This window comes from Oncorhynchus mykiss, chromosome 19 (genome assembly GCF_057628025.1).
Source record: "Oncorhynchus mykiss isolate SJ-2025 chromosome 19, ASM5762802v1, whole genome shotgun sequence".
Taxonomy (NCBI): domain Eukaryota; kingdom Metazoa; phylum Chordata; class Actinopteri; order Salmoniformes; family Salmonidae; genus Oncorhynchus; species Oncorhynchus mykiss.
Genome location: NC_143040.1, coordinates 24328242 through 24400053, shown reverse-complemented (window position 1 = coordinate 24400053; position 71812 = coordinate 24328242). Strand labels below are relative to the sequence as shown.

The 71812-nt window shown below is 42.0% G+C and overlaps 5 protein-coding genes across 10 annotated transcripts in view; 2 read left to right on the top strand and 3 right to left on the bottom strand.

Moving 5' to 3' along the window:
• The window catches only part of LOC110498483 (uncharacterized), an 8897-nt gene extending 2814 nt beyond the window's left edge, over positions 1–6083 (top strand). The window contains exon 3 of one of the 2 annotated variants that reach the window (XM_021575120.3): positions 2753–6083. In XM_021575120.3, the coding sequence (XP_021430795.3) occupies positions 2753–4048 (1296 nt within the window). In that variant the 3' untranslated portion in view covers positions 4049–6083. The remainder of the gene's footprint in view (positions 1–2752) is intronic. The other variant, XM_090210559.1, reaches the window with a different exon arrangement.
• A 2685-nt stretch (positions 6084–8768) lies between these two features.
• Positions 8769–25498, top strand: LOC118941338 (uncharacterized). The gene is made up of 7 exons (XM_090210493.1): positions 8769–9561; positions 12076–12206; positions 14197–14388; positions 20445–20597; positions 20984–21095; positions 21323–21450; positions 23242–25498. The coding sequence occupies exons 1-7, from the start codon at positions 9279–9281 to the stop codon at positions 24178–24180; spliced, it is 1938 nt and encodes a 645-aa protein (XP_090066619.1). The 5' UTR covers positions 8769–9278; the 3' UTR covers positions 24181–25498.
• Positions 25499–36154: 10656 nt separating this feature from the next.
• Positions 36155–44561, bottom strand: LOC149975132 (uncharacterized). Of its 3 annotated transcripts, none has more exons than XM_090210569.1 (6): positions 43829–44561; positions 43321–43451; positions 43052–43144; positions 39222–39333; positions 38890–39017; positions 36155–37229 (listed from the first exon to the last, which is right to left on the bottom strand). In XM_090210569.1, the coding sequence occupies exons 1-6, from the start codon at positions 44103–44105 to the stop codon at positions 37218–37220; spliced, it is 753 nt and encodes a 250-aa protein (XP_090066695.1). In that variant the 5' UTR covers positions 44106–44561; the 3' UTR covers positions 36155–37217. The 3 variants fall into 3 exon arrangements, with proteins under 3 accessions (XP_090066695.1, XP_090066694.1, XP_021430816.3); XM_090210568.1 differs by lacking the exon at positions 36155–37229 and adding an exon at positions 37819–38343; XM_021575141.3 differs by lacking the exon at positions 36155–37229 and having other exon boundaries at positions 37819–39017.
• Positions 44562–50246: 5685 nt separating this feature from the next.
• On the bottom strand, positions 50247–66713 carry LOC110498508 (uncharacterized). 2 transcript variants are annotated; one of them, XM_090210554.1, is made up of 6 exons: positions 66044–66713; positions 59530–59660; positions 58592–59329; positions 52519–52674; positions 52212–52323; positions 50247–51901 (listed from the first exon to the last, which is right to left on the bottom strand). In XM_090210554.1, the coding sequence occupies exons 1-6, from the start codon at positions 66324–66326 to the stop codon at positions 51030–51032; spliced, it is 2292 nt and encodes a 763-aa protein (XP_090066680.1). In that variant the 5' UTR covers positions 66327–66713; the 3' UTR covers positions 50247–51029. The 2 variants fall into 2 exon arrangements, with proteins under 2 accessions (XP_090066680.1, XP_021430841.3); XM_021575166.3 differs by having other exon boundaries at positions 59162–59329.
• Positions 66714–70134: 3421 nt separating this feature from the next.
• Positions 70135–71812, bottom strand: part of LOC110498473 (uncharacterized) — a 24781-nt gene continuing 23103 nt past the window's right edge. For both annotated transcript variants that reach the window (XM_021575103.3, XM_090210537.1), the window contains exon 6: positions 70135–71812. This exon is cut by the window's right edge and continues 1210 nt beyond it. The gene's annotated coding sequence lies outside the window, so the exon portion shown is untranslated.

The window sequence follows — 71812 nt, the reverse complement described above, 5'->3', positions numbered from 1 at the left end:
ACCGCATCTAGCGGCTACCGGAGGTTACTGACGTAACCCGGGTTCTATGAACCAAGCATATTTTATTTCATAGTTTATCTCGCGACCCCATTTTCAATTCATGACTCCTAGTTTGGGAAATGGTGGCCTAGTCAGTGCAATATAGGGATAGTGCAGATAATTTGGGTAACCAATGAATTAACTATTTAGCAGTGGCTATTTTAATTTCTCCAGTTTCTCTGGACTAAAACCCAACTATGTTACGGATTGAGTCTCTAAAAGATACAAACATTAAATTGCCATGTGGTCTCCTAATTAGATGGCCGAATGGTGAAGTCGATGTGCTTGGTGTACATGTCCCAGAAAAGTTGAGCTATCTTGCAACTATTAACTTTGATCGAAAACTTAGCAAAATAGATTGAATCTTGAAACCGTTTTACAGGAAGATTACCCTGATTAATTCTCTAGTGATATCGTAGTTTACATATTTATTTATTCATGGCTTTACCGTCTCCAGGAGAATCCTTTTTCAAATAATGCGAGGAAAAAAACATTGAACTTTATTTGGAATGGCAAACCAGATTAACAAGTATATTTATATAACGAACATGATTTCGGAGGGTTAAAACTATTAAATATGAAGGCACTAATCCTCTCTTAAAGCCTCCATTGTACCAACATTTTATCTAAATCCAAACTGGTTTTCTAGCAAGGTACTAAGAGAGGCCCAACATATGTTTAAGAGTGGGCTCTTTGCCTTTTTGTAGATTAAAACCATACATTTTCGATGAATTAACAATAGATCCCTGTTTAAAGTATCCTCCTTTTTAAATGAGTTGGCTACAATTAAAATGGTATCCTCCAGAAAAGGCAGATCTAATATTGCAGCAAATAATATAGCTAAACTCCAATGGATTGATAGAGATAATAAACTATTTTCTTGGTTAAAAGTTTACAAAGGGTATAATATTTATGAAGTACATTGTAAACGAGAACGGTAAAATTGTCACTCAAGCAATTAACGGTGTATGGAGGTGTATGCTCAATACAAAATTAAAACCAACTCATCGCTCTGCCACAAATTTGAAGATGCCGTTACTTAAAGAGTGAGTCTGTCTGACACCTATTAAAAATCATAAATTACTTCAAATGATTAGTGTAAATCGAAAAATGTTTGTTTCACTTAAAGTCAAAAGGTTTGTATCAAATTCAGGTCAGTTGCGAACAGGTTTTTGATGTCCCAACACCTTGGCATCGGGTCTATGAAGTGACATGTAATACAACAATTGACACGTCAATTTAAGCTATTATATAAAATACCTGCTACAAAAATAATGTTAAATATGGGGCATTGAACAGTCAGCCTTGTGCAGACTCTGCCACGAGGGAACGGAACCAATACTACAACATTTTATGGTACTGTTCATCAGTGATTCGCTTTTGGAGTCAGGTCCAGGAATGGTCGTTGTGTCATAATATCAGGGTTCAGCTGAACCTGCAGAATGTTGTTGCGGCATCTGGAAAAAACACAATCAGTCAATGGGGAAATATCATTATACTGTTGGGTAAGGTATTTATTTTTCGGGAATTATCAGTAGAAATGTTAGAAATAGTTCAGGTTCAGGACCCTCGTAAGACATCATAGTAAAATGGAGGGATGTATTGCAAAAGGAAATAGAAATGCATGATGCTGGGAAAGATGTGTTCATCTGTGGATAGCGGAGGGTTCGGTTTAAGATCAGAATGAATGGTGGATTGGCTGCTGTGGGTGAAAATGTAGCACTTGAAGAAAGGGGAAATTAGGAATATATATGTATAATTATTTAACTACAGGTAACTTAGATGTGAGCGAAATAGCTGTAAGTAGAAGTATTGTTGTCCATTAGTTTACTCTAATTATGGTATGGATGGTAAGGTAGGGTGGGGAAAAAACAATAAAAAATAAATAAAAAAAACACCTGATTTCTATGTATTTGATGCCATTCCATTCACTCCATTCCAGCCATTATGAGCCGTCCTCCCCTCAGCCACATCCTGTGACAGAAACAAAACTATTTATGGCTTTATCAAATTAGGATCTTACCAGGAAGCCAATAAATAAAGGGAGCATGAGTTGAAGTTTGGGGAGGCCAACATCCATGTAGTACAAAGGCACAGCCAACAGCACCTGGAATAGACCCAGGAGTATCAACATCACCTGGAATAGACCAAATTACTGTTGTCCGTTAGAACGGCTACATTTTCTGGCGCCTCATGTCGGCATCGGTTTGGACATGAGGCTGTAGCCAGCATTCATGTCACCCACACTTTTGAAATGTAGGCTTTTTCAGTATGTACATGGAAAATATTAATATTATTCTGATGTTGGCCTCTGATCCAATTCTGATCGGAGTAATTGTTTGATATTGTGATTTTTTTTGTGTGATTTATTTTTACTTGTCGATCATGACAACTCCTCTATATTTTTCTTGTCCGCCGACTTATTTTTTTACTTGTCCCGGACAACAAGTGTTAATGTCGAGGCTTGCAGATTCATGACTGTCATGCTTGCGCCATTACTACGAAGAAAACTGCTTGTTACCGCAAATATTTTTCATTGTGCTCCTACATTTTTTAATCTTAGGCTCACACGTGCTCCTTGTAAAAAAGGTCAGTGTAGAGCCCTGCTGATGGGCCCCGGTTTTGAGAGTCAGCGTGGCGGAGCAGTTGTTGCCTACCCTCACCACTTGGGGCTGGCCCTTTTACCGATAATCAACTCCTCTCTTCTTGTCAGTCTGCAGATGCAGAGGCTGCAGGTCCTGGAGGATCGTCTCTGGTCAAGCAGGAGAGGACTGAAGGAGAGGACCCAACACACAGCAGAGACATCCAGACTGAAGCAGTGGCTGGAGTGGTGCCCCCTGTGGCCGTGGAGGACCTCACCACCACGCCCCAGCACAGGACCCGACCCAGCATCACGGAGGTCAGTGGAACGCTGAACGCCGTCCTCAAGTCAGAGACAGACGCCGAGACACACATGCTCTTACACACAGGATCTGACCACGGATCAGACCCAGAGAGACTGTTGTTGGGGAGACCTGGCTGTTCTCCTGCTCCTGACTCAAAGTATTTACTTTATGGAAGCCCAAGCCCAAGGTCGGTTCATTCCCATGAGGACTCGGGTGATGCGTTAGAGACTGGCAATGATCTGTCTCGTTCTTATACTACAGCGATGGACCCTGGCATCATGCCCTTGGTATTAGAGACACAGACTGATCTGTCTAGAGGGGACTGGAACCAGTACAGTAGTAGTGTATACTCTGAAGGGTGCATAGATAAGAAAAGGGAGGTTATAGCGATAGATGAGGTGACTGTGAAAATGGAAGGTGACGCTCCTCTGACATGTAATGCAGACCAGACTAATTTATGGGAAAGATACTCGCAGAGCAACACCAGTGACTTAGACTGCAGGGATAGGTTAGAGACAAATCTAAATGTTGCGACCCACTCCCCTTTACACGCGGTCAGAGATCGCGACCCAGTATCCCCGTTGATGGCACCTTATGATTCACATGGCAGCATCTTTTTCGATCAGGTATTTAACTCTGACGACAGGGCTAGAGACGAGTGTCGGGGAGGGGGAGCAATGTCAAGCAATAGTAAAGAGAAACGGTTCCTTTGCATGTTCTGTAACAAAGGCTTTAGCTGCCTCCAGAAGATGGAGATCCACCAGAGGGTCCACACAGGGGAGAATCCCTTCAGCTGTACCCAGTGTGAGAAGAGATTCTCCCGCCAGGACCACTTGAAGAGGCACCAGAGGGTCCACACAGGGGAGAAACCATTTAGCTGCCCCCAGTGTGAGAAGAGGTTCTCCCAGGCTGGTGACCTGAAGAGGCACCAGAGGGTCCACACTGGGGAGAAACCCTTTAGCTGTACCCAGTGTCACATGCGCTTTGCCCTGGCTGGCAACCTGAAGATGCACCTGAAGGTCCACAAGGGAGAGAGGCCGTTCACTAGTATGCTTTGCGGGAAGACGTTCTCAGAGAGGAGCTACCTCAGGACACACCAGCAGAAAACACATCCCGCTGTATAATATAGAAAAGTAACCATTTTGCTCGATTGCTTCTGACGTTTAGATCAAACCCTGCATTAAAGTCAAAGATACATTTTTATTGTTGTCAGCTGAAAAGATCCACAGATGCATTTGGAATAACGAGAGTAACAGATTTCAGTGTTGGATATTCCTGGGTAGAATTTTGCATCCAGACATTGTGTGATATACAGTGCCTTCAGAAAGTATTTACATCCCTCGACTTTCTCTACATTTCATTCTTACAGCCTCAATTTCAAATTGATGAAATTGAGATTGCCTTTTTACAAATTAATAAAAAATGATAAGCTGGAATGTCTGAAGTATTCAACCCCTTTGTTATGGCAAGCCAAAATAATGTGTTTAACAAGTCAGTCACAAGTTGCATAGACTCACTCTGTGCAATAATAGTGTTTAACATGATTTTTGAATGACTGCTCATCTCTGTTCCCCACACATACAATTATCTATCTGTAAAGTTCCTCAGTCAAGCAGTGAATTTCAAACACGAAGGAGGTTTTCCAATGGTAGATCGGTAAACATAAAAAAACAGACATGGAATATCCCTTTGAGCATGGTGAAGTTCATACACTTTGGATGGTGTATGAATACACCCAGTCACTACAAAGATACCGATGTCCTTCCTAACTCTGTTGCCGGAGAGGAAGGAAACCGTTCAGTGATTTCACCATGAGGCCAGTGGTGTCGTTAAAACAGAGTTCAATGGCTGTGCTGGAAGAACTAAGGATGGATCAACCTTGTAGTTACTCCACAATACTAACCTGATTGACTGAGTGATGGAGAAAGAAGCCTGTACAGAATACAAATATTCCGAAACATGCATCCTGTTTGCAATAAGGCACTAAAGTAAAACAGAAAAACATGTGGCCAAGAAATTAACTTTGTCTTGATTACAAAGTGTTATGTTTGTGGCAAACACATTACTGATTACAACTTTTTATATTTTCAAACATGGTGGTGGCTGCATCATGTTAGGTGTAAGCTTGTCATCTGCAAATAGTTTTTTAGGATAAAAAGAAACAGAATAGAGCTAACTACAGGCAAAATCCTAGAGGAAGAACCCGGTTCAGTCTGCTTTCTAACAGACACAAATTCACCTTTCAGCAGGACAATAACTAATATACTGGAGATGCTTACCAAAATGACATTGAATGTTCCTGAGTGGCCGAGTTACAGTTTTGACTTAAATCTACTTAAATGGTTGTCCTGCAATGATCAACAACCAATTTGACAGAGCTTGAAGAATCGTTTTAAAGAATAATGGGCAAATGTTGCACAATCCAGGTGTGGAAAGCTCTTTGGGAGTCACAGCAGTAATCGCTGCCAAAGGTGCTTCTACAAAGTATTGACTCAGGAGTGTGTGGTGGTTAATTTCTTTGTCTCTCCTCATTTGATAGTAAACTTATCACACAAGTCAGAGTTATACTTAAACTAAATCTTTATTCACATAAGGGAGCAGGTCAATACAACACACACATACAAAGTTAATTGATTGAGTGCTCTACGATAATGATGGCTGGTCGACGAATCACCCTCAGATGATTCGTTGAGAGCCCAGAGACAAAGAATACAACACCTTTTTTTTTATAGCAAAGTACATCCTTCTGAATGTTCATGACAAACATAGAATGGGTCACAATGTTTAAGATTTGTATGAAAGACACTAATAATTCACATCAGACAGTATCTGCTGTAAAGACTTCTCATTGTGTAGAAACCAAGGTCTGGCCCTGAGCCATCTCTCCCTGGTTGCTCCGGTTTGACTGGAAGACATCTCCCTCACATGAATGGAATGTGGCCCAAGGCATCGTAAATCTGTCAACATTAAGCCTCCAGAGGCCCATTCTCAGTGGAACACACACAGATGAGTGTTGCAACAATATTCTGTTGCATGAAACAACCATTTGATGCAATAACAGCATTTATAACAATTGTAATTTCTCTCACAGGTGTGAATGCTTATGTAAATTAGATATTTATGTATGTCACTTTCAATAAATTTGCTAAAATGTCTAAACATGTTTTCACTTTGGTTATTATGAGGTATTGTGTGTAGATGGGTGAGGGGAATTATTTTTAAATCCATTTTGAACTCTGGCTGTTAGAAAATGTGGAATAAGTCAAGGGCCATGAATACTTTCTGAAGGCACTGTATAACGCATATATAAGCCTAAAGTCTGTTACATATTGTGTTTGTACTGTATAGGCTACATATTCACAAATGCCGGTTTCATTACTTCCATTCAACTATTGACATTTTTTCCCCAAGACACTTTTATTGAGAGAATGAATGCAGTTTATGAAGTTCATGCAGATTTTTTGTTGAGACATTTTAGTTACTTAGCAGAAGCTCCAATCCAGAGCAACTTACATCCTAAGATGACTGAGTTAGAACCACATATCACAGTCGTGACAAGTACAGTTTCCCTCAAAGTAGTTTGTACTTTTCTGGTGCTAGTAGCCAAAGTAAAAAAAATATTGTGTGGATATTTAAGATATTCTTTGAAGAGGCACGGTTGCAGATGTTTTTGGAAGTTGAACAGGGACACTGCTGTCCTAGCTTCAGGGGTACCAGGACAGAATAGCTTTGATTGGGCTAAACGGGAGCTGAATGGGCTAAAAAAAACTACATAAAAAAAACATTAGCTGACATGGGCTAGTTGATCTGGACATTTCTGACAAATTATAAATAGCTCTAAGGTATGCAATGACTAACATGACAAGAGGAACTGATGAGGCACTACCCAATCTCGAAATTGCACCTTCGTGAGATCAACCATTGCAACTTTCAAGAGTAAGTTCCTTAAAAAAAAATATATATATAATATAAATAACTAGACAAGTCAGTTCAGAACAAATTCATATATATATATATATATATATATATATATATATATATATATATATATACACACATACACACACACACAACTGTGAATACAGAGATGCATCTGTTTGTCGCAAATACCTATAGAAAATAATAATTAAAGTAGGGGAATGGATGAGAACCAGTCAGTATTTGGTGTGACCACCATTTACCTCATGCAGTGAGTCACATCTCCTTCACATAGAGTTGATCAGGCTGTGAATTGTGGCCTGTGGAATGATTAAACACAGATGGGCTATGATGGGCTATGTACAGGTGCAATTAACTGTAAGCTGCTCTGACAGCTGATGCTTAAAGTTAGTGAGGGAGATAAGAGTCTCCAGCTTCAGTGATTTTTGCAATTCGTTCTAGTCATTGGCAGCAGAGAACTGTAAGGAAAGGCGGCCAAAAGAGGAATTGGCTTTGGGGGTGAAATATACCTGCTGGAGTGCGTGCTACGGGTGGGTGTTGCTATGGTGACCAGTGAGCTGAGATAAGGCAGGGCTTTACCTAGCAAAGACTTATAGATGACCTGGAGTCAGTGGGTTTGGCAACGAATAGGAAGCGAGGGCCAGCCAAGGATAGCATACAGGTCGCAGTGGTGGGTAGTATATGGGGCTTTGGTGACAAAACGGACGGCACTGTGATAGACTGCATTCAATTTGCTGAGTAGAGTGTTGGAGGCTTTTTGTAAATGACATCGCCGAAGTCAAGGATCGGTAGTATAGTCAGTTTTACGAGGGTATGTTTGGCAACATGAGTGAAGGATGCTTTGTTGTGAACCTTTGTACCTTGTCAGCTTCGGTTACTAGTCCAATGCTCTAACCACTAGGCTACCCTGCCGCCCAGTTACTTAAATGATATAGTAGATATAATGGCAAAAAAAAAGCAACATATTGTGGATATACAGGTGCAGTTAATTAGAGGATACATTTAAATATTGCTGGCAGAGGCAAGGGGATGAAAAGTCTTAAGGAGAGACATTTATACAAAGAAAGCTGTACGGAGACAGTGTTGTAATGGGAACAGAAGGGAGGAAGTTATGTTGTATAGGATGAGATTGGGGCATACAGGACATACATCTTTGAAATTGATAGGGTAAGATGGTACTGGAATGTGTGTATGGTAGACGAAACGGTTTAACATGTATTAATATTTTGTGGAATGTATGATGTAGAAAGGGAGAGTTTATTTGATTAGGGTGGGATTGGGTGGGGGGTTTGGGAGCAGTGAGGTTTGTAGGGATTTATTTGATTAGAAATCCAGATATGTTTTCGAATACCCATACTAAAATGCTGTATACTAAACTAGTTGAACGTACTAGAGCTTCACCTGTCCACCGGAATGTGGGGGGGGGGGGGGGGCTAGCTAGAGAACACCTCACTCTGACCATTTTACTCGCCCTAGTAGAGCTGGTTAGGCCATTTTCATTTTATATCGAGCGTTGGTGACACCGACCATATTCATCCAGTGTTTAGCATTCGTAAATTCATCAGTTATTCTGCGCGAGAATGCTCTGAAATCGGAGTAGTAGTTAATTATACTGTCTGGCAAGTTCGATGTATTAGTAGCCAACTAAAGTTGGGTAGATAGCTAACATATCAGTACCTACTGCTCTAATGCTATGCGGTTTGTAAGGATGTAGCTAATAAATTGTCAGCCAACATAGCGTGTAACGTAAGTTATTTTAAAAGTGATTACAGTGCTCAACATTTTTTACAATTTGTCATAATTAGTTAAAACAATTCATTTGTTTTCGCCTTCGTTAGACTTCGGCTGCAAAGTTTCCGCCATTCCCTTCAAATCTGAAAAGGTGAAGCCACGCCCATTTTCGGAAGAACTGCATTATGGGTCCTAAAAGCACGGAAAGAGTCCACTGCATGTGTACTTCGTATTTTGGCGAATTTAGCACGAGTTTCGGGAACTTTTGACATACTAACTATATCCATACTATGACCAGTATACTATATACTCAAATCCCGTCACAAATAGTGCGGTTAGTAGCAGAGTATTCAGCTAAGGTTAAGTGAAGATAATAATTGGAGGGTGGTCTCACACTCCAGTACAGTAGGTGGCGGTGTATGCACCTTTCAGTTGGTTGCGATCCGAAAATACAAATGTAAATAAGTAGTAAACGGAAGTGAATAGTGATCAAGAACAATTTTCACGTTAGCGTTTTTGTTTTGTTATTTAGACAATAATTAACACTCTGGAACTCAATGCGATTCATTTTAACTGCAAACATAATATATTTAACTCGGGTAGTCTTTAATTCGCGTTGAAGACAGGACTTGTTTGATAGATGTTATCTAGGTAACGCTAGCTAGCTGCTAACGTTAGTTAACAATGGCTAACGGTATGGTTTTTCACACTCAAATAGCCTCGATTATGGAGGTGCTAGCGAATGCAGCCGTGGCAGAGATCTGTAAACTCGTAGACGACGACTATGCAGTGTTTCGTTTGGAAATAACTCAAAGCCAGAAAGAAAACAGGGGATTGCGGAGGAAACTACAGCTACTGGAACTGAAGGTGTCACGGGAGCGCGCAGAGAGGACAATACGAGATCGCGTCCTCGCCAGTCGTCCCAGTAGTGTCAAGATCCTCGACCGATACAGAGGAATGGCAAGAGGTACATTTTCTGGACATGTGTTCTGATGTGTTACGCAGAATTGGGTCTTGGTCAGTTTTTGGATAATATACAATACTTACCCTGATTATTAAGCTATCTTGCAATATTTTATTTATGTTTACCTTCATTTGACCAAGTAGGTCAATAAAGAAAAATATACTTTTGCACAGAGACACGCTGGCCATTTTTCCTGAATACCCATACTTGTAAATAGTAGGGTGTTAAGGGTCAAAATTAAACAGTTTCTGGTGTTATACTTTCTATTACATGTTATAGAGAAGCTAATCAAATGTTATTTGTCACATAGTTAGCAGATGTTAATGCGAGTGTAGCGAAATGCTTCTCAGGAACACAACACTTTATTTCATGAGGATAGGACTTATTATTGCTAAAATATCTCATTTTCCAAGTGATTTTCCAAGGTCAAAGGTTGCGGACTGGTCAAGGTTAATCCCTAGTCCAGGGGTTTCAATTAAGACCAAAACAACCAGGTGTGGGGAATTCCATACTAATTAGTGAAATTAATTAATCAATTATTTACAAGGGAGTAGCGAAAATACCGCAGACACTCTGCACTCCATGGAATGAGTTTGACACCTGTGCCCTAGTCAATACTGACACCAAATCACTTGTCTGGGTTCTTAATTTCAACACATTTAGTCTATTATCTCAAGATCGGGGGTGTGCAACTCAATATTATGAAGGTGTTCTTAATGTTTTGTAAACACGGTGTATATTATATATTTTTTAAGGGATGGATCAGCCTTAATATTGAGGATAGATTGTTGCTTCCATCAATGTAATTGTCTGCATAATTTCCAATCCCCCATATATGTTTTGGGTAAATATATGTATGTACATACATACACATTCATATGCACACTTTTTTTTAGGATATACCTTTATTAGTTCCTGCAAACCCTACCACCTTTCCCCCAATTGGAGTAAACTAATAAACAATAGCACTTAGGCTTCTACCGTCAGTTTATACATATTATACACATCTCGCTCTCTCATCAAATATCAGTATATAGGTGCATTAATATGGTACATAGTGCAGCAAGGGTGACTTATATGGTCATAAGTGTACAGTAACAGTGCAAACATGATGAGCAGTAGCAGCATTGGTAACAGGTTATATACATAGAATATGTACAGTGCTGTATGCATTAGTATTTAAGAATGTTTACACTACGGAGTAAGATGCCACGCACACCAGGGGTAATAAGAGTACATATAATTGGGATTACATAATCCTGAACAAAAATCAGTTTAACTATTTACCAATTAGTAAGAGTTAGTCTATATAGAACAGTTATGTTCTATTCAGTAGCCTAACTGATTAGGTCTAACTGATTAGGCCTAGAGTGTCAAATAATATGCCCAAACCTGTGCCGTGCCACCTACACACACACACACAGCCCACACAGACACAAACTTCCCCACCAACACAGACACACATTTCTCACTAAGTCTGAATTGTAACGCAGAAGGTTGCCCTACAAGTCTACACAGCTTACTTCTAAGGTAGGGCTACACCTGAGTTGGGTTACATTGTAATGTTATGTTTGGTCTTGATGAGTTACTCTAGTGATGGGAGGTTAAACTGCACCGTTTCCAGCAAATAATTAGCCTAGGCTGAGACAGTGAGCTTCCTGCTAGCCACCTGCCTAGCAAGATGGATGGGACACATTTTACATTCACAGGTATTTAGCTTTTATCGATTGTATGCCTGTAGCCACTGAATTCTGGTAGTTTACACTTAAAAAAAAATATTTAAAAAATAAACATCAATCACAAAATTCCCGGCTTGCACAAAACAGACTCGGCAGAGCAGAGACCAACAGATGCATATCTGTATTCACGGTCATGTGAAATCCATAGATTAGAGCCTAATGAATTCATTTCAATTTACTGCTTTCCTTATATGAACTGTAATTCAGTAAAATCTTTGAAATTGTTGCATTTTGCGTTTTTATATTTCTGTTCAGTATAGACCTTTCACATAGCGTCCATTGTTTGTCTCGTCACATAACATCCTATAAATAGTAGGCATTTTTTGCAGGCAAAAATAGCTGATAATCACATATGGGATGTACTACCAAAATGAATGAATGGCGGAGAACAGTGCATTAGATGAAGCATTGATAGAATGGATGAACCTAGTAAATTGGTATTTGTTGTTTAGGGCATTTATTTTGACTAAACAGTACATTTTTCTAAATAGTATGCTTTAGTATACAGTATGCAGTTTAAGTAAGAAGTAGGGAAGCCAGATTTGGGGATGGCCAGTATCCAATTCTAACCAGATTCTTGATTTACAGATTTTCCTATTGTCATACTAAATAAAAAGAATGTGATGCATGGAATATAATCAATAAATAGTATATCAAGAAGTTATGAAAAGTGTTATCTTGCATCCTTGCCAATTGAAAGACAGTGTCAATAGACTACAATATAGTGTTGAACATTGACAGTACCTAATCACCTCTTTTCCCCCAATAACTCTTTCAGGTGAAGGACATCTCACCGGAGGCCACAGGAGCTTTGTAAAGCCGGCGGGACACAATACATGGAGAGATGACCAACCCATAGCTGTAGATGAGGGGAGTGGAACCTCAACCCAGCATGTTATCGTGATAGAGGTTAGTGTCACATTTAGAAATTACAGTACATCAAATGTGACCTGTTTATTTCAGAAAGGGTCCACTCCGCTATTAAAATCAAATAACATTTTACATGCGCCGAATACAACGGGTGTAGGCTTTACCATGAAAATACTAACACAAGAGAGTACAATATGCTAGCATGGAGTTATATACAGGGAGTACCAGTATCAGATCAGTGTGCAGGTACAAGATATTTGAGGTGTAGTATGTACATGAAGGCGGGGTGAAGTGACACAGCATCAAGAGAGATGATAATAATAATAAGAGAACAGAGTAGCAGCGGCATATGATAAGTGTAAAATGTTGTCGTTAACTTGGTGTTTGTGTGTGTGAGTGTCAGTTTTAGTTTGAGTGTGTGACTGACTTGTCCAGAAGAATCTAAACGTGACTGCTGCGGTAGAGAGAGAGAGAGAGAAATGTATGCATCTGCTCTTTGCTTTTCGCAAAGGTGGCGCATGTAACTTGTTGGTCAAACATAAGTCATCAAAGCGGCAGTAGGTTACAGTCATAGTCTCTCTGTGTGGGGCAAGTTAGGAGTTATCTAATCAGTAGAAGATGGAATTAAAATGCTGGAATTAAACATTGAAGGACAAGGATAGGCTACAACGACCAAGAGCCAACGGGTAGGCTGTAATTTATACTCTGAATGGAGTTGGTTTTGTTTGTAACTGTAGGATGAGAGAGCGCATGCAGCCTAGCTAGCTAGCCTAACTAGCTTCTCCCGGTTTGATGCAGGTAGCCACTATGAAATCCTAATGAAAGATAAATAACCTAGCTATGCTAGCTATTAGTTCGGAACGGGTATTTATATTAAAACACATTTTATGCATATCAGGATGGAAAAGCCCCAGGTCCAATTCGGAAAGGGTCCAACTTTTTAGACCCATGGTCTCTAGTCCCAGGGACCCCAGCTTGGGAATTATTTTGGAGGGGACTATGTTGTTGAACGCTGAGCTGTAGTCTATGAACCACATCCTCACATAGTTATTTCCCATCTTGTTCAGGTGGGAAACGTCAGTGTGAAGTGCAATTGAGATTCTCTCATCTGTGGATCTGTTGGGGCGGTATGTGAATTATAGTGGGTCCAGGTGGTCTGGGATGATGGTGTTTATGTGTGTCATGGCCAGCCTTTTAAAGCACTTCATAATTACAGATGTGAGTGTTACAGGGCGGTAGTTATTTAGGCATGTAACCTTGGAGTTCTTGGGAAAAGAGACAATGGTGGTCTGTTTGAAACATGTTGGGATTACAGACTGAGAAGGAAAATGTCTGAAGACACTTGTAAACTGGTCTGCGCATGCTTTGAGAACACGCTCTGGTATTCCGTCTGGCCCGGAGGCCTTGCGACTGTTGACCTGTTTAAAAGTTTTAGTCACATCAGCAACGAAGAGCGAGATCAATCAGTCATCTGGAACAACTGGGGCTTTCACACAAGACTCAGTGTTGTATTCCTCGACGCGAGCATGAAAGGTATTTAGCTCTTTTGGAAGTTCTGCACCACTGGGTGTCTCACAGCTGGGTTTCCCTTTGTAATCCATAATCATCTGCGACCCCTGCCACATACGACGAGCACCGGAACCGGTGTAATAGGATTCCACCTTCCTCCTACATTGTCCTTTTGCATGTTTAATGTCTCATCCACGCACATAGCGGGCTTTCTTGTATGTGTCCGTATCCCATCCATGTAAGCAGTAGCGCAAGCCTTTATCCCAGCGCAGATATTGTATGTAATCCATGTTTTTTTGGTTTGGATACGTTTGTATGGCCACTGTGGAGACGACTCCTGAAGGCTATCAGATGAACTCAGGAACATATTCCACATGTACATATCCAATATCCCAATTTGCTTACATATACATCCTAATTTATCAGCCATAGGGGAGCTTGTGAGACTTCTCCACGACATTGTTATCCGATTCAACTGAAGCAATAACTGTAGCAATAATAACCTCCTTTCTTGTGTCAGTCTGCAGATGCAGAGGCTGCAGGTCCTGAAGGATCGTCTCTGGTCAAGAAGGAGAGGACTGAAGGAGAGGACCCACTGCACAGCGGAGACATCCAGACTGGAGTAGTGGCTACAGTGGCACCTCCTGTAGCCACGGAGGACCTCACGACTGCCGCCTCGCCCCAGCCCAGGACCGGAAGCAGCATCACGGAGGTCAGTGGAGCGCCGAACGCCGTCCTCAAGTCAGAGACAGACACCGAGACTTTAACTGTAACACACAGGCCATTATACACAAGATCTGACCACAGATCAGACAGACTGGGGCTGGGGAAACTGGGCTGTCCTCCTGCTCCTGGCTCAGAATATTTACCGGTATTTCACCAGAGCCAGAGGATGGTTCATTCCCGTGGTGATAGTGACGCGTTACACTCTGGCGGTGATGATCCGTCTTGTTCTTACGCTACAGAGATGGACCCAGGCAACATATCCTTGGGTTTAGAGACACAGACTGATCTGTCTAGAGGGTACTGGAATGGGTACAATAGTAGTGTATACTCTGAAGGGTGCCTAGATAAGAAAGGGGAGGTTACAGTGGCAGATGAAGTGACTGTGAAAGTGGAGGACGACGCACCTCTGACATGGAATGTAGAAGGACACTCACAAGGCAGAGATTTCTTAGATTACAGAGGAATCTTAGAGACAAATCAAATTGTCGCCACCAACTCCCCTTTACACGCTTTCAGGGATCACGACCCAGTGTCCACATCAATGGCACCTTCCGATTCACATGGCTGTGTCCTTTTCGATCAGGTATTGAACTCAGAGGACCAAAGGGCCAAGGCGTGGGGAGGGGGACCAACTTCAGTCAATAGTAAAGATAAACGGTTCCTCTGCATGTTCTGTAACAAAGGCTTCAGCTGCCCCCAGAAGGTGGAGATCCACCAGAGGGTCCACACAGGGGTGAAACCCTTCAGCTGCCCCCAGTGTGAGAAGAGGTTTTCCCAGTCTGGTGACCTGAAGAGACACCAGAGGGTCCACACGGGGGAGAAACCCTTCAGCTGCCCCCAGTGTGAGAAGAGGTTCTCTCTGGCTGGCAACCTGAAGATGCACCTGAAGGTCCACAAGGGAGAGAGACCGTTTGCCTGTACACACTGCGGGAAGAGGTTCTCAGAGAGGAGCTACCTCAGGCTACACCAGCAGAAAAAACATTCTACTCTATAACATAGAAAGTAACCATTCCACTCGATAGCTTCTGACATTTAGATCAAACCCTGCATAAAGACAAAGATATTTGTTTTTAAAGATCCACAGATGCAATTGGAATAACGAGAGTAACAGATTTCAGTGTTTACTATTCCTGGGTAGAATATTGCATACAGACGTTGTGTGATGTATAAGGCATACACTGAGTGTATGAAACATTAGGAACAGCCTCAATTCACTTTTCCCATTGACCCTCAATGGCACACATACACAATCCATGTCTCAAGGCTTAAAAATCCTTCTTTGACCTGTCTCCTCCCCTTCATCAACACTGATTGATGTGTATTTAACAAGTAATGAGTCATAGCTTTCACCTGGTCAGTCTGTCAAGGAAAGAATGAGTATTCCTAATGTTTTGTACATAGTATATAAGCTTAAAAAGACTGTTACATATTTGTACTCTGTGTTTGTACTCTGCTACATGATGTTCACAAATGCCTCTTTCATTACTACCGTTCAACTACTTAATTCCCCCCCCCCCAGATACTTTTAATGACAAAATGAGTGGAGTGTATCAAGTTAGCTGAGACATTACATTTACGTAATTTAGCAGATGCTCTTATCCAGAGCGACTTAGAATTAGTTAATTCATCTTAAGATGGCTGGGTGAGAACCACATATCAAAGTCGTAGTAAATCAGAGCTCGACATTAAGGGGGAATTGCACCCGCAGATTTCGCCTCGCTCTTTGGCTTGCTCCCCAAGAAATGCTGGCGGCCATGACAGAAGCCGAATGTAAGTTGGCTTGGGGGTGTATATTTATGTGGGTGTTTCTTGGGTGTGTCCTTGCTACAACCACGACACATCAATCTGTCAGAACCTTGCCTGCAGGTCCCCTCCCTCTCAGTCACAACAAACAAACCAATCTCCTGCTTGTTGAGTTCAATAACTACAGGCAGATGGCAGGTGTATAGTGGGATGCCGACGGAAGCTTTGAATAGGTCAGTAGCCTACAGTGTAAAAAAAAAAAAAACATGACAATAATGTGATTGCTAAACTTATGCAAATATTCTAAACTAAGTATCTTGATAACTTTCAAATGTAGTAACGGGTCCATATTGAATAACCAATCCTTTACATAATACTGTAGAAGCAGTGTTCTGCTAATATAACAGTGTGAACCTTTGACCTTTTTCATTGTCATTCCCAGCCAATACTGATACTCTGGCTATCTGCATTTTGTCTGGTGGTAATGGGGCTGCCTTGGCAAACATATCAGTGGTCATACCTTTCTGTGTGGTGTCCCGTATACAACAGGAGTTCCCTGATCCTTGTGCAGAATACAGAGGCTCTCTCCCTCCCCATATTGACTTATACCATTTAATTAAATAATAAAAAAAGACGATACAAGTAAAAGTTGTCTAGTAACATTTTTATGCCGAGTGCCATGTTTCTCTCCATTCAGAGATGTTAGTATCAAGCCTGTCTGTAGGTCAGGACTCCAGCACATCATCTTGCAAGTCTCCAAGTGCTGGCTCCATAGATGCATCTGTGAACATATACACAGTCACTGTTCTATTACCAATGGCCGTTAGGATAGGTGATATCTGACACACTACTACGTCGAAGTTTGAACAGGTCAGACTAAACATACCTAATTCTTGTCTACCCGTCGACAATCGTTGTTGAGCAAACGAGGTGAGGCTGGAGGTGTGGTCTTTGCCAGCGTAGATCAGCTCCTGGACCAAAATACTGGTCGGTCACATGCAAACCACAGGAGTTTGGTGGCACCTTAATTGGAGAGGACGTGTTCATGGTAACAGCTGGAGCGGAATCAGTGGAATGGTATCAAATACATCCATGCGTTTGATGCAATTCCATTTGCGCCGTTCCAGACATTATTTTGAGTCGTCCTCCACTCAGCAGCCTCCACTGACACTAACACACGCAGAGCACTGATTGCATTATCAATGGAGGTTATGATTAGCACGGTGGAACCAACCCGATCGCTGTGTTCACCCTTCTATTTCACTTCAGATATCATGATATGTGAAGTGAGATAGAAAGGTAAACGCAGCGATCAGGCTTGTTCCACCATGCTAGGTTGTGATGGTGAATTGGGGGGGGGGGGGGGGGGAATCTCAAAACTGTTGACCTTTTTGACCAGGTTAAATTTGACCAACCTGATTCAAGTGTCCTCCCTGTTCCGTTTTATAGGAATGCTCACAGCGAGGGAATGTCTGCGTGATGCTGAGGGTCCCCTTGCTGGTCTTCTCTGTGTTGGATGTTCGGCTGCAAACTGGACATTTCTCAAACAACTGCAGCAGTCGATCCTTATAAACAGTTTACTTCCTCATGTTATGAGGTGGTGTTGACCGGGAGGGCCTGTGACAGGGTGATATGATAGACAATTGCATTTTCTTATAAAGAAATGAGAATGCTTTTGATCATTCACTTCACAACCAAAATGATCTACTACTTGTATTTGCTTGGCTGGGTAATTACTAGTTTATCAAACCGGGTATTTTTGGTTTACAACTTTTTATATAACACACATTACCACTTGTTGATGAAGCTGTCTGTGTCACAAGGGTAGTTAACTTGGGTCAAGCTAATTCTAGGTCGTTGCCACAGTCAGAAACCCAGCCTATTTCTACAATTTATCTTATTAACATTTTATTTTAAACCTAACCTTTACCACAATGCTAAACTATTGCCTAACCATAATCTTAAATTAAGAACAAACAGGGAAAAGATTTCACATTTTAAATTAATTTTTAAGATGAGGTTCCAAACTCTGTTTTAGACGAGACTGACTTTATGATCAAAATGATCCTACTTCCCTGGTAGTCAATTTTGACACAATAATAAATGTTTCTGACTCATATCAATACCACAGAGGCTGTTTTCAAAGGGATTAGTTGCTTTTTAGGGGCAGTTGCTCTTTAACGCTTGTTCTCATCTGGGAAAAGTAAAAGAAACAGTCAAAAATACTGGGACAAGTAGAATATAGATTTAAGATGTCCAAATGGACAAGTAAACAAAAAAATCACACACAAATCAAAGAATCAAACAACTACTCCGATCAGAATTGGATCAGTGCTGAATGTCTTGAGCAAATAAGTATTTAATTCCTTTGTTATGGCAAGCCTAAATAAGTTCATGAGTACATAATAAAGTCACATAATAAATTGCATGGACTCACTCTGTGTACAATGACAGTGTTTAACATGACTACCTCATCGCTGTACCCCACAGATAGAATTATCATCAAGGTCCCTCAGTTGAGCAGTGAATTTCAAACACCGACTCAACCACAAAGACCAGGGATGTTTACCAATACCTCGCAATACAGAGTTTAATGGCTGTGATCGATGGAAAACTCGGGATGCATCTACAACATTGTAGTTAGTCCACAATACTAACCTATTTGACAGAGTGAAAAGAAGGAAGCCTGTACAGAATAAAAAATATTCCAAAACATGCATCCTGTTTGCAACAAGGCACTAAAGTAATCCTGCAAAAAATGTGCTAAAGCAATTCACTTTTTGTCCTGAATACAAATTGTTATGTTTGAGGAAAATCAACACATTACTGAGTATCACTGTTATGGGTATGATTGTAATCGTGAAGGACTGGGGAGTTTCGGAATAAAAAGAAACGGAATGGAGCTAACCACAGGCACAATCCTAGAGTAAAACCTGGTTCAGTCTGCTTTCCACCAGCCCCTGGGAGAAGAATTCACCTTTCAGCAGGACAATAACCTGTAAACACAAGGCCAAATCTACACTGGGGTTGCTTACCAAGAAGACTGTGAATGTTTCTCAGTGGCCGAGTTACTGTAGTTTTGACGTAACAATAGGGCAAGACCTGAAAATGGTTGTCTTGCAGTGATCAACAATCAATTTGACGGAGCTTAAAGAATTTTGAAAAGAATAATGGGCAAATGTTGCAAAATCCAGATGTGGAAACCTCTTAGAGACTTACCCAGAAAGACTCAGCTGTAATCGCTGCCAAAGGTGCTTCTAACATGTATTGACTCAGGGGTGTGAATAGATATGTAAATGAGATGTAATTTTCAATAAATTTGCAAAAATGTCTAAATAAAGGTATGGAGGTATGGTATGGTAGGGAGGGGCAATTTGCCTTGCTGCTCCGTAGGCAAGTACCATGGTATTTTAGTGGATGCGAGCTTCGACTGAAAGCCAGTGGAGTGTGCGGAGGAGCGGGGTGACATGGGAGAACTTGGGAAGTTGCGGCGTTCTAGATAAGTTGCAGGGGTTTGATGGCACAGGAGGGGAGCCCATCCAACAGAGATTTGCAGTCGTGTAAACAGGAGATGACCACAGCCTGGATTAGGACCTGCGCAGCTTCCTTTGTGTTGGGTCGTACTTTACAGATGTTGTAGAGCATGAACCTGCAGGAGCGAGTCATTGCTTTGATATTCTTTGCACTCTGAGAGAGGGACACCGTGGAGTTGTCAACCGTGATGGAGAGGTATTGGAGCTGGCAGGCCTTCCCCTGGAGTATAAGCAGCTCCGTCTTGTCGAGGTTGAACTTGAGGGGGTGGGCCGACATCCAAGATAAGATGTCTGCCAGGCACGCAGAGAAACGTGTATGTGGTTTTCATATGGTGTATTTAGAACTTGTTTCTGTTTAATAAACACAAAATGGGACTGTTCATTCTGACTTTCATTGAGACTCTCTTTAGTATACATCACCTCTGATCTCGACCTATTCTGCATAAACCTGACAGGGCTTTATAACCATCATACACTTACTAAATATACCTACACACTAACAAACACCTACTGTACACGTCAAAATAGTTTAGTCAGGTTTGTCTGATGACTTTTGACTTATCATAGCTGACTTGTTTTTACCCACAACATATTCATGTCCACCATGATGGGTTTAACAACAATGAAGTCATTATATAACTACAGTATAGGACTCAAACATAGTGGGGATGGGTAAACACTCCATGTTGAAAATGTGTTAATTATCTGTGTGTACGTACCTGGGGGAGTGTATGTCTGTGTAATCTGTATCACCTCTCTCTTCCAGGAGGAGGAGGGTCCAGAGGTGCTGCTGGTGAAGGAGGAGGGTCTGGGGATCCCTGAGGGGAACATGGTCATGGAGGACAACCAGACTACACCTCCTCCTGAACCCACAGAGGAACCAGCTGAGCAGCACAGGACCACACACAGTCTCACTGAGGTGAGCCCACTGTGAACCACAGTCTGTTTGGTATTAGGTCAGGGCCCGTATCCACAAAGCCTCTCAGAGTAGGAGTGCTGATCTAGGATCAGTTTAAAACCTTTAGATAATAATGAGTAAGACTATAGACAGGTGGGGACCTGATCCTTGATAGGTACTCTTACTTTGAGGCTCTTAATTTTGTCTTAAGTGTGGGACCATGCCTTTGAATGACCAAACCATTAAGTGTTAAATAATCAAGTAATTAGCACATAGTATCAAATCAACTAACAAGTTTGCATAGTATTCATAGCAATCCCTCATTGCCCAATCAGAAGATGCTCCATAGCAGGGTGCTCATATCAGATTTCTTGATCCAACATCCTCTCACTCTGTATCTCTTACAGTCAGTAGACATGGAGGATGGGAAGCCTGATCTGCTGCTGGTCAAAGAGGAGACAATAGAAGACGAACCAGAGAGCATTGATCTGCTGAGTGGACTAAAGATGGGGGAGCAAGGTAAGGGAGAAATACATATAGCCTACATACAGTAATAGATCTACAATGGGAATAGTGATGCGCCTGGTTATTATTCTTGTCTTCATTCATAAAATGAAATCAATACAACTTATGTTTACATAGAAAAACACAGATTATAATGTATGAACTTGACCAGGTAATTGACAGACAATTTATGTAGAGTTATTCTCCATGTTTTTAGTCTATTTTCTAACCTCTTCCTCTAGATGGTTGGCCAGAGGCTAACAGAGGGGACTGGGCAGTCATCTTGAATTCCCAGACCCAGACGGGTGCAGCCAAGGGCCCGGGGGATGACATCATTGAGCAGGGCAGAACCAGAGGTGACATAGTGGAGGTCAGTGGATGGGACAGCATCCTCAACTCTGGGCTGGGGAACAACACTGTTAACCAGAAACAGACAGTCAAACACAAAACACCAACTGAATTTAGTCTCCATGACAACAGACTGGCTGAGATCAGAGTGAGGCATAGATTTGGCCTGCGGGGACAAGGAGGTGTTGGTACGTGGCGGGAGAGAACAGACACAGACTCAGCTAGCGATTCACCGTCCTGCTCTTATAGTTGTGATTGAGAGACTGATGGCGCCTCAGGTTAACCCCCTATCAGGTGCTGCCTTAAGTCTGCCTTCTATAGGATCTATCAACTGGAACATGGACCCTGCAACAACACAGACACTCCCTGGTTAGGCTGCCAACTATGCCAAGCCAGTTTTTCACACTCGTCCAACCTGAAGAGGCAACTGGAAGTCCACACAAGAGAAACCCTTAGGCTGCCCCAGTGTGAGGAATGGTTTTCCCATCAGCACGACCAGCTGAAAATGCACCTGAAGGTCCACACAAGAGAGAGGCCGTTCGCTTGTAGGTACTGCACGTTTTCAGAGGAGCCTCATTATATACAAAAGTATGTGTACACCTATTCAAATTAGTGGATTAGGCTATTTCAGCCACATCCGTTATGACAGGTGTATAAAATCGAGCACACAGCCATGCAACCTCCATAGACAAACATTGGCAGTAGAATGGCCTTACGTAAGAGCTCGGTGACTTTCAACGTGGCACTGTCATAGCAGGACAGTGCCCCCGTGCACAAAGCGAGGTCCATACAGAAATGGTTTGTCGATCGGTATGGAAGAACTTGACTGGCGTGCACAGAGCCATGACCTCAACCCCAGCGAACACCTTTGGGATGAATTGGAACGCCGACTGCGAGCCAGGCCTAATCGCCCAACATCAGTGCCTGACCTCACTAATGCTCTTGTGGTTGAATGGTAGCAAGTCCTTGCAGCAATGTTCCACATCTAGTGGAAAGCCTTCCCAGAAGAGTGGAGGCTGTTATAGCAGCAAAGGGGGGGGACCAACTCCATATTAGTGCCCTTGATTTCGGAATGAGATGTACCTCTGGATACACCAGCAAAAATGCACACGGCCCATGTATAGACTATAGTGATATGTAAAGTAGGTGAATTGAGGGAAGAATGAGTATGATGAAGCAGAGTAGATGATGTAGTGATGGTTGGTGTGATGCTGTCTGTAAAAATTCTACACTATTGAAAAGTGACAATCCTGACCTATTGTTTGATGCTGGTGTTTTATAAGGAGGAAATGATAGTGCCTTAATTTGTGTTTACTTGACATGAAGATGTGTGTAATGTTGAACCTTTCCCAAAGTATTCTAAAAATAATTTGATCAAAGTGAGGGTACCAGATTTACAGAAAAAGTCAAGCGTTACCATAGGGAGAAAAGTTATTATTTTTGTCACGTATCGTTTTTTGTGCAATAATAGTACTGTACTTCACGCTATGTGAGTGTATGACCATTTTGTTGAAATTGAATACAAAATTGACTCTGTGCGGACTGACTTGGTTATTTTTGTATTATTACAGGGATCTGAGTTTCTGTTATCAGTCGAACCAAAACGTTAAACTTAATTATTAAATAAATGCATATAGACAGTTTTTATAATAAACTCCAATGGCTCCATACAGTTAGGTGCTTGCATCAGTGTCAGAGACAGATTTGACTGTGGCTAACGTTTGATAATTATCATGTCATGTTTCTGTGTGTACAGCAAAGAGTTTATTTAATAAACATTTTATATGCACTTCTGTACAATTTGTGTTCACAGTCTGCAGTCCATGAAGACCTGAGGATATCTGGTGTTGCTGGCAGGAGAGACTGGGCCTCTGAGGTGGCTGGTCACAAACCTTGGCTCCTGATCAGGACCCTGAATCAGGAGCCATCGCTCTTCCTTCCCGAGTCGGAACGGGGACCGAATCGCGAGGGGCTGAGACTCCACCAATACACAGAACACAATCAGTGGACAGGTGGACTGAACAACAGTCCTGGTGGTCATCAGAGAGACAGAGGCTCCAGTCAGGGATCCAGTCTGCAGCCCAGACCCTTCTCCTCACAGTCTCAGTGCAGGGATGAAGCAGGGCCTGGGGCTGATAGAGATAAACCCTCCTGTTCCTATGATACAAACACCACAGTATCCATGATGAACAGAGCAGGTCACCCTGAGCTTCAGCCTTTACAGAGAGTGGTGGGAGACCCCCCTGGTGATAGTCTAGCAGCAAGTCTGTCTTCTCCTTCAGGGTCTCGTCTAATGCCTGTTGACTGGGTTCATAGAAGTCCTGGACCTGTGTCTAGCCTTCCTCAGCTACCTCATGGTTACACCACCAATACAGACAGGGTCAGGATGGGCTTTCACCACAAGAGGTACCTAGCCTATAACACAGCACACAATCCAAACAACACCCAAACAATGGCTAGAGGTCAAGGAGGGAGCTCAAACACTAACCACCTGAGGGTGGTGGCTCCTGCTTCTACCTCCTCTGGTGTCATTGGATCACAACGTGGGAGGCCTAGCGTTAGCACGGACGAAGAAAAGCCATACACCTGCCCCACATGTGGGAAACGCTTTGCTAAGGCGACCTATGTGAAGAAGCACCAGACCATTCACATCAAGGAGAAGCCCTTCAAGTGCAAACTATGTTACAAGAGCTTCTCCTTCCTGAGTTACCTTATCAGACATAGGAGTGTCCACAACAGGGAGAAATCATAGCATTGTGTCCTGAGATGTACACAGGGGATATCTGGAAACAATTATTTAGCTGAAATATTATATTTCACATGTGAAATGTCCTGGAGTTTTAGGGGGATTACCAAGTCCCTCAGTTGAGCATCTGGGTAAACTCACATTCTCACATGATACAGACATGTTGTTTGGTGTGCTGGCATAGCCAAAACACTGCCATGTTACTGAAGTGTAACACTGTATTCCCCCTCTGAATTTGGTTTTGCTTATGTTCTATTCATAATAAATATGTCCCTCTTTTTTTTTTTTTATAACTGTTATAATCCCCCCCCTACACACTCACACGCACACACACAATCAGGTTGTACCTGTTCCTTTATTTACTAAAAATAGGTGATCAAAATACACCCTATTTTTATAACACCTTTATAACAAGCCAGGTCTGTTGAGATGAAGAGGTCCAAAAACAACCTCTACTGTGTCCCTTTCCCCTATAGCCCTCCCATGGCACTGGGTAGTAGGTTGGACTTCTCCCTAATCAGATATTTGTCATCTTCCCCTCTATCAACTTTCATCTCCCATGTCTTTTATGTGTACTATTGTTATGCATCTTCCATGGTTGTAGCAAACATTGCCGCTCAGTAATTGACTTCCTCAGCCACACAAGTCATTGCCTGACGAATCAAACTGAATTGTTCCGATGCTCTATCATTCGCTACGTGCTTCAGTCTGAGACTGCCATCATTGAAGTCGTTTGTGGTGACGTCAAAATGAGGGGTGTTTTACAAAACAAAGTCATCAGCGATTGGATCATTTCTAACCAGTCAGTGTCAAAGACAATGATGAATTTTCAAAACGCAGCCTTACCCAATGTGTGTTCTGGCTTTGGCCCAACCCATCAGTTTCTGGGGCCAATCAGAACAGTTAGAATGTGTTTGAATGAGTCTACTCAGATCCAGACTCATTGCGGAGCATTTGGCATAGCGTTTGGTTAGCCAGGCAAAACAAGTCACACTCAAAGTTAGCTGTATTTATACTGACGTACGTCACCATGTCAATAGCCTGAAGGCTGCAGGTCTTGTGATGACTGGGGTAAAATATTAAACATGAACGAATGTGCACCTGTACTTGAGATTTGCAGAGTGACTGGATGGCTCTTCAAACTGTTCAGGAGGGTAATTAACCACACGCCCCTCATTAACCCTTTTGTTAACTTGTCATTTGAAATGGGTTTGCGTAAACTGTTTTCAGAGACAGGAATCCTAGGCTCGAAGAAGGACAGTTGAATAGTTACCTTGCTGAGGTGATGTAGATGGAATAAAGGAATACCATTTTTGTTCTACTATGTTCTTGCTAACACACTGTTCTTTCTAAACAATTATGCTCTGCTTGAAAGATACTGTGGTTATCATGAGGAGGATTTTTAAAATGTATTATTAGGATCCCCATTAGCCAACACCAATGGTGAAAGCTAGTCTTACCGGGGTCCAACACAACGAAAAAGACATTAGACAAAATATATATATATATTGTGTGTGTGTGTGTGTGTGTGTGTGTGTGTGTGTGTGTGTGTGTGTGTGTGTGTGTGTGTGTGTGTGTGTGTGTGTGTGTGTGTGTGTGTGTGTGTGTGTGTGTGTGTGTGTGTGTGTGTGAGAGAGAATCAGTTACACACGTCAATACATCCACACAACAGGTAGGTGACATGGGGGGGAGGCATTGTGTCGTGAGGTGTTGATTTATTTGTTTTTTTGCTAACCAGGTTTGCTGTTCACTTGCGCTGTATGAAATTGAATGGAGTTCCATGCAATCCCGGCTCTGTATAATACTGTACGTTGCCTTGAATTTGTTCTGGACCTGGGGACTGTGAAAAGAACCATGGTGGTATGTCTGGTGTGGTAAGTGTGCGTGTGTCAGTGCTGTGTGTAAGTTCACCATGCAAACAATGTGGAATTTTGTTACACATTCATGTTTGTTATAAAAACTAGAAGTGATGCAGTCATTTCTCAACTCTTAGACAAGAGAGACTGGCATACAGAGTATTGATATTAGCCCTCCGATTACAATGAAGAGCAAAAAGTGCCACTCTGTTCATGGCCAGCCGCAGCTTAACTAGGTCCTTCTTTGCAGCACTTGACCACATAACGGGACAATAATCAAGATAGGATCAAACTAGAGCCTGCAGGACTTGACCATACTTTTATTTTATTTAACCTTTATTTAACTGGGCAAGTCAGTTAAGAACAAATTCTTATTTACAATGACGGCCTACCAAAAGGCAAAAGGCCCCCTGCGGGGACGGGCTGGGATTAAACATAAATTCAATCAAATTATAGGACAAAACACCACGGCAAGAGAGACAACACAACACCACCTAAGGCGACAACATAGCATGGCAGCAAGACAACATTACAACAACATGGTAGCAACATAACATGGCAGCAGCACAACACGGTAGCAGCAAAAAACATGGTAGAAACATTATTGGGCACAGACAACAGCACAAAGGGCAAGAAGGTAGAGACAACGTTACATCACACAAAGCAGCCACAACTGTCAGTAAGACTGTCCAGTCTTTGAATGAAGAACGACTGAACAATAATCAAGATAAGATAAAACTACAGCCTGCAGGACTTGTTTTGTGGAGTGTGGTGTCAAAAAAGCAAAGCATCTCTTTATCACAGACAGACCACTCTCCATCTTTACAACCATTGAATCTCTATTTTTGGACCATGACAGTTTACAATCTAAGGTAACACCAAATATACTGAACAACAATATAAACACTACATGCAACAATTAAAAATATTTTACTGAGTTACAGTTCATGTAAGGATATCAGTCCAAAAAATAGTATAAAAGTGGATTTAACATGACTGGGAATGCAGATATGCATCTGTTGGTCGCAGATACCTTTTTTAAAAAGTAAGGGAGTGGAACAGAAAACCAGTCAGTATCTGGTGTGACCACCATTTTCCTCATACAGCACAACATCTCCTTCGCATAGAGTTGATCAGGCCTGTGGAATGTTGTCCCATTCCTCGTCAATAGTTGTGTGAAATTGCTGGATATTGGCAGGAACTGGAACACGCTGTCATACACGTCGATCCAGAGCATCCCAAAAATGCTTAATGGGTGACATATCTGGTGAGTATGCAGGCCATGGAAGAACTGGGACATTTTCAGCTTCCAGGAATTGTGTACAGATCCTTGCGACACGGGGGCTGTGCATTATCCTGCTGAAACATGAGGTGATGGCGGCGGATGAATGGCCCGACAATGGGCCTCAGGATCTCGTTACAGATCCTTGTGCATTTAAATTGCCATCGATAAAATGCAATTGTGTTTGTTGTCCGTAGCTTATGCCTGCCCATACCATAACTCCACTGCCACCACGGGGCACTCAGTTCACAACATTGACATCAGCAGACCGCTCGCCCACACAATGCCATACACACTGTCTGAATTCTGCCTGGTACAGTTGAAACCGGGATTAATCAGTGAAGAGCACACTTCTCCAGCGTGCCAGTGGCCATCGAAGGTGAGCCTTATCCCACTGAAGTTGGTTACGACGCCGAACTGCAGTAAGGTCAAGACCCTGGTGAGGACGACGAGCACGCAGATGAGCTTCCCTGAGATGGTTTCTGACAGTTTTTGCCACTTGCAAACCCACAGTTTCAGCTGTCCGGGTGGCTGGTTTTAGACAATCCCACAGGTGAAGAAGCCAGATGGAGAGGTGCTAGGCTGGCGTGGTTACACATGGTCTGCGTTTGTAAGGCCTGTTAGACGTACTGCCAAATTTTCAAAAACAACATTGAACATTCAATTCTCTGACAACAGGTCTGGTCAACATTCCTGCAGTCAGCCAGCTAATTGCACGCTCCTTCAAAACTTGAGACATTTGTGGCATTGTGTTCTGTGACAAAACTGCACATTGACAAGTGTGGCCTTTTATTGTCCCAAGCACAAGGTGCACCTGTGTAATAATCAAGCTGTTTAATCAGCTTCTTGATATGCCACACTTGTCAGATGGTGGATTATCTTGGCAAAGGAGAAAAGCTCACTGACAGGGATGTAAACAAATTTTGGCACAACATTTGAGAGAAATAATATTTTTGTGCATATGGAACATTTCTGGGATCTTTTATTACAGCTCATGAAACATGGGACCAGCACTTTATATGTTGCGTTTATATTTTTGTTCAGTATTTTTACCCCCCCAACATCGGTTCTGTTTTTTTTATCCTGTTTCTATCCAACATAGTAGGTGGCTCACTAAATTATGCGCTGGTATTGCGTACAGATTTTTAGCACGTGAAACATGCGCACAAGATGAAAATACGTGCACGATGCTTACATGGTTCTGCATTACCAGCGCTTTGTAAATTTGATGTAATTATACTTTTAGGTGGATATATTGTTTCCAGTGGAGATTTTAGCATGTAAAACTTGGTGGGGCAAAAAAAAGGGAATATAAGCTGACAATGAAAGCTTTTACAATATTTAATGATGACATTTCTCTAAAACAGGCTATAGGCTACATGTGCACCACCAAGTCAGAACAGTAGGATAAGTTATGAGGGGAAAAGGGACCAAATTATTAGGTTGAGGCATATGGGATACTAACAGCTTACTACACAACATAGACTTAGTATTACTTTCTTAGGTACAATATACATATCTCCCTGGCATATTACATAATGTATGCATCAGCATACAATACATTTTTGGGCTTGTTGTGCTGTTCTCACTTGAACAGGAAGGTGGCGCAGCGGTATTTCATGGGAAACTTTTGTCATCAAACTTTGTCATCAAAGTCTGGCATTTTCTGGATTTATGGTGCTTTCAAGACAACTGGGAACTCGGAAAAAAAACAATGTCGAATCATGATGACATCAGTGATATTCAGGTTGGTGCTCTAGAAAGATGCCCGAGTTCCCGACTTGCAATTCTGAGCTAGATGACCATTCAAAACGTATTTTCCCAGTCGGAGCTCATTTTTTCTCAGAGTTCCCAGTTATCTTGAACTCTCTGAAGTCTGAGATTTCCCTGTTCTGAGTCTCCAGCAGGGCAGAAGTCATGCTGGATTGACAGAATGGCCAATGTTGAATATTTATCATTTTAAGCTTGGTAAAGAGACCCTTAAACCCAGACTTGGACCACACACCCACTCCACTAAATAGCAGGCTAGTGATTGCTTTGCCATGCTTGCAGTTAGCCACTGATTCCTTCCAAACCACTCATTATTGAATTTGCAATTTTCAACTTGAGTAATGTTTATGTCCAATGGCCAATGAGCACCGATAAGTTTTATCTATAATTTCTCTTCATATGAGCCTTCTTGGATAGGCACTTATAATTTAACTCTATTGCAGCACCCAAGGGGCTTGAATTTTCCAGCTCTACCCTTAGATTTTGCGGTGACGTAGTATCCCCATGAGTGACAGAACACTGAGCCAATCATGGCGCAACTAGAGAACATTACCAATGTATTCTGTATTTTCCACTGGCTGACTAACCATCACAGAAAGCACTGAGCTAGGCTGAAACACCTGCATTTTGGAGCTGCCTTACTCAAGAAAGCATGTTTGTATGCAGCTTTATTAACTCAATTATTTATTTGCAAACTGATATGTGACATGTATTAATGCCAAAGTAACATGCAAAACAGGCACAAAAAAAGAGCCCCAACTGTTTTTGCTCAACAGGTTGGGCTCAAAACAGGTGGGGCTCTGCCCTGTTTTCTTTCCAGCTTTGAGAAATTTCCAAACGAAACACTGCATAGTCATCGTCTACGAGTTTACAGATCTCTGCCATGGCTGCATTCGCCAGCACCTCCATGATGGAGGCTATTTGAGTGTGTAAAATCATACAGTTAGCCATTGTTATCTAACGTTAGCAGACCCCTGAGAAGCCAGCAAGAATAAGCATGACCTAGCAAGAATAATGCAGCGTTCAGGTGCTAGTCGGAACTTGGAAACTCTGACATTTCCGGCTTGCTAACTCATGGTCGAAAGATTATCCACACCCAACTCTCTTATCCCTTGCAGGTATCTAACAGTATGTTACAATATAATGCAAAATAGCAACAAATTATATATTCAGATAGTTGAATTTGATAAAGGTACTGCATTTCAGCAGAGCATGTGGTCATGAAAGAGAGTTTAGTTCACATTCCTCTGTTGTAGACAACAGAGCACATGGGATTTCCCCCAATTAGAAAAAAGAGATACATAGACAGTCAACGGACTGAACTGGGCTGTGAGTGTGTGTGTGAAGGGCGTACTGACGGGGCTGGAACTACGCGGTATTACAACAATAGCCTTCGCTGCTATTGTGACAAGCAAAGAAAAGGACAGTGTCACGCTTACGCAGGTGAAAGATATTTTAAACCAACACAAATAATTATACAGGGAGCTGTTACAACAAAAGGAAAATAGCTTCAAAAGCTTTGTCCAAATACTGGTAGATCCAAGAATGGACGACTTGACCAGAGAGGTCCACGACCTGAAAACCAGTCTGCATTTCTCCTAGGGAGAGCCTGATCAGTTGAATAAAAGACGGCAGCAACATAACTAACTCTGAGTCCAAGAGAAAAGACAACAACACTGTCTGTAAATAGATGTTAATAAATGACAGGGAAACGGTAGTACCTAGAAGGACAATCGAGGCAAAATGACATCGTTGTGGATGGAATCCCATAGTCTCCACGTGAGACCTAGATGGAGTCCGAGGAGAGAGTGAGGAAAATGATTGATGGAAAGTTGCAGCTGGATCAAGAAAGATTGAGATCAAGCACGCCCACAAGACTGGAAAATATATCACTAGTAGTGATGAAGTTCCTGAGGAACAAGGACAAGGTGGCTGTTCTGGAGAGAGATAAGAACTTGAGAGGAACCAACATTTTCCTATCTTCCTAAACAAGGACTACTCTGAAGCTGTGCGCGAAAGGCGAAAATAACTGATCACAGCAATGAAGGCTGCCTTGTAGCATGGGGACATTGCTTACATCCGATGAAAAGGTAAAATAGGGAATGTTTATATTTGTCCTGTTTCACTGCATTTACAAGTTGGTAACCTGTATGAGTGTGAGGCGTGAATTGGAAACATGTTTTTTTGCATATCCCAACTCCCCCTGAGACCAGCAGCACACCACCCTGCATCCCACTGCTAGTTTGCCTCTGAAGCTAAGCAGTTCTGGATGGCAGACCAGTTTCTGCAGGAAGTGGTGGTGAAGGGCCAATAGGAGGCACTATTTCCTCTGGTAAATGTATTTTTTATCCCAATGCCCCTGTGTAGGATACTGTCCTTCGGATGGGACGTTAAACGGGTGTCCTGACTCTGTGGTCACTAAAGATCCCAAGTGTCGTGTCTCTGACTTCTTTAATGTGATGACAAGCTACTTTATCAAATCGATTACCTAACGTTTGATTGATTACGTGATTGAATTAAACCATGCAACAATTAACTCATTAATAACCTGGGGCACCACAGAAGAGTTAGTTTATATAGAGCTTCCATCTCCCGAATCCACTCTTAAAGATCTGAAGATATTTTATATCAACAGCTGTCAATCAGAATTTAATTATTCTTTATCTAATATCAGTCTCATCTGAATATCGTAAAATTCTTGGTTATCTGCACAAACCCAGCCTTTACTATGAATCATCCAAACCCAAATTGTCTCAATTATTTATTTACTAACTAATTAAACAATTACAGAATATACGACACATAATAACATTATACAGTAAATACCGTCCCTAGTGGACAAAACAAAAACAGTTTGGTTATAACACGATTGATTCAGAGAGGAAAGGGGGGGGGAATACAAAGGAACATGGGTCTCTATCGGACGTGGGAAGCTATTCTCGCATAAATATGAATATAAAATGCACTTTAACAATCGCTCGTTTGATAAAGGAATATAATCAGTATTTACAATTGAGCTGGTAATGTAAGGCTCTGGTTTGCCCAGTCGAGGTCGCCCTTGTCCTCTGTAGATTCTGCCGGGTCGTTGTGGAGTGAGAAGTTGTGGTTTTCTGCATCGGTCAATGTTCTTTCTAGATTTGCTACCTTTCCAGCTGCAGTCTGTTAGGCTGTAATCTAGGACTCACTTCTTCTTGAGTGATCAATAGTTCAGAGTTCATACCATTTCACATGTGGAGCAAGCTCTCACGTTTTCTGGCCTGTAGGGTTGAAATTAGAATTAGCCCTTTTTAAAAATGAGGACAAGTCCTCACATTATTTGGAACTGAGGTGACTTTTCTTCACAGGGGCTTTTATGCTAGAGTGGAAAAGGGGTTGGTTCATAATTTCCAACCAATGTCTATTCACTTGGGCGGGGCCCACTGAGTGGGCACACGTTACTATAAAACAAACACTTTTCATTTTAGAAGACTAAATAACATTTATCTTTTCAAAAGTATTCTTATACTTTGTCAAACATTTTATTCAACATTCAGATGCAAGCCTCATAACTGAGGAACCTGTACAAACAAAGTTAGGGTAATGTGGCTGTCTTTCATGAGGTCACAAACATGGAATCAAAACAGACCGGGTCGTAGCTGGCTTCTCCACCGACCGTTTCCACATTCTCTAAATTAGGAACAATGTTTAATTCTCCAATTCGCGGAGGTAGGAGTATTTGGCGGGAGAGTTCCTTTGCTCTACTGTGACCCTCTCTCTCCCATACTGCATGGTCAGAGAGACAAGTTTTGACAAGAATTTATGACGTCGTTGTGAAGTCATAAATGAGGCCCCTCTTAACAGGAGAGGAGGGGGAGGGGTTGTTCACATCTCTGCTAGCCGATTCACTGAAAGGGCTAGCTTCATGACACAATGTACTTATCGTAAGAGTAGGGGGTGTTAACCCCGGTGTCCTGGCTAAATTCCCAATCTAGCCCTCGTACCATGGCCATCCCCAGATTCCAATTGGCTCATTCATCCCCACTCCTCTCCCCTGTAACTATTCCCCAGGTCGTTGCTGTAAATGAGAATGTGTTCTCAGTCAACCTGGTAAAATAAGGGATTCATTTAAAATAACCACCCTCGGAGAGTGAAGTCGCAGCCAGGGTTCAGACATTATTGACAGCGATCCTGGAGCCTTGCTCAAGGGCAGATCGAAATATTTTTCAGGTTCGGGGATTCGAACTCGCAACCTTTCGGTTACTGGCCCAACACCCTAACCACTAGTCTACCTTTCACCCAGGCGCATTCACTCTCCCACCCAAATAGCCCATATTAATATACAATATAGAGCCTCAGAAATGCAGTGCCTTGCGAAAGTATTCGGCCCCCTTGAACTTTGCGACCTTTTGCCACATTTCAGGCTTCAAACATAAAGATATAAAACTGTATTTTTTTGTGAAGAATCAACAACAAGTGAGACACAATCATGAAGTGGAACGACATTTATTGGATATTTCAAACTTTTTTAACAAATCAAAAACTGAAAAATTGGGTGTGCAAAATTATTCAGCCCCCTTAAGTTAATACTTTGTAGAACCACCTTTTGCTGCGATTACAGCTGTAAGTCGCTTGGGGTATGTCTCTATCAGTTTTGCACATCGAGAGACTGAAATGTTTTCCCATTCCTCCTTGCAAAACAGCTCGAGCTCAGTGAGGTTGGATGGAGAGCATTTGTGAACAGCAGTTTTCAGTTCTTTCCACAGATTCTCGATTGGATTCAGGTCTGGACTTTGACTTGGCCATTCTAACACCTGGATATGTTTATTTTTGAACCATTCCATTGTAGATTTTGCTTTATGTTTTGGATCATTGTCTTGTTGGAAGACAAATCTCCGTCCCAGTCTCAGGTCTTTTGCAGACTCCATCAGGTTTTCTTCCAGAATGGTCCTGTATTTGGCTCCATCCATCTTCCCATCAATTTTAACCATCTTCCCTGTCCCTGCTGAAGAAAAGCAGGCCCAAACCATCATGCTGCCACCACCATGTTTGACAGTGGGCATGGTGTGTTCAGGGTGATGAGCTGTGTTGCTTTTACGCCAAACATAACGTTTTGCATTGTTGCCAAAAAGTTCAATTTTGGTTTCATCTGACCAGAGCACCTTCTTCCACATGTTTGGTGTGTCTCCCAGATGGCTTATGGCAAACTTTAAACAACACTTTTTATGGATATCTTTAAAAAATGGCTTTCTTCTTGCCACTCTTCCATAAAGGCCAGATTTGTGCAATATACGACTGATTGTTGTCCTATGGACAGAGTCTCCCACCTCAGCTGTAGATCTCTGCAGTTCATCCAGAGTGATCATGGGCCTCTTGGCTGCATCTCTGATCAGTCTTCTCCTTGTATGAGCTGAAAGTTTAGAGGGACGGCCAGGTCTTGGTAGATTTGCAGTGGTCTGATACTCCTTCCATTTCAATATTATCGCTTGCACAGTGCTCCTTGGGATGTTTAAAGCTTGGGAAATCTTTTTGTATCCAAATCCGGCTTTAAACTTCTTCACAACAGTATCTCGGACCTGCCTGGTGTGTTCCTTGTTCTTCATGATGCTCTCTGCGCTTTTAACGGACCTCTGAGACTATCACAGTGCAGGTGCATTTATACGGAGACTTGATTACACACAGGTGGATTGTATTTATCATCATTAGTCATTTAGGTCAACATTGGATCCTTCAGAGATCCTCACTGAACTTCTGGAGAGAGTTTGCTGCACTGAAAGTAAAGGGGCTGAATAATTTTGCACGCCCAATTTTTCAGTTTTTGATTTGTTAAAAAAGTTTGAAACATCCAATAAATGTCGTTCCACTTCATGATTGTGTCCCACTTGTTGTTGATTCTTCACAAAAAAATACAGTTTTATATCTTTATGTTTGAATCCTGAAATGTGGCAAAAGGTCGCAAAGTTCAAGGGGGCCGAATACTTTCGCAAGGCACTGTAAGGATAATGAACTCAATAACTTGCTAACTTTATGTTGGCCATCAATGAGGCTTATGTAACGGATGTGAAACGGCTAGCTTAGTTAGCGTGGGCGCTAAATAGCGTTTCAATCAGTGACGTCACTTGCTCTGAGACCTTGAAGTAGTAGTTCCCCTTGCTCTGCAAGGGCCGCGGCTTTTGTGGCGCGATGGGTAACGATGCTTCGAGGGTGACTGTTGATGTGTGCAGAAGGTCCCTAGTTCGCGCCCGGGTATGGGCGAGGGGACGGTCTAAATTTGTACTGTTACACTTACTTAGATAATTCATTTGACAGTACAGTAGTAGCAATACAGGAATACTTACACTGAGTATACCAAACATTAGAAACACCATTCCTAATACTAATACCCCCCCCACCACACACACACTTTGAAGAGTCTCCACACACACACTTTGAAGAGTCTCAAATATAAAATATATTTGGATTTGTTTAACACTTTTTTGGTTACTACATGATTCCATATGTGTTATTTCATAATTTTGATGTCTTCACTATTATTCTACAATGTAGAAAGTAGTAGAAACAAAGAAAACCCTGGAATGAGTAGGTGTTTTTCCAAACTTTTGACTGGTGCTGTATATATCATGGTGTACAAGACACCTGTCTGATTCGCGCTGAGTGGACTGATCCATTGTGGAGGCCGTGGTGGAGGCACAGTCCATCAGTCTAAGGTGTGTTCCTGAAATTGTAAGTGGTTATATAACATTAACAATGGTGCAACAATTATAAAAATAATAACAAATGAGCTTTCTCCTTTGTTGGATAGCGGTTGCTGTCCATGGTTCTGAAACACATCAGTGCACTGTTGAATTGGCTTCTTTTCCTAGACCATGTTGCTATGTGCATAATAGCAAAGTTAACCAGCATATTGGTGTTGAGAACAATGCAGGAGGCAGCAGCAGAACGAGGAAATGAGAAAACAGCCCTTGCCTTATAATCTTAAGAAAAGTGAGGAGGAAACCCAAACTTAATTAGGTTTACTATCAATAGCCTAACTGTTAAATGTGCCTAGCTTTAAAAATCATCAATATACCTATAGAAATGAGACAAAGCCTGCTTCTGTTTTCGGTATGAATGTTTGTTTAATAGCCTACTGATTCCGTGAGGCTACGCAACGAGATGCCTGTTTTTAATCTTTGCGTTGCTGTAATAAAGGCTTTACACTTTTTGTTTGTTAGAACAGCCTCTGGTATTATTTATAATCTCATTATTACTATTATTATAATAAGAATAATAATAAGTAATGTCATTATCATTAGTAGGCTTAGCATAGCAGCCTTGTATAACCACCGTCAAGCTGTAGGCCTGTTTAGTCTTAATACCATAACTTACTTAGGACTGCATTTCAACACTTCTATAGGCTACTGTATCAGTCAATCCTTCACTCGTTCATGTCATCACACGAGTCATTCATGATTTGAAATGCATTTAAGCGTTTCAATTTTAAAATAAAGCGAGCCTTAAACAATAAACCATTCCATTTCAGAAATTGCATTCACGAATGAATTAAAATGTTTTTAGTCTTTTCTGTAATAAAAAAACAAAAAACAAACATGTTACAGACTCTCTGGTACGCTTATACTTTACTGCATATTATATGCACGCAGTGCTGGCTCCTTACCTCTGTTTTCTTGATCTCCAGTATTTTCCACAACTAATCACATTTAATCCACTTTCTCTTACCTCCTGAGCAACCTGTAAATATTCCCCCCTTTTGAGTTTATTTGTCAAGTCCTCTGCATCCATTTTGGTGTTACGGTGTTCAGAGTTTGTTATAACCAATTTATTGATGTGATTATGATATGCTATAGGCATGGTCTGCCCACTCATTAGGCAGGATTAGGGGGCCGCCGATGGCGGGAGATTGATGAGGGCGGCATTTTCTGAGCTGAACAGACCAAGACGCACCTCCAACACCAACACATAAAACCTCACATAATTCTGCCACAAAACAATGACAATTTCTATCAACCAGTGGCATATGGGCTTTTTAGGTGAGCGGTGATGCCGCCCTTTGATAAGCAGTGCCCACTTTATCAAAGGCAGGGGCGTAAAATATTTTGCTTGTTCATTCCCAGTGCGCCTCTCCAGGGTGCTGTTGGAAAGATGCACCTCTGCAGCGCTCAACCAACATTCTGAAAAAAAATAAAAGATCTAACATAAATCATGCAGCAGATCTATGACATGGTAGAAAGCGTGCGTGGCCTTTTCTGTAATCTTCAGGCTGGAGATAAAATGTATGACAATGTAATGAGACAGACTCTTTTTACATAACGCAGGCTTCTCCGAACAAATAGCCTAACCTAAATGGCGCTCAATTAAAATAAAATAAATTGCTGTCATGTAAACAAAGATACATACCCTAAAAACAGGACGGGACAAAGTAAAATAAACAATCACAACTGTTGTCCTGGAGTTTCACCCCATTGTCATGATCAGTATAAGTAAACATGAATTAAGGCATTATAATTTCCTCATAAAAACACCAGCATCAAAACAACAGGACAAGGTTGTCCAAATCATCAATGAAGCATTTTAGAATACCCCAACCATGACGATATAATCTACTCCAGGGGTAGGCAACTAGACTCAGCTGCGGGCTGAATCTTTCTCGGAGCGAATGGTCAGGGGGATGGAAAATAATTATAATTTGTACACTGCAAAATGACCACAACTAAGCCCAAAGAGATTGTATTGAAAAATAACAAGAATTTCATACCTTGATAACATTGAGATACTTTTTATTTATTTATTTGTGGAAATACTTTCAGCTGAATTCCTGGTCTTTTTTTAACCAAAAACAAATCCCCCAAATCCTGTTGCTAACCCCTGATCTTCTATGTCTCATCATACTCATTATTTATTCAGTTCAGTTCACCTCATCCACTTCCCTACTATATCCAAAACCAACAGAATTAGTACTTAGTAGTACAACATTACATATAATATTACATATTATACATGGGCCGTGTGCATTTTCTGTTGGTGTACCCTGAGGTAGCTCCTCTCTGAGAACCTCTTCCCACAGTGAGTACAGGCAAACGGCCTCTCTCCTGTATGGACCTTCAGGTGCATCTTCATATGGTGCTGGCGGGAGAACCTCTTCTCACACTGGGGGCAGCTGTAGGGTTTCTCGCCTGTGTGGACTCTCTGGTGCCTCTTCAGGTTGGACGAGTCTGAAAAACTGGCCCGGCACAGGTGGCAGCCGAAAGGTTTCTCCCCTGTGTGCATCCTCTGGTGGATCTCCACCTGTTTGGGCAAACGGAAGGCTTTCCCACAAAATGAACACGGAAAGCGCTTCTCTTTGGCGCTGCCACCTTTACTGATTCCATCTCTAATACTGTCATTTGTCAATGGGCTTGTGCAGCCATTTAAGGTTGAGGCACGGGCATTGTCTGAGGTCTGGTTTAACATAAGGAGTGTGTGAGGAGGATGAAGGCCAGGGAGTGTCTGTGTTGTCTCAGGATCCATGTTCCAGTTGATAGATCCTATAGAAGGCAGGCTGAAGGCAGCACCTGTTAGGGGGTTAACCTGAGGTGCCATCAGTCTCTCTGAATCACAACTATAGGAGCAAGACGGAGCATCGCTAGCCGAGTCAGTGTCTGTTCTCTCCAGCTGCATACCAACACCTCCCTGTCCCCGCAGACAAAATCTACTACTCGCCCTGGTCTCAGCCAGTCTGTTGTCACGGAGACTAAATTCGGTTGTTGTTTTGTGTTCGACAGTCTGTTTCTGGTTGTGGTTAACACTTTTGTTCCCCAGCCCAGTATTGAAGACACTGTCCCATCCACTGACCTCCACATTGTCGCCTCTAGTCCTGGCCTGCTCAGTGATGTCGTCCCCCGGGCCATTGACTGCACTTGTCTGGGTCTGGGAATCCAAGATGGCCACCCAGTCTCCTCTGTTAGCCTCCAGCCAACCACCTCAGGAAAAGGTTAGAAAATAGATCTTAAAAACATGGCAGAGAAAACTACATAGGGAGTTTGACTTAATTACTTGGTCAAGTTCAAACATTGTGTTTTTGTATGTAAACATATGGTTTATTGATTTCATTTTATGAATGAAGAAAATAAATTAATAATAATAGCCAGGTGCATCACAGGTGCATATATGTATTTCTCCCTTACCTTGCTCCCCCATCTTTAGTCCACTCAACAGGTTAATGCCCTCTTGTTCGTCTTCTATCGTCTCCTCTTTGACCAGCAGCAGATCAGGCTTCCCATCCTCCACGTCTACTGACTGTAAGAGATAAAGAGTGAGAGGATGTTGGATCAAGAAATCTGATATGAGCACCTTGCTATGGAGCATCTTCTGATTGGGCAATGAGGGATTGCTATGAGTACTATGCAAATGTTAGTTGATTTGATACTATGCAATCGTGCTAGTTGTTTTGATCACTTGACACTATTGGTTTGCTAATTCAAAGGCATGGTCCCACTATTAAGACAACATTAATCAAGATTAGGGTTTGTATCCACAAAGCATCTTAGACTAGAAAATTGGTTGTGCTGAGAATAGACACATTTTACTCCTACTCTTATGGGTAAAAATAAAAGCTCTGCATGAAGCCTCTTCTAGTCGACAGATATTTAGGACCCCTCATGAATTGTCCTAACCAGTTAAGAGTTATCAGCAGGTTTCTTGATTATAAGAAAAGGCAGAGAGTCAGTGGCTCCTGCACCACATGCAATTGCGTTGGAGTTGATAGAATATTTAAATATTACTACATGATCAACCCATAAATAATCTACTCTGAACAAAAACATGAACGCAACAATTTAAAAAAATTGACTGAGTTACAGTTCATATAAAGACATCAGTCAATTGAAATAAATGTATTAGGCCCTAATCTATGGATTTCACATGACTGGGAATACAGATATGCCTCGGTTGGTCACAGATACCTTAAAAAAAAGGTAGGGCCGTGGATCAGAAAACCAGTCAGTATCTGGTGTGACCATGTGCCTCATACAGCGCGACACATCTCCTTCACATAGAGTTGATCAGGCTGTTGAGTGTGGCCTGTGGAATGTTGTCCCACTTCTCTTCAATGACTGTGCGAAGTTGCTGGACTTTGGCGGGAACTGGAATATGCTGTCGTATACATCGATCCTGAGCATCCCAAACATGCTCAATGGGTGGGTGACATGTCTGGTGAGGATGCAAGCCATGAAAAAAAATTGGGACATTTCCAGCTTCCAGGAATTGTGTACAGATCCTTGTGACATGGAGCTGTGTATTATCATACTGAAACATGAGGTGATGGTGGCAGAAAAACAGCACGACAATAAGCCTCAGGATCTCGTCACGGTATCTCTGTGCATTCAAATTGCCGTAGACAAAATGCAATTGTGTTAATTATCCATAGCTTATGCCTGCCCATGCCATAACCCCACCACCACCACGGGGCACTCTGTTCACAACGTTGACATCAGCAAACAGCTTGCCCACATGGTCTGTGATTGTGACGGCGGTTGGACGTACTGCCAAAATCTCTAAAACAACTTTTGAGGCGGCTTATGGTAGTGAAATTAGCATTCAGTTCTCTGGCAACAGCTCTGGTGGACATTCCTGTAGTCAGCATGCCAATTGCTAACTCTCTGTGGCATTGTGTTGTTTGACAATGCTGCACATTTTAGAGAAGGGCCTTATATTGTCCCCAGAATAAGGTGCACCTGTGTAATGATCATGCTGTTTAATCAGCTTCTTGATATGCCATACCTGTCAGGTCCAAATTCTACTTTTAACAACCATACTGTATGATTCAGTACAATATGCCTATCACTTTATACAAAATATCAGAATTTGTAAAAAAAATAATAATAATAATAATATTTTTTAAGGGGGAAAAAAAGAAGATTATGGATGCCAACATTAGGAAATAATTAAGAGAAGGCAAAGTTATCGTGTCAGGTGAAAGTTATAAAACGGTTTCCCACTGCAACATTTGACGGACAGTTACATTCACCGTTGTAGTCTGAAGCGTGCTATAGCATTCAAAGCTGGCGATGCCTCATTGCGACAGGGTATAAACTATCATTTGCAACAATGTTAATGAGCGTCATCACCATCTTTCCTTTGCAGTAACTCCAACGGCCGTGATCACCAACAGAGAAACTTTTATGAGTTCATTTTAATCCTGGCTCAGATTTTGTCTGGGCAGTGTCAAGAACATCATCCTAAAAACCTACTCTGAGCTGGGATTTTTTTTTTGGTCTGAAAACCGGTTTTAAAATTATTCCTACGACCTTTTCTGAGATGGTTTGTGGATATGGGCTCTGTGCAAGCTTCACACAACCACGGTGAATGTGACTGTACATCACATGTTGCAATGGTAAAACGTTTGATCTCATTTTTGTCTGATAAAATCTATTTCCCTACTCTTAATTCTTGGCAAATATGTTGGCATGCATAAGCTGATGGTTGAAGCAGAATTTTTTTTATAATTATACTGTTATATCAACACACTCTGCTGTCACTGCTGTTTAACAACTGGCTTTGGCACAGTTGGCATAAAATCACTTGCCGAAAGTGTTGCATAAAACGTTTGAAAGATCTAGAATTTTCCTCGAACACAATCAAATTGAACATAGGCCCTAGATGCCTTCAATTTCACAACTTAAAAGGCATTCCCCATTTAGCTATATATTTTTTAACATGATATTGCGCTCCAAAGGGATATCTTAAAATAACATGATGTAAGTTACTTAAATAATAAAAATAAAAATATGTGATTATTTTATTAGCCTATGTGGTTATAAGAATTTAGGCATATCATGTGAAATAGGGCTCATGTGAAATCATTTTAAAATAACAAAATGTATTGTTGCATGTAGGTCTAGATCATTTATGTATGCATCAATATTAACATTATTTCAACAACTCCAAAGCAATTGCATGTGGCACAGGAACCACTGATTGCATGTTTCTATTATCAAGACACCTGCTGGTAACTCTTAACTGGTTAGGACAGCTCAAGGTGTCATTAATACACTACAACGCCTTTGGAAAGTATTCAGACCCCTTGATTTTTCCCACATTTTGTTACAGCCTTATTCTAATATGGATTACATTTTAAAAAAAACTATTCCTCAGCTATCTACACACAATACCCCATAATGACAAAGTGAAACTATTTTGGTCTAAGAGCCTCTTCCCCATGTGGACCTTCAGGTATATCTTCAGAAGGTGCTGGTGGGAGAACCTCTTCTCACACAGGGGGCAGCTGTAGGATCTCTCCAGTGTGGACCCTCTTCAGGTTGCCAGCCTGGGCTAAGTGCATGTGACACTGGGTACAGCTGAAGGATTTCTCCCCTGTGGAACTACTGGTGGAACCACCTTCTGGGAGCAGCTGAAGCCTTTGTTACAGAACATGCAGAGGAACCATTTATCTTTACTACCACCCGATGTGGCTTCCTCTCCCGGAACCTGGGCTCTAGCCCTGTCGTGTGAGTTCAATACCTGATCGAAAAGGCCATGTGAAGCTAAGCTTTCCATGTAGTCTAAGAAGTCTCTGTCCTGTGAGTGTCCATCTGCATTCCATGTGGAAGGAATGTCGCCCTCCACTTTCTCAGTCACTTCATCTATGACCAGACCCTCCCCTTTCTTATCTAGGCACCCTTCAGAGCATACACAACTACTGTACTAGTTCCAGTCCCCTCTAGACAGATCATTCTGTCTTTAAACCCAAGGATATGTTGCCAGGTCCATCTATTTAGTGTAAAAACAAGACAGATCATCAACACCAGTGTATAACGCATCACCATCTACACAGGAATTAACAGCCCTTTGGCTCTGGTGAAATACCAGTAGATACTCTGAGCCGGGAGCAGGAGGACAGCCCAGTCTCCCCAGCCCCTCTGGGTCTGATCCGTGGACAGATCCGGTGCGCAAGAGAGAGCCTGTGTGTTACAGTTAAAGTCTCTGACATTAGGATGGCGTTCAGCATGCCACTGACCTCCGTGATGTTGTGTTGTGTGTCCTCTTCTTCAGTCCTCTCCTGCTTGACCAGGGACGATCCACTAGGACCTGCAGCCTCTGCATCTGCATCCTGATACAAGAGAGGAGGTTATTACCGGTACATGCGTAGAATTGGATAACAATGTCATAGGGAAGTCTCACAAGCTCTGCTATGGCAGATAAATGAGGGTGTACATGTAAGCAAGTGAAAAGGTGAGGTGCCTTTTTAAAATAAACTGGCCACATTTGATGCACTGTTACACAAACCTCTATCATGATAACGTGCTGGGTTGAGGTTCCACTCCCCTCATCAACAGTGATTGGTTGGTCATCGCTCCATGTATTGTGTCCCGCTGGCTTCACAAAGCTCCTGTGGCCTCCAGTGAGATGTCCTTTACCTGAGAGAGTGATTGGGGGGGGGGGGGGGGGGGGGGGGACATTATTAAGTTAGTTACTGCCAATGCTATATTGTACAATATTGAGTTTTGACAGGGTCTAGAATTGGCCAGGATGTAAGGTTACACTTTGCATAACTTCTTGATATATTATTTCTAGATTGATTAATTATGTTCCATTCATTATATTGTTTTCAATTAGTAAATGCAGTCAATGAAGAATATGGTTAGAATATGATCATGTCTTTGTGCAAGATAGCTAAGTAATCAGGGGAATTATTGCATACTATCCAACAACTGACCAAGACCCAATTATGGTTAACATCTAGTCACACATGTGCAGAGGGGGCTCCGCTGCCTCGGCCTTCTGCAAAATGTACCTCTTTCCATTCCTCTGTATCCGTCGAGGATCTTGACACTACTGGGACGTTTGGAGAGTGCGCGCTCTCGCGTTGTCCTCTCTGCGCGCTCCCGTGCCATCTTCAGTTCCAGTAGCTGTAGTTTCCTTCGCAATGCCCTGTTTTCTTTCTGGCTTTGAGTTATTTCCAAACGAAACACTGCATAGTCGTCGTCTACGAGTTTACAGACTTCTGCCACGGCTGCATTCGCTAGCACTTCCATAATGGAGGCGATTTCAGTGTGAAAAACCATGGCCATTGTTTGCTAACGTTAGATGTTATCCATGTAACGCCAGCTTTTATCAACCAAGTCCTGTCTCCAACGCGAATGAAATACTAACTGGCGTAAGTATGTGATGCTGAGCAGTTAAATTAGTAAAATTTTGAATTCCATCGTATTAATGTCTAAATAAAAACCCTAACGACAAAATGGTTCTTGGTCATGTTTACATCCGTACTTATCTGGGTTTTAAATGGCGGTTGGCAACCAAAAAGTTGCATTACCGCCACCAATTGGACTGGAGTGTGAGTCCATTACAAGTTATAAAAGAAAAGGTCCCAACCCACTAACCCCCACAGTGGAGACCAATATTTCTATACTATATACTAACCCAAGATAGACCAGAGCCTGTCGTTTCCGATGGAGGCAAATTAATCATAGTGGGCAGAACAAGCAAGGAGGCAGGCAGAGCCAAGCACAAGCTAGTGAGATCCTATTGGTGCGTTCCGTTAGGGGACGCCTAGTCTGAAGTGCGCTCGTGCAATAACTAAATTCTAAACAACGCATTTTTGGGGGAAACTTTGGCAAAGAGTAAAGTCTACAAAACAAAATCCACTCTGTTTGTTACAGATTCTAGTTCAGGAAACAGAAAACTGTATGGAGATCAAATGTTTAATAGATGAGGAAATTTGCTGGAAAATCCATATGGCTCCATCTTCTCCCACTTCTGGCCACTTGATTAAATTGTTTTACATTTTTTTTTAAATCTATGGCAAGACCTGAAAATGATCAACAACAAATTTGATAGAGCTTAAAGAATTTTGAAAAGAATAATGGGCAAATGTTGCGCAATCCAGGTGTGGAAAGCTCTTATAGACTTACCGAGAAAGCAGCTGTAATCACTGCCAACAGTGCTTATACAAAGTATTGACTCAGGGGTGTGAATAATTGAGATATTTCTGTATTTAATTTTCAATAAATGCACACACGTTTAAAAAAAAAAACATGTTTTCACTTTGTCATTATGGGGTATTGTGTGTAGATGGGTGAGAAAACAATTATTTAATCCCTTTTGAATTCAGGCTGTAACACAACAAAATGTGGAATAAGTAAAGGGGCATGAATAATACTTTCTGAGGGCACTGTACCTCTCGTGGTGAATGCCAATCCTGACCCTGTCTGTATTTGTGGGGTAACCATGAGGTAACTTTTTTGTTGACAAGATAAAGTTAGGGATGACATGCAAACATCAAACGCTGAGCCATCATATTCATGCTTAACGGACCAAGTAATGAAAGACAAGCACTGTAGTTTTGAGTTCAGCAAAGTGGGTGTGGAAGAGGTGAGTGTTGGTATCTATATATAAAGACAAGCTGGATGGGAAATTGCTGAGATTGGTAGTGGAATACATTGAGACTCCTGTTTGCCACATCTTCAATTTAAGCCTAGAAGACGGTGTGCGCCCTCAGGCCTGGAGGAAGGTTAAGGTCATTCCACTACCTAGAAATGGCAAAGCACCCTTTAATGGCTTAAACAGCGGACCAATCATCCTTTTACCAGTGCTTCCCATGCTTTTAGATACAAAAAAACAAAGAAAGTTATTTTACAGAAAACAAATTAACAACAGACATTCAGCATGCTTACAAGGAAGGGCACTCAAAATGCTCTGGACTGATGATTGGCTGAAATAAATTGATAGAGCGGTTTTGTTAGACTTCAGTGCAGCTTTTGATATCATTGATCATAACCTATTTCTTACGGCACAACAGGGACTGTGAAAACACAAAATATATAAAAATGGCTGTGTATTGTAATTTAAACTGTATTGTGTTATGTAAATGATGGGCCTTGCAGGAGCTGGAAGGGTTCAAAGGGCAGGAGCCATCTCCTGTTTCTGAAGCGTGGGGCAGAAACAGGAGATTGTGGGAATGATTGCTCTTTCCATGACATAGACTGACCAGGTGAATCCAGGTGAAGCTATGATCCCTTATTGAAGTCACCTGTTAAATACACTTCAATCAGTGTAGATGAAGGGGAGGAGGCAGGTTAAATAATTATTTTTAAGCCTTGAGACAATTGAGACATGGCTTGTGGATGTGGATTCAGAGGGTGAATGGGCAAGACAAAATATATAAGTACCTTTTGAATGGGGTACGGTAGTAGGTGCCAGGCACACCGGTTTGTGTCAAGAACTGCAATCCGGGGCCAGAGGTCCAGTCTCTACCGCCATCAACACCACAGGTCCTACTGGATTGCTGACTGTAAACACAAATTGTACATTAGAGCATATTAAGGTTTACAGTATACAGTTGAAGTCGGAAGGTTACATACACCTTAGCCAAATACATTTAAACTCAGTTTTTCACAATTCCTGACATGTAATCCTAGTAAAAATTCCCTGTCTTGGGTCAGTTAGGATCACCACTTTATTTTAAGAATGTGAAATGTCAGAATAATAGTAGAGAATGATTTATTTCAGCTTTTGTTTCTTTCATCACATTCCCAGTGGGTCAGAAGTTTACATACACTCAATTAGTATTTGGTAGCATTGCCTTTAAATTGTTTAACTTGGGTCAAACGTTTTGGGTAGCCTTCCACAAGTTTAATAATTTGAGTGAATTTTGGTCCAGTCCTCCTGACCAAGCTGGTGTAACTGAGTCAGGTTTGTGGGCCTCCTTGCTCGCACACACTTTTTCAGTTCTGCCCACAAATTTTCTATGGGATTGAGGTCAGGGCTTTGTGATGGCCACTCCAATACCTTGACTTTGTTGTCCTTAAGCCATTTTGCCACAACTTTGGAAGTATGCTTGGGGTCATTGTCCATTTGGAAGACCCATTTGCGACCAAGCTTTAACTTCCTGACTGATGTCTTGAGAAAGTGGTGATCCTAACGGACCTAAAACAGGGCATTTTTACTAGGATTAAATATCAGGAATTGTGAAAAACGGAGTTTAAATGTATTTGGCTAAGGTGTATGTAAACTTCTGACTTCAACTGTAGGTATAGATATTAAATGACTATGCATAGATAATAACAGAGTAGCAGCAGCATGGAGGGGGAAGGCAATGCAAATAGTCTGGGTAGCTATTTGATTAGATGTTCAGGAGTCTTTTGGCTTGGGGGTAGAAGCTGTTTAGAAGCCTCTTGGACCTCGTCTTGGTGCTCCGGTACCACTTGCTGTGCGGTAGCGTAGAGAACAGTCTTTGACTAGGGTGGCAGGAGTCTTTGACAACTTTTAGGGCCTTCCTCTGACATTACCTGGTATAAAGGTCCTGGATGGTAGGAAGCTTGGCCCCGGTGATGTACTGGGCCTAACACACTTCCCTCTGTAGTGCCTTGCGGTCGGAGGCCGAACAGTTGCCATACCAGGCAGTGATGCAAACCGCCAGGATGCTCTTGATGGTGCAGCTGTAAAACCTTTTGAGGATCTGAGGACCCATGTCAAATCTTTTCAGTCACCGGAGGGGGAAGAGGTTTTGGTGTGCTTGGACCATGTTAGTTTGTTGGTGTGGACGCCAAGGAACTTGAAGCTCTCAACCTGCTCCACTACAGCCCTGTCCATGAGAATGGGGGCATGCTCGGTCCAACTTTTCCTGTAGTCCACAATCATCTCCTTTGTCTTGATCACTTTGAGGGAGAGGTTGTTGTCCTTGCACCACACGGTCAGGTCTCTGACCTCCTCCCTATAGGTGGTCTCATTGTTGTCGTTGATCAGGCCTACCACTGTTGTGTCATCTGCAAACTTAATGATGGTGTTGGAGTCGTGCCTGGCCGTGCAGTCATGAATGAACAGGGAGTACAGGAGGGGACTGAGCACACACCCCTTGTTGTTAACTACCCTTACCACCTGGGAGCGGCCCATCAGGAAGTCCAGGATCCAGTTTCAGAGGGAGGTGTTTAGTCCCAGGTTCCTTAGCTTAGTAATGAGTTTGAGGGCACTATGGTGTTGAACGCTGAGCTGAAGTCAATGATTAGCATTCTGACATAAACTCAGCAACATCCTCTCAGTGTCAACTGTGCAAACTTAACATGTGTAAATATTTGTATGAACATAAGATTCAACAACTGAGACATAAACTGAACAAGTTCCAAAAACGTGACTAACAGAAATGGAATAATGTGTCCCTGAACAAACCTGCAAGTTCCCAGAATTTTCTGGGGGGAATGGCCCCCTAGCCCTCACCCTTCGATCCAACAGGTCCCAGACGTGCTCAATGGGATTGAGATCCGGGCTCTTCTCTGGCCATGGCAGAACACTGACATTCCTGTCTTGCAGGAAATCACGCACAGAACGAGCAGTATGGCTGGTGGCATTGTCATGCTGGAGGGTCATGTCAGGATGAGCCTGCAGGAAGGGTACCACATGAGGAAGAAGGATGTCTTCCCTGTAACGCACAGCGTTGAGATTGCCTGCAATGACAACAAGCTCAGTCCGATGATGCTGGGACACACCGCCCCAGACCATGAGACAGTCCACCTCCAAATAGATCCCGCTCCGGAGTACAGGCCTCGGCGTAACGCTCATTCCTTCGACGATAAACACAAATACGACCATCACCCCCGGTGAGACAAAACCACGACTCGTCAGTGAAGAGCACTTTTTGCCAGTCCTGTCTGGTCCAGCAACGGTGGGTTTGTGCCCATAGGCGACTTTGTTGCCGGTGATGTCTGGTGAGGACCTGCCTAACAACAGGCCTACAAGCCCTCAGTCCAGCCTCTCTCAGCCTATTGTGGATTGTCTGAGCACTGATGGAGGGATTGTGCGTTCCTGGTGTAACACGGGCAGTTGTTATTGCCATCCTGTACCTGTCCCGCAGGTGTGATGTTCGGATGTACCGATCCTGTGCAGGTGTTGTTACACATGGTCTGCCACTGCGAGGACGATCAGCTGTCCGTCCTGTCTCCCTGTAATGCTGTCTTAGACATCTCACAGTATGGACGTTGCAATTTATTGTCCTGGCCACATCTGCAGTCTTGATGCCTCCTTGCAGCATGCCTAAGGCACGCTCACGCAGATGAGCAGGGACCCTGGGCATCTTTCTTTTGGTGTTTTTCAGAGTCCGTAGAAAGGTCTCTTTAGTGTCCTAAGTTTTCATAACTGTGACCTTAATTGCCTACCGTCTGTAAGCTGTTAGTGTCTTAACGACTGTTCCACAGGTGCATGTTCATTAATTGTTTATGGTTCATTGAACAAGCATGGGAAACAGTGTTTAACCCCCTTACATTGAAGATCTGTGAAATTATTTGGATTTTTACAAATGATCTTTGAAAGACAGGGTCCTGAAAAAGGGACGTTTCTTTTTTTGCTGAGTTTAGGTGTTCCTTTTGTCCAGGTGTGAAAGGGCAGTGTGGAGTGCAACAGAGATTGCATCATCTGTGGATCTGTTGGAGCGGTATGCAAATTAGAGTGGGTCTAGGGTTTCTGGGATAATCGTGTTGATGTGAGCCATGATCAACCTTTCAAAGCATTTCATGGCTACAGACGTGAGTGCTACGCGTCAGTAGTCATTTAGGGAGGTTACCTTAGTTTTCTTGGGCACAGGGATTATGGTGGTTTGCTTGAAACATGTAGGTATTACAGACTCAGACAGGGAAAGGTTGAAAATGTCAGTGAATACACTTGACAGTTGGTCAGCGCATGCTCGGAGTACACGTCCTGGTAATCCGTTTGGCCCTGCGGCCTTGTGAATGTTGACCTGTTTAATGGTCTTACTCACATCGGCTGCGGAGAGCGGGATCACACAATCGCCTGGAACAGCTGATGCTCTCAGTTGGGAGACGGCACACAAGGATTGGGCCAAACTGCCAGTACAGAGGTACAGGAAGCTCATCAATGGCTATAGGAAGCGCTTGATTGCAATTATATTGACCAAAGGCTGTGCTAGCAAATATTACGTCTAGGGTGTCAATAATTGAGTCAATGCCAAGTTTATTTTCTGATTTAAATGGATATATTAAGTTCTGAATCATAAACATAGGTTACATAATTGTGGAGACCAAATACATTGGTGAATTTCAACTTATTTTTAGGGAAAATGGTCAGTTAGTTGATAAAAATGCAAGGGACACGACTGTGTGTATTGATTAAATAATGAAGTATAATGTTTTGGTTAGATTGACAAGGGAAACTCAGTCCCTTCAAGGATACAAAAATAACCAAGACAGTCAGAACAGAGTCAATTTTGTATATAATTTCAACAAATGCACAATGAAGTACAGTACTTTTATTGCACAAGACGATAGAAGTAAATTAACTTTTCTCACTATGGTAACTTTTCTGTAAATCTGGAACCCTTACTTTGATAAAAATTTATTTTAGAATACTTCGGAAAAGGTTTAACATTATAAGGCACCATCCAGATCTCACTATAACACCAATGTCAACCTAAAGGGACTAAGTTTGTCATTCTTCATTAGTGAAGTATTTTTACAGACACCAACACACCAACCATCACCATATCATCTACTCTGCCTCATCATACTCATTCTTTCCTCAGTTCAATCACATTTCAATCAAATGTATTAAAAAAGCCCTTTTTACATCAGCAGATGTCACAAGGTGCTATACAGAAACCCAGCCTAAAACCCCAAACAGCAAGGAATGCATGATGTAAAAGCACGGTGGCTATGAAAAACTCCCTAGAAAGGTAGGAACCTAGGAAGAAAGCTAGAGAGGAACCAGGCTCTGAGGGGTGGCCAGTCCTCTTCTAGCTGTGCTGGGTGGAGTTCACCTCATCCAGTTCCCTACTACATCCAAAAGCAACAGAATTAACTACAAACACACTAACCAGTACTACATACTCTATACATGGGCCATGTTTTCTGCTGGTGTATCCTGAGGTCTCTCCTCTGAGAACCTCTTCCCGCAGTGCGTACAGGCGAACAGCCTCTCTCCCTTGTGGACCTTCAGGTGCATCTTCAGCTGGTGCTGGTGGGAGAATCTCTTCTCACACTGGGGCAGCTTCAGGATTTCTCCCCTGTGTGGACACTCTGGTGCCTCTTCAGGTTGAACAAGTGTGAAAAACTGGCCCGGCACAGGTGGCAATTGAATGGCTTCTCCCCTGTATGGACCCTCTGGTGCCTCTTCAGGCTGAACGAGTGTGAAAAACTGGCCCAGCACAGGTGGCAGCCGTATGGTTTCTCTCCCGTGTGAATCCTCTGGTGGATCTCTACTTGTTTGGGGAAACTGAAGGTTTTCCCACAGAACGAACATGGGAAGCGCTTCTCTTTGGCGATGCCACCTTTACTGATTCTGTCTCTACTACTGTCATTGGTCAATGGGCTTGTGTAGCCATTTAGTGTTGAGGTACTTGCATTGTCTGAGGTCTGGTTTAACATTAGGAGAGTGTGAGGAGGATGAAGGCCAGGGAGTGTCTGTGTTGTTGCAGGGTCCATGTTCCAGTTGATAGATCCTATAGAAGGCAGGCTGAAGGCAGCACCTGTTAGGGGGTTAACCCGAGGTGCCATCAGTCTCTCTGAATCAGAACTATAGGAGCAGGATGGAGCATCGCTAGCTGAGTCTGTGTTTGTTCTCATACAGACACCTCCCCGTCCCCGCAGACCAAATCTACGCCTTACCCTGGTCTCAGCCAGTCTGTTGTCACGAAGACTAAGTTCAGCTGTTGTTTTGTGTTCGACAGTCTGTTTCTGGTTGTGGTTAACAGTGTTGTTCCCCAGCCCAGAGTTGAGGACACTGTCCCATCCACTGACCAATACGTCGCCTCTGGTCCTGGCTTGCTCAGTGATGTCATCCCCCAGGCCATTGACTGCACCCGTCTGGCTCTGGGAATCCAAGATGGCCACCCAGTCTCCTCTGTTGGCCTCCAGCCAACCACCTGCAGGAAGAGGTTACAAAATAAACTTTGGCAGAGAAAACTCTACATATGGAGTGTTTTTGAGTCAATTACAGTGTTTTGAGTCAATTACTTTGTTGTATGTAAACACAAGTTGTAAGGATTTAATTTTATGAATGAAGAAAAACAACAGCCAGGAGTATCACTATTACCACTGAAGATCTATTACTGTATGGAGGCTATATGTATTACTATTCCCATTGAAGACCTATTACTGTATGGAGGCTATATGTATTACTATTCCCATTGAAGATCTATTACTGTATGGAGGCTATATGTATATCTACCTTACCTTGCTCCCCCATCTTTAGTCCACTCAGCAGGTCAATGCTCTCTGGTCCGTCTTCTATTGTCTCCTCTTTGACTAGCAGCATATCAGGCTTCCCATCCTCCATGTCTACTGACTGTAAGAGATACAGAGTGAGAGGATGTTGGATCAAGACATCTGATATGAGCACCCTGCGATGGAGCATCTTCTGATTGGCCAATGAGGGATTGCTATGAGTACTATGTTTACATGTTAGTTGATTTGATACTATACTAATGGTTGGAGAATTCAATTCAATTAAGAATTCAACAGTAGTTCACAGTGGGCTCACCTCAGTGAGACTGTGTGTGGTCCTGTGCTGCTCAGCTGGTTCCACTGGGGGTTCAGGAGAAGGTGTAGTCTGGTTGTTCTCCATGACCATGGTCCCCTCAGGTTTCCCCAGACCCTCCTCACACCCCTCCTCCTTCACCAGCAGCACCTCCTCCTCCTGGAAGAGAAAGGGAATACAGATCACACAGACATACACTCCCTCGGGTACGTACACACAGATAATAAACACACTTTCAACATGGAGTGTTTACCCATCCCCACTACGTTTGAGTCCTATACTGTAGTTACAGAACGACTTCATTGTTGTTAAACCCATCGTGGTGGACGTAAATATGAGTAATCATCAGGCAAGCCTGACTCAACTATTTTGATGTGCACAGTAGGTGTTTGTTAGTATGTGGGTATGTGTAGGTACAGTGCAGTGAAGGCTGCTGAGAGGAGAACAGCTCATAATAATGGCTGGAATGGAGTAAATGGAATGGTATAAAAACACGGTTTTCATACCATTCCATTCACTCTATTCCATCCCTTAATCTCCATTCCAGCCTCTATTATGAGCCGTTTTCCCCTTGGCAGCCGCCACTGTTACAGTGCCTTCAGAAAGTATTCATATACCCCTTGACTTTTTCCAAATTTTGTTGTGTTACAGCCTAAATGTAAAATGGGTTAAATTGAGATTGTTTGGGGTTACTGGCCTACACACAATACCCGATAATGTCAAAGTGGAATTGGTTTTTCAAAATTTTTACAAATGAATTAAATATGAAAAGCTGAAATGTCTTGAGTCAATGAGTATTCAACCCCTGACTTTAACACAGAGTTTAATGGCTGTGATAGGAGAACGGATCAACAACATTGTAGTTACTCCACAATACTAACCTATTTGACAGAGTGAAAAGAAGGAAGCCTGTACAGAATAAAAACTATTCCAAAACATGCATCCTGTTTGCAACAAGGCACTAAAGTAATACTGCAAAAATGTGACAAAGAATTAACTTTTTCCAGAATACAGAATGCAAATCCAGTACAACACATTACTAAGTACCACTCTCCACATTTTCAAGCATAGTGGTAGCTACATCATGTTATGAGTATGCTTGTAATCATTAAGGACTGGGGAGTTTTTCAGGATAGAAAATAAACAGAATGGAGCTAAGCACAGGAAAAATTCTAGAGGAAAACCTGGTTCAGTTTGCTTTCCACCAGATACTAGGAGGAATTCATCTTTCAGCAGGACAATAACCTAAAACACAAGGCCAAATCTACACAGTTGCTTACCAAGAAGACCGCAAATGTTCCTGAGTGGCCAAGCTAGTTTTGCCTTAAATCTACTTGAAAATCTATGCCAAGACCTGAAAATGGTTGTCTAACAATGATCAACAACCAATTTGACAGAGATGGAAGATTTTTGTTTAATAATAAATGGGCAAATGTTGCACAATTCAGCTCTTACAGACTTACTCAAAAGATTCACAGTTGTAATTACTGCCAAAGGTGATTCTAACCTGTATAGACTCAGGGGATTGAATACTTATCTAATCAAGATAGTGTTTTATTTTTCATGATAAAATAACTCTATAGCTCGTTGACAAAAAAATTACAATTAAATCAATTTGAATCCCACTTTGTAACAAAACAAAAATGGAAAAGTCAAAGGCTGTGAATACTTTCTCTAGGTACTGTATGTAGGCCCTAAGTGTATATTGGTTATAAAGCACTGTTGGGTGTATGTAGAATAGGGTGAGATCAGATGTGATTCATACTAAAAAGAGAGTCCCAATGAAAGTGAATGAAAAGTCCATTTTGTTTTTATTAAACAAAGTTTTATATATGCCATATGAAAACCACACATGCCTTAACAAAACATGTCCATGGACTTGATAAACTGCATTCATTTTCTCATTAAAAAAGTGTCTTGGGGAAAAAAAAGAAGGTAGTTGAATAGAAGTAATGAAACATTTGTGAACATAATATAGCCTACACAGTACAAACACAATATGTAACAGATGTTTTATGTCTGACTGCAATATTCTACCTAGGAATATTCAACACTGAAATCATTTACTCTCGTTATTCCAAATGCATCTGTGGATCTTTTCTGCTGACAACATTGAAAATGAATCTTTGTCTTTAATGCAGGGTTTGATCTAAACATCAGAAGATATCGAGTGGAATGGTTTCTATGTTATAGATTGGAATGTTTTTTCTGCTGGTGTATCCTGAGGTAGCTCCTCTCAGAACCTCTTCCTGCAGTGTGTACACTTAGGGCTGTGGCGGTCATGAAAATGGGTCAGCCGTTAACTGTCATGCAAAATGACCACCGGTCTCAAGGTTATTGACTTCGTATTAACATAAACACGGTTGGCATCTCCGGGTTTCCCCGCATACAAGCCGCTGATGCGCGCCTTTGGACCATCTACAATTCAAATAAGTATTATAAATCCATTTAATATGCACCATCACAATAGCTGGTGTTAAGAAACATTATGATATGAAGAAAATGTATTTCAGAAGAACAGAATCTCATGTTGAGTCGGCCTAATGTATGTTACCGATCTGGGTCTGCCATGCCAATAGCAGAAAAGATACGCTTAATTCCTGTACAATTATTTTACATCATATGATTTTATAGTTACAAGAATATAAGTGAACACTGATTGATAAAATGGATAGGGTATTTTCCTCTTAACGATTGCTGAGCGAGTGCGCAATGGAGCGGCTATTTTGTGTTGAGTGTAAAAAGTGAGCATTTGAAACGTTATGTGGCTACTTTAGTTGAGACAAACCTTAGAATGTCTTAGAAATCAAAACATATGGGCTGCATGATGCAACTATTGATGATTTGAAAAAGTTGCAAAACAGGCATGTGCTCTATTTCATGCCTAGACTGCACACACTGTTCATTAATATTCCCTCCCATCAGACTATTCTCAATTTAATAAGGTCTTTATACTAAATAATATACAGTGGGGCAAAAAAGTATTTAGTCAGCCACCAATTGTGCAAGTTCTCCCACTTAAAAATATGAGAGGCCTGTAATTTTCATCATAGGTACACTTCAACTATGACAGACAAAATGAGAAGGAAAAAAATCCAGAAAATCACATTGTAGGATTTTTTATGAATTTATTTGCAAATTATGTTGGAAAATAAGTATTTGGTCAATAACAAAACTTTATCTCAATACTTTGTTATATACCCTTTGTTGGCAATGACAGAGGTCAAATGTTTTCTGTAAGTCTTCACAAGATTTTCACACACTGTTGCTGGTATTTTGGCCCATTCCTCCATGCAGATCTCCTCTAGAGCAGTGATGTTTTGGGGCTGTTGCTGGGCAACACGGACTTTCAACTCCCTCCAAATATTTTCTATGGGGTTGAGATCTGGAGACTGGCTAGGCCACTCCAGGACCTTGAAATGCTTCTTACTAAGCCACTCCTTCGTTGCCCGGGCGGTGTGTTTGTGATCATTGTCATGCTGAAAGACCCAGCCACGTTTCATCTTCAATGCCCTTGCTGATGGAAGGAGGTTTTCACTCAAAATCTCACGATACATGGCCCCATTCATTCTTTCCTTTACACGGATCAGTCGTCCTGGTCCCTTTGTAGAAAAACAGCCCCAAAGCATGATGTTTCCACCCCCATGCTTCACAGTAGGTATGGTGTTCTTTGGATGCAACTCAGCATTCTTTGTCCTCCAAACACGACGAGTTGAGTTTTTACCAAAAAGTTATATTTTGGTTTCATCTGACCACTTATTTTCCACCATAATTTGCAAATAAATTCATAAAAAATCCTACAGTGATTTTCTGGATTTTTTTTCTCGTTTTGTCTGTCATAGTTGAAGTGTACCTATGATGAAAATTACAGGCCTCTCTCATCTTTTTAAGTGGGAGAACTTGCACAATTGGTGGCTGACTAAATACTTTTTTGCCCCACTGTATGTCTGAAATTAGTTTAGATTTAGAATGGGCCATTATCAGCTGCATGTGCATGCCATCCGTATGCACTCGACAGTGTCGATGAAACACGAACGCTATAATAGGTGTGTTGGAAAAATGACCAGCATCATTAATTCATTATGAATACGATTTATTTGATTTCATTCTTCATTAAAATGGAACCACAATGTTCAGTTGAAATGACTCGCATTTGCACGCACCAACAGTAAGGATATACATATATATATATAAAATGTGGATTTGGGCTAATTCTGAGGAAGTGGAAACTCAAAATGCATTAGCTAGAAAACTAAATATAATATGCTGATAGTTAGCTGTGTAATTTACTAATCTAACAGTTTGTGTAGTTAGCTAACAGTTAATGTAATGTCCTGAAAACTTTTCAGCATACCCAATGATATCTATAGGCCTATGCAATTACTTTGCCCCGTATAAACTATATCTCAAAGCCATAGCCTACCAGACTCTCGACCTTTGCCTCGTCTAATGCAGTGATGGGACAAGACTGTAACTACCAATTAGGTCTCACGAAATTGGGGAGAAAAAGGGGTAACAAGTGCAAAAGAAAAAAAAAGAAAGCTGAAAAGCTCTCTCCAACAGTCACAACAGTAGACCTATTTGCTTTCAAAACTGTGATTTTCCCACAATTGCAACTTGGAGCGCAGAGAGAGAGCGTGGTTTTGAGGAGACGTTTCAGATAATAACAGCAAGTCTATGTCAATATAAAAATGTGGAACTTGAAATTGAATGACTGTAGTCAAATTCCACGTGACTGTTGAGTTATGGTAACTGGGCTACTCAAACTGCGCTCTTTAAATGAATGGTACTGATGGGCGTTAGTAGCCTACCAAACTTGCTAACGGCCATCAAGACGCTAATAGCCTGGTACTCAACACTCTATTGTCCCTCAAATCACTCTGCGCAGAGAGAGAGAGAGCGTGATTTGGAGGATGGATGAGACGTTTCGGGTAATAAATAGCAGCAAATCTATTTCAATATAAAAATGTGGAACTCAAAATTGAATGTCATGGCCTCCCGGGTGGCCATCAGTGCCATCAGAGTCCCTGGGTTCGCGCCCAGGCTCTGTCGTAACCGGCCGCGACCGGGAGGTCCGTGGGGCGACGCACAATTGGCCTAGCGTCGTCCGGGTTAGGGAGGGATTGGTCGGTAGGGATCTCCTTGTCTCATCGCGCACCAGTGACTCCTGTGGCGGGCCGTGCGCTAGCCAAGGTTGCCGGGTGCACGGTGTAGCCTCCGACACATTGGTGCGGCTGGCTTCCGGGTTGGACGCGCGCTGTGTTAAGAAGCAGTACGGCTGGTTGGGTTGTGTATCGGAGGACGCATGACATTCAACCTTCGTCTCTTCCGAGCCTGTTCGGGAGTTGTAGAAATGAGACAAGATAGTAGCTACTACAACAATTGGATACCACGAAATTGGGGAGAGAAAGGGGTTAAAAATAATAATAATTGAATGTCATGGTCAATAGACACGTATCTCCTGCTATTTCCACCCCTGCAGATTATTCAAATTCAATCATGAAGTGTTTGATAAGATTTTCAAATGCAGTGATGTCAGAGTAATTTGAGGGACAATAGAGCGTTGAGGCCATTAGCAAGTTTGGCAGGCTACTAACACCCATCAGCACCATTCATTTACAGAGTACAGTTTGAGTAGCCCTGTTACTATGACTCAACGGTCACGTGGAATTTGACTACAGTCATGACTTGTGACCACCAGTCTGGCGGTATTACGGTCACCATAACAGCCCTACACACAGGGGAATGGCCTCTCTCCCGTGTGGGCCTTCAGGTGCATCTTCAGCTGGTGCTGGTGGGAGAAACTCTTTTCACACTGGGGGCAGCTATAGGATTTCTCCCCTGTGTGGACCCTCTGATGCCTCTTCAGGTTGCAAGCCTGGGCGAAGCGCATATGACACTGGGTACAGCTGTAGGGTTTCTCCCCTGTGTGGACCCTCTGGTGGATCTCTACCTTCTGGGGGCGGCTGAAGCCTTTGTTACAGAACATGCAGAGGAACCGTTTCTCTTTACTATTGGCTGATGTGGCTCCTCTTCCCCGAGCCTGAGCTCTAGCCCTATCATTTGAGTTCAATACCTGATCGAAAAGGACGCGGCCGTGTGAATCGGAAGGTACCATCGACGTGGACTCTGGGTTGCAATCCCTGAGCGGGTGTAAAGGGGAGTGGGTTGTGACATTTGGATTTGTCTGTAAGCTTTCCCTGTAGACTAAGAAGTCACTGGTGTTGCCCTGCGAGTGTCTTTCTCCTAAGTGAGTCTCGTCTGCATTCCATGTCTTGGGAGTGTCGCTCTCCACTTTCACAGTCATCTCATCTACGACCAGAGCCTCCCCTTTCTTATCTAGGGACCCTTCAGAGTATACACTACTACTGTACCGGTTCCAGTCCCCTCTCAATGGATTAGTCTGTGTATCTAAGCCGGCAGGCATGTCACTAGGTGTCATCTCTGTAGAGTATGAACAGGACGGATCATTGCCAGTCTGTAATGTGTCACCTGAGTCCTGATGGGACAGAACCGTCCTCGGGCTCGTGTTGCCGTAAAGTAAATACTCTGAGCGGGGAGCAGGAGGACAGCCCAGTCGGTCCAGCCCTGTTAAAGTCTCTGTATCTGTCTCGGACTTGAGGACGGCGTTCAGCGTTCCACTGACCTCCGTGATGTTTCGTCGGGTAATGGGTGGCGCTGGGGCGGTGCTGGGGTCCTCCGTGGCTACAGGGGGAGCTCCAGCCGTTCCAGTATGGATGTCTCTGCTGTGCTGTGGGTCCTCCACTTCTTGAGACCTCTCCAGCTTGACCCCAGGACCTGCAGCCTCTGCATCCTGACACAAGAATAGAGGAGATTATTACCGATACATGAGATGAATTGGATAACAATGTCATAGGGAAGTCTAAGAAGCTCCCCTATGGCAGATACATGAGGATGTACTTGTAAGCAAGTGAACAGCTGAGGGGAGTCTTTCTGAAATATACTGGCCACATTTGATCTACTGTAATTTTTATGTAATACTATTACACTAACCTCTATCATGATAAAGTGCTGGTTAGAGGTTCCACTCCCCTCATCAACAGTGATTGGTTGGTCATCTCTCCATGTGTTGTGTTCCGCTGACTTCACAAAGCTCCTGTGGCCTCCAGTGAGATGTCCTTCACCTGAGAGAGTGATTGGTGGAAAAGAGGTGATTAGGTACTGTCAATGCTCAAAGCGATATTGTACACTATTGACAGTTGACTGTCTACAATTGGCAAGGATGTAAGGTAACAATTCAAATAACTTCTTGATACACTATTTATAGATCAGTAGATGATGTCCCATGCATCACATTGTTTTCAATTAGTAAATAATAGGAAATGCAGTAAATCAAGAACCTGGTTAGAATATGATAGTGTCTTTGTGCAAGATTGCTAAATAACCAGGGGAATTATTGCATACAATTCCAAAACTGACCAAGATGCAATTCTGGTTAAAACATTTAAAGTCACATATGCGCAGAGGGGAAAGGACAACCTTCTGCAAAATGTACCTTTAGCTTTTTTTCTTAAAAAATTATCTTCATTGAAGTGAACATTTTACAAATCATAAATAGTTCACATAAAAACAATTCTAGTTTCACATCAATACATTTTAGTTCATAATTACATAACGTGATTTACAGATTTAATAGTGTCCGTGGCAGAGTCCATCTTATTTCTTCCTTTTAGTTCCGTTTTGATTTGTATTTTTTTTTATTGAACAAAACGTTATTTCAGTCATAATGCACCTTGCCTTCCAAATTTTACTGTTCACAATGTATATTATTGTCCACCATAAATCTTTAGTAATGTCATCCACGTGAGTATCGAAGACACCGTGAAAGACAGACTTGGGATTTATACATACAGTACCAGTCAAAAGATTGGAGACAACTACTCATTCTCATTCCTATTTTTACTATTTTCTACATTGTAGAATAATAGTGAAGACATCAAAACTATGATATAACACATATGGAATCATGTAGTAAACCAAAAATGTTAAATAAAACTACATTTGTTGTATTTTATATTCTTTCGAAGTAGCCACCCTTTGCCTTGATGACAGCTTTGCACACTCTTGGCATTCTCTCAACCAGCTTCACCTGGAATGCTTTTCCAACAGTCTTGAAGGAGTTCCCACATATGCTGAGCACTTGTTGGCTGCTTTTCCTTCACTCTGCGGTCCTACTCATTCCAAACCATCTCAATTGAGTTGAGGTCGGGTAATTGTGGAGGCCAGGTCATCTGATGCAGCACGCCATCACTCTCCTTCGTGGTCAAATAGCGCTTACACAGGCTGTGTTGGGTTGTTCTGTTGAAAAACAAAATGATAGTCCCACTAAGCGCAAACCAGATGTGATGGCGTATCGCTGCAGAATGCTGTGGTAGCCATGCTGGTTAAGTGTGCCTTGAATTGTAAATAAATCACAGACATTGTCCCCATGCTTCACGGTGGGAACCACACATGAAGATCATCCGTTCACCTACTCTGTGTCTCACAAAGACACGGTGGTCGGAACCAAAAAACTCAAATTTGGACTTCAGACCAAATAACAGATTTTAACCGGTCTAATGTCCAAGTCTCTTCTTCTTATGGGTGTCCTTTAGTAGTAGTTTCTTTGCAGCAATTCGACCATGAAAGCCTGATTCACAGTCTCCTCTGAGCAGTTGATGTTGAGATGTGTCTGTTACTTGAGCTTTGTGAAGCATTTATTTGGGCTGCAATCTGAGGTGAAGTTAACACTAATGAATGTATCCTCTGCAGCAGAGGTAACTGGGTCTTCTTTTCTTGTGGCGGTTCTCATGAGAGCCAGTTTCATCATAGCGCTTGATGGATTTTGCGACTGCACTTGAAGAAACTTTCAAAGTTCTTGAAATTTTCCAGACTGACTGACATTCATGTCTTAAAGTAATGATGAACTGTCATTTCTCTTTGCTTATTTGCTTCTCTTTGCTTTGCTTTTACCAAAATGGGCTATCTTCTGTATACCACCCCTACCTTGTCACAACACAACTGATTGGCTCAAATGCATTAAGAAGGAAAGAAATTCCACAAATGAACTTTTAACAAGGCACACCTGTTACTTGAAATGTATTCCAGGTACCTCATGAAGCTGGTTGAGAGAATGCCAAGAGTGTGCAAAGCTGTCATCAAGGCAAAGGGTGGCTACTTTGAAGAATCTCAAATATAAAATATATATTGATTTATTTAAACCTCTACAGCAGTGGTTCCCAAACTTTTTATAGTCCCGTACCCTTCAAACATTCAACCTCCAGCTGCGCACCCCATCTAGCACCAGGGTCAGCGCACACTCAAATATTGTTTTTTGTTATCATTGTAAGCCTGCCACACACACACTATACGATACATTTATTAAACATAAGAATGAGCGTGAGTTGTCACAACCCAGCTCATGGGAAGTGACAAAGAGCTCTTATAGGACCAGGGCACAAATAATAATAATCAATCCATTTTACTCTTTATTTAGCCATATAAAACCTTATTTATTAATCAAAAATTGTGAATAACTCACCATAGGTTAATGAGAAGGGAGTGCTGGAAAGGATGCACATAACTCTGCAATGTTGGGTTGTATTGGAGTCTGTCTTAAATCATTTTCTACACACAGTCTGTGCCTGTATTTAGTTTTCATGCTAGTGACGTCTGAGAATCCACTCTCACATACAGTGCCTTGCGAAAGTATTCGGCCCCCTTGAACTTTGCGACCTTTTGCCACATTTCAGGCTTCAAACATAAAGATATAAAACTGTATTTTTTGTGAAGAATCAACAACAAGTGGGACACAATCATGAAGTGGAACGACATTTATTGGATATTTCAAACTTTTTTAACAAATCAAAAACGGAAAAATTGGGCATGCAAAATTATTCAGCCCCTTTACTTTCAGTGCAGCAAACTCTCTCCAGAAGTTCAGTGAGGATCTCTGAATGATCCAATGTTGACCTAAATGACTAATGATGATAAATACAATCCACCTGTGTGTAATCAAGTCTCCGTATAAATGCACCTGCACTGTGATAGTCTCAGAGGTCCGTTAAAAGCGCAGAGAGCATCATGAAGAACAAGGAACACACCAGGCAGGTCCGAGATACTGTTGTGAAGAAGTTTAAAGCCGGATTTGGATACAAAAAGATTTCCCAAGCTTTAAACATCCCAAGGAGCACTGTGCAAGCGATAATATTGAAATGGAAGGAGTATCAGACCACTGCAAATCTACCAAGACCTGGCCGTCCCTCTAAACTTTCAGCTCATACAAGGAGAAGACTGATCAGAGATGCAGCCAAGAGGCCCATGATCACTCTGGATGAACTGCAGAGATCTACAGCTGAGGTGGGAGACTCTGTCCATAGGACAACAATCCGTATATTGCACAAATCTGGCCTTTATGGAAGAGTGGCAAGAAGAAAGCCATTTCTTAAAGATATCCATAAAAAGTGTCGTTTAAAGTTTGCCACAAGCCACCTGGGAGACACACCAAACATGTGGAAGAAGGTGCTCTGGTCAGATGAAACCAAAATTGAACTTTTTGGCAAAAATGCAAAACGTTATGTTCGGCGTAAAAGCAACACAGCTGAACACACCATCCCCACTGTCAAACATGGTGGTGGCAGAAAGGCAGGCGCCTTTCTTCAGCAGGGACAGGGAAGATGGTTAAAATTGATGGGAAGATGGATGGAGCCAAATACAGGACCATTCTGGAAGAAAACCTGATGGAGTCTGCAAAAGACCTGAGACTGGGACGGAGATTTGTCTTCCAACAAGACAATGATCCAAAACATAAAGCAAAATCTACAATGGAATGGTTCAAAAATAAACATATCCAGGTGTTAGAATGGCCAAGTCAAAGTCCAGACCTGAATCCAATCGAGAATCTGGGGAAAGAACTGAAAACTGCTGTTCACAAATGCTCTCCATCCAACCTCACTGAGCTCGAGCTGTTTTGCAAGGAGGAATGGGAAAAAATGTCAGTCTCTCGATGTGCAAAACTGATAGAGACATACCCCAAGCGACTTACAGCTGTAATCGCAGCAAAAGGTGGCGCAACAAAGTATTAACTTAAGGGGGCTGAATAATTTTGCATGCCCAATTTTTCAGTTTTTGATTTGTTAAAAAAGTTTGAAATATCCAATAAATGTCATTCCACTTCATGATTGTGTCCCACTTGTTGTTGATTCTTCACAAAAAAATACAGTTTTATATCTTTATGTTTGAAGCCTGAAATGTGGCAAAAGGTCGCAAAGTTCAAGGGGGCCGAATACTTTCGCAAGGCACTGTAGGTACGTGGTTGCAAAGGGCATCAATGTTTTAACAGCATGATTTGCCAAGGCAGGCTACTCTAAGTGCAGCCCAATCCAGAAATCTGGCAGAGGCTTCTGATTAAATTCAATTTTCACAGAACCGCTTTTTGCAATTTCGATGAGGCTCTCTTGTTCAGATATCGGTAAGTGGACTGGAGGCAGAGCATGAAAGGGATAACGAATCCAGTTGTTTGTCATCATGCAAGCGGTTAGACAAGTGAAAATGATGGTCAGTAATGAAAACTTTAAGCTTGTCTCTCAATTTAAAAAATGTTTTACTTTGCCCCTTGATAACCAGCTCACTTCTTTCTGTATGTTGTAAACGCGTTATATGGTCGCTGCCCATATCATTGCATAATGCAGAAAGTTCAGGGGCCTTGCTATAACAAAGTTAACCATTTTCACTGTAGTGTGGGCATTCCCTTGGTAGCAAGAACCTCTCGGGGGATGCTGCAGTGTACCCAAGTGGCATTGGGATCAACTGCTTGCACGAGGGTTACCATTCCACTATGTCTCCCTGTCATGGCTTTCACGCCATCCGTACAGATAAATCAAAGAGGAGGATGTCTTCCTTAATTGACCCCCATAAACGTAACAGACATATACCAGGAGCTGTGCCAGGCCCGCCACGTCTGTTGACTCATTACGGCTGTAATGCATATAATTCACTGGCTTGTATCCAAAGCAGTAATTGTTTCAAATTATCTCCTGCCATGTCACTGATGTGTCGTGAAACAGTGTTGTTTGATGAAGGCATTGTCTGCACAGTTTTTTGGGCCTTTTCTCCCAGAATTGTCCCAGCCATATCCACGGCAGCAGGAAGAATTAAGTCCTCCACAATAGTATGGGGCTTGCCTGTCCTAGACACTCAGTAGCTCACTATATAAGATGCTTCTAGCACCTTCTTGTTAATGGTATCTGTTGCTTTTATGCATGTCTTACTACTCGAAAGTCATCTTTATTCTTGCTCCAAAAACTCCCGTGGCTTATTTTTCAAATGGTCATGATTTGTTTCTAAATGTCTGCACAAGAGTGAAGGTTTCCCGAAGGAGAGTAACGGTTAATGTGATTGGATGTTAATTATTTGACTAGGCTACCTGTATTTGACATTGTTATTTCGCTGAACACTAGATTTAATTGTATTTTTGGCAGTAAAACGAGGCTACTAAGGTGAGAATAAATCTCACCCAAATGTATTGGAAATGTGTTGGAAAATATAAATGTACTGTTTGAAAATGTGAAGGAAAAAAAAAAAAATATATATATATATATATATATATATTTTAAATGCACGTACTTCAGTTTGGGAATACCTGCTCTACGGGATCGGTGTCCACCCCACGGGATGGTTAAGCTAATGTAGGCTAATGTGATTAGCATGAGGTTGTAGGTAACATGAACATTTCCCAGGACATAGACACATCTGATATGGGCAGAAAGCTTAAATTCTTGTTGATCTAACTACACTGTCCAATTTACAGTAGCTATTACCATGCTATGGGTTGAGGAGAGTGCACAATTATGAACTTGAAAATGTATTAATAAACCAATTAAGCACATTTGGGCAGTCTTGATACAACATTTTGAACAGATATGCAATGGTTCATTGGATCAGACTACAACCTTTGCACGTACACTGCTGCCATCTAGTGGCCAAAATCTAAATTGCGCCTGGGCTGGAATAATACATTATGGCCTTTCTCTTGCATTTCAAAGATGATGGTACATGTATTATTATATTTTACCATATCTAATGTGTTGCTACATTAATTTCACATTTCCACAAACTTCAAAGTGTTTCCTTTCAAATGGGATCAAGAATATGCATATCCTTGCTTCAGGTCCTGAGCTACAGGCAGTTCGATTTGGGTATGTCATTTTAGGAGAAATTTAAATTTAAAAAAAATAGTAAAAAACCCTTGATTCAGTATGTCCAAACTTTTGACTGGTAATGTACATTTTCTGTGCACTGAGTATATATATTTTTTTAACATCCTTGTTTCTGCAGGGTTCAGGTTGCGGTATGCGTCTTCACCACCATGTTTAATCAGATATCACTTTATAGTTTTTGTTCAAATTTCAATATTTCTATTTAAATGTATGAATTTGACTGAGATACCAGCTCATTTGGTTCCCTAGTCGTATTAAAATCCCCACATATAATTACGGAATTTCCCACACATAAATAGCCCCTAATGTACCTCTTGCGGTTCCTCTGTATCGGTCGAGGATCTTGACACTTCTGGGACGACTGGCGAGAATGCGCTCTCGCATCATCTTGTCTGCGCGGTCCCGTGATACCTTCAGTTCAAGTAGCTGTAGTTTCCTCTGCAATGCCCTGTTTTCTTTATGTCTTTGAGTTATTTCCAAACGAAACACTGCATAGTCGTCGTCTACGAGTTTACAGACCTCTGCCACGGCTGCATTCGCTAACACCTCCATGATGGAGGCTATTTGAGTGTGAAAAATCATACAGTTAGCCATTGTTAGAACCTAGCTTTACCTAGATAACATCAACCTGTCCTGTCTCCAACGCGAATATAAGACTACCTGGGGTAAGTATGTGATGCTGTGCAGTGTGTTAATAAAACGTCTGAATAACAACAACATAAACGCTAATGTAAAAATTGTACTTGATCTCTGTTCACTTCCGTTTAATTGCTCTTCTTCGTGTAGTTTTCCGGCAGACTAGACGTTTTGCTGCCTATCCCAGGTCGGAGAGCGAATTGCACATTTTGGTCACACAAATGGGGGAAAAAGAAATTGCGCCACCATCTAACCCTAGATATATCCCACTACAGGCTGTTGGCCTGGGAGGCTGGAACCCCTTCTCTCAAAACACTGACACCCAAAAACTTTTCTGCTGCTGCTACTACTTAACCTATCTTCTTGGATTTCTTCTCCATCTGTGTGGTACAGTTAATGACCATAGCAATAAACGACAAGAAGCCAACCTTACTCAAGCTCAAATTGTCCGGGTCACTCTGTACTGGCCTACTAGTCACAGGGATCCTCTCAGGCTCCCTTACCCGGCCTCACTTTTTCCCCCATCAACATCTACTTTCCTCACTGCCTCAGCATGAGACACTTTCTGCACTGTAACCCTGGCAACCTCAAATTGTCTCACTTGCACATGACATTTCTGATCCCCAGCAACATGCGCACCTCCACAATTGAAACACACCGCCTTTTCCAACAAAACTACACACTCCTTTGTCCCATTCCCTCCTGTACACTTCTAACACCTAATAATGTCCCTCCTACATACTGCTGCAACATGAGCATACACGTGGCGTGGCACCTGAAACACTGTAGTTGGTTCTGAACAAAAGCTCTTATGGGATACCTGACATGTCCTAGCATGGCTTTATCAGGTAAACACTCAATATCAAAACTCAAAAGGATAAACAGGGTCTCCTCAATCTCGCACTCGCCCCCGGGTTTGCATTGCACCAAACAGCGTGCATCACAGACACCGTGGATCCTCAACTTCAGTTGTTCCACCTCAACACTTAAATCCACCCCAATTATCACTTCTTTCACCGGTGCTCTGCTCCAGATAGCAAAGCAAGACACAGCTCTTGTCCCGAGGCTCGAGATGTGGAGCGCCCGCTCCTTCTGATACCACAAATTGGTTGGCCAAAAGGCACAAATCCACTTTCTCCATAAATCGTACTCCCACTGGGCCAGAGCCATCTCAGGCATTTCCCTGATTATTGGGGTGAGGCTCAGAAGTCTTCAGGTTCTTTTTCTTCACCTTTGTCAGGCTTGATTTCTAAGCTTTCACTATCTGACTCCATCTCATGGTTTTCAGGAGAGGAACATGTAATTATGTCTCCTATATTTGACTCATAAGAGAAAGTACTTTGCACGTATTTCGCAGACATAGACTATCGCCCTAATTTCTGCCTGGCGTCATCTTGCCATCCGCCATTCTTCTTCCCAGTGCCGGCTGGTCAAGCTAGCTAGCGCCACTTCTGACACTGAAGAGAAGGGATCGTATTGGTTGGCGTCATAGCTCAAAGGGTGTGGTTAAATGAAAAAGATATGCGTGCTGTTCTTTAAATTACAGTACTGCTTATCACTTTACACATCAAATCTCCTAATATCAGTCTCTTTCAAGCTGAGAACATACTTGTTTAGAAAGAAGCAAGAATGGAGTAGAAAATAATGACTTTATTCCATCTACATCACCTTAAGGTAAATATTCAACTGTCCTGGTTCTTGTCTAGATTTACTGTCCCTTTAAAAACAGGTATTTACACAAGCCTGTTTCAAATCAAGTTAACAAAGGGTTAATAAGGGGAATGGGGTTAATTATCCTCTTACCAAGACACTTCACATGATAATTATAATACGTCTAAAGAATGGTTCCCAGATATCACCTGTGTATATATCTAGTCACACTGCTATGATTTCTCCTCGTTGTGGACAACTCCTGTGTCTGATAAGGTTAGTCAGCAAAGAGAAGCTCTTGTAACAGTTTCCACTTGAAGGGCTTGTCCTTGGTATGAACTGTCTGGTGCTTCTTCACATAGTTTGCCTCAGCAAAGTGCTTCCGACACGTGACGCAGGTGTATGACTTGTCTGCATCCGTCCTAATGCTCAACCTCCCACATTATGACCCAATGACACCAGAGGGGGTAGAAGCAGGAGCCACCTGCTCAGTCTTTGAGCTCCCTCCTTGAACTCTAGCCATTGTTTGGGTGTTGTTGGGTTTGTGTGCTGTGTTATAGGTACCTCTCGTGGTGAACGCCCATCCTGACTGTCTGTATTGGTGGGGTAATCCTGAGGTAAGTGAGGAAGGCTAGACCCAGGCCTTCTATGAACCCAGTCACCAGGCATTGGACGAGACCCTGAAGGAGAAGACAGATTTGCTGATGGACTACCGCCAGGGGAGTCTCCCACCACTCTCTGTGAAGGCTGAAGCCCAGGGTAACCTGCTCTGTTCATCATGGATACTGTGGTGTTTGTATCATAGGAACAGGAGGGTCTATTGCTATCAGCCCCAGGACCTGCTTCATCCCTGCACTGAGACTGTGAAGAGAAGGGTCTGGGCTGCAGACTGGATCCCTGACTGGAGCCTCTGTCTCTCTGATGACCACCAGGACTGAGGTTGTTCACTGGTTGTGTTCTGTGTGACGGTGGAGTCTCTGTCCCTCATGGTTCGGTCTCGGTTCCAACTCTTCAGAGGTCCAGTCTCTCCCACCAGTAACATTGGATATCAGGAGGCCTTCATGGACTGCAGACTGTAAACAAGTTGTACAGAAGAGCATACAAAATGTTTATATAAGAAACTGCTGTACACACAAACATGACCCCTCTGTAGTCCTCTTTAGCTCAGTTAGTAGAGCATGTTAACCAGTCAAGCCCATCTAACAGTGTGGTTCAAGTAGGGAGGCGCAGGGTAAATTATTTACATACAGCATCAGCATTCAGCAAGGGAAATATAGTATATTCTTTCTATCAAAGATATCTACATATATTTCAGGATGTTATGTATCCCTGGAAATAATCAGAATTCATCTCAACATTACTTTTGAAAACATAACTTGTCCAAAAAAAGAAAGTTGTCTTTTGGCACAATTTACGTGTGTGGTAAGTTGAGTCGCAGGACAGGGTAAGTTAAGCTTCCTACACATTTTTTTTACTGAATGAAATATTACCACTACCTTTTTAAAACCATGTCTATCTTTATGTCCCAAATACAATAACACAATAGCTTTTTTGTTTAAAGAAAATAATTTTAAGCATTGTTTAACACAGGCTTATCACCTAACAAACACTTGGACCTTTTTTTAAACACTTTTACCCTAGGCCCTGTTGTAAACTCATATCAGTGATAATGCCTTGCATTACACTGGGGAATAAATCACTTCCATTGGATCAACTTCCCCAAGGCAAACATTTTGACTATATTAGCCTATACAGCTGCATGGATGCACTTTCATGCTATGTTTAGGACCTCAATCTTATAGAGACCCCAAATTATGTATAGAACAACCTTAAAGTGATACATTTTGGTTAAGATACAAGCATTTTGAAACCTCTAACACACTCATTTGACAATGTGTTTTTTGGACTTAACCACTTTTTCCATGTGGTTTCTTCCTTCAGACTCCATGAAATTATGACCTATTTGGTAAAATGATTGTATGGTTACCTAGAAACCAGAGTTGCTGAACTTACCCCTTTGGCTCAACTTACTTAATGATTCAAGAATGAAGTATAATGTTTTGGTTCCACTGAGATATGGGAAACTCAGTCCCTGCAATGATACAAGCCAGTCAGCACAGATTAAATGTATTTAATTTCAACAAAATGGTCATACACTCACAACGTAAAGTACAGAACTTTTATTGCACAAAATAATATGTGACAAGTAGAATAACTTTTCTCAATATGGTAACACTTTACCTTTTCTGTAAATCTGGTACCCTCGCTTTGATAAAATCAATTTTAGAATACTTTGGAAAAGGTTCATCACATTACACACATCTTCACTACTTCATCTCAAGTAAACATTAATTAATTTCCTCATAAAACCCCAGAATCAAACAACAGGACAAGGTTGAAGCATTTTTACAGACACCGTCACATTCATCCCCCTTGGTGTTTTTCCAATTTTGTTGCATTACAACCTGTAATTTAAATAGATTTTTAGTTTGACTTCATGTAATGGACATACACAAAATAGAGCAAATTGGTTGAGTGAAAAAAAATATGCACGCACCACGTTTCTTTGCTATAAAGCCCCTAAATAAGATTTGGTGCAACCAATTACCTCAGTCACATAATTTGTTAGATTGCACACAGGTGGACTTTATTTTAGTGTCACATGATCGGTATATATATATATATATATATATATACACACCTGTTCTGAAAGGCCCCAGAGTCTGTAACACCACTAAGCACGTGGCACCACCAAGCAAGCGGCACCATGAAGACCAAGGAGCTCTCCAAACAGGTCAGGGGCACAATTGTGGAGAAGTACAGATCAGGGTTGGGTTATAAAAAAAATCTGAAACTTTGAAAAATGGAAAGAATATGTCACCACAACAAACCTGCCAAGAGAGGGCCGCCCACCAAAACTGACAGACCAGGCAAGGAGGACATTAATCAGAGAAGCAACAAAGACACCAAAGATAACCCTGAAGGAACTGCAAAGCTCCACAGCGAAGATTGGAGTATCTGTCCATAGGACCACTTTAAGCAGTACACTCCACAGAGCTGGGCTTTACGGAAGAGTGGCCAGAAAAAAATAAGCAAACACGTTTGGTGTTCGCCAAAAGGCATGTAGGAGACTCCCCAAACATATGGAAGAAGGTACACTGGTCAGATGAGACGAAAATTGAGCTTTTTGGCCATCAAGGAAAATGCTATGTCTGGCACAAACCCAACACCTCATCACCTCGAGACCACCATCCCCACAGTGATGCATGGTGGTGGCAGCATCATGCTGTGGGGATGTTTTTCATCGGTAGGGACTGGGAAACTGCTCAGAATTGAAGGAATGATGGATGGCGATAAATACAGGGAAATTCTTGAAGGAAACCTGTTTGTCTTCCAAAGATTTGAGACTGGGAAGGAGGTTCACCTTCCAGCAGGACAATGACCCTAAGCATACTGCTAAAGCAACACTCGAGTGGTTTAAGGATAAACATTTAAATGTCTTCGAATGGCCTAGTCAAAGCCCAGACCTCAATCCAATTGAGAATCTGTGGTATGACTTAAAGATTGCTGTACAACAGAGGAACCCATTCAACTTGAAGGAACTGGAGCAGTTTTGCCTTGAATAATGGGAATCCCAGTGGCTAGATGTGCCAAGCTTATAGAGACATACCCCAAGAGACTTGCAGCTGTTATTGTTACAAAATGTAGCTCTACAAAGTATTGACTTTTGGGGGAGGGTGAATAGTTATGCACACTCAAGTTCAGTTTTTTTGTCTTGTTTGTTTCACAATAAA

Coding starts and splice junctions, on each gene's coding strand:
- LOC118941338 (XM_090210493.1), top strand. CDS start 9,279: ATGGCTAACGGTATGGTTTTTCACACTCAAATAGCCTCGATTATGGAG. Junction 12,207..14,196: donor AGCATGTTATCGTGATAGAG/GTTAGTGTCACA, acceptor TTCTTGTGTCAG/TCTGCAGATGCAGAGGCTGC. Junction 21,451..23,241: donor CCAGAGGTGACATAGTGGAG/GTCAGTGGATGG, acceptor TTGTGTTCACAG/TCTGCAGTCCATGAAGACCT.
- LOC149975132 (XM_021575141.3), bottom strand. CDS start 44,105: ATGGCCATGGTTTTTCACACTGAAATCGCCTCCATTATGGAAGTGCTA. Junction 43,145..43,320: donor AGCACGTTATCATGATAGAG/GTTTGTGTAACA, acceptor CTCTTGTATCAG/GATGCAGATGCAGAGGCTGC. Junction 39,018..39,221: donor ACTAAAGATGGGGGAGCAAG/GTAAGGGAGAAA, acceptor CCTTTTCCTGAG/GTGGTTGGCTGGAGGCTAAC.
- LOC110498508 (XM_090210554.1), bottom strand. CDS start 66,326: ATGGCTAACTGTATGATTTTTCACACTCAAATAGCCTCCATCATGGAG. Junction 59,661..66,043: donor ATACAGAGGAACCGCAAGAG/GTACATTAGGGG, acceptor TCACTCTCTCAG/GTGAAGGACATCTCACTGGA. Junction 59,330..59,529: donor AGCACTTTATCATGATAGAG/GTTAGTGTAATA, acceptor TTCTTGTGTCAG/GATGCAGAGGCTGCAGGTCC.